General features: G+C 39.6%; 5 protein-coding genes and 1 long non-coding RNA gene across 13 annotated transcripts in view; 5 read left to right on the top strand and 1 right to left on the bottom strand.

Annotated features, from left to right (window-relative positions):
* Positions 1–1,121, top strand: part of LOC101483923 (RNA-binding protein Musashi homolog 1) — a 23,924-nt gene extending 22,803 nt beyond the window's left edge. Inside the window, exon 14 of the mRNA XM_004545211.5 lies at positions 1–1,121. This exon is cut by the window's left edge and continues 1,372 nt beyond it. The gene's annotated coding sequence lies outside the window, so the exon portion shown is untranslated.
* A 1,388-nt stretch (positions 1,122–2,509) lies between these two features.
* LOC101484654 (transmembrane protein 233) lies at positions 2,510–7,382 on the top strand. The gene is made up of 3 exons (XM_004545213.6): positions 2,510–2,963; positions 3,573–3,707; positions 6,173–7,382. The coding sequence occupies exons 1-3, from the start codon at positions 2,784–2,786 to the stop codon at positions 6,182–6,184; spliced, it is 327 nt and encodes a 108-aa protein (XP_004545270.1). The 5' UTR covers positions 2,510–2,783; the 3' UTR covers positions 6,185–7,382.
* A 6,581-nt stretch (positions 7,383–13,963) lies between these two features.
* On the top strand, positions 13,964–17,980 carry LOC105940785 (uncharacterized). Its single transcript, XR_001167454.5, has 2 exons — positions 13,964–14,337; positions 17,578–17,980. It is a non-coding gene; the product is annotated as an uncharacterized LOC105940785 (long non-coding RNA).
* Positions 17,981–20,243: 2,263 nt separating this feature from the next.
* dnai1.2 (dynein, axonemal, intermediate chain 1, paralog 2) lies at positions 20,244–36,809 on the bottom strand. Its single transcript, XM_004545212.4, has 20 exons — positions 36,589–36,809; positions 36,387–36,446; positions 36,165–36,263; positions 35,904–35,984; positions 35,502–35,628; positions 34,635–34,690; positions 34,371–34,526; positions 34,160–34,219; positions 33,914–34,039; positions 33,428–33,512; positions 33,186–33,303; positions 33,035–33,078; positions 32,623–32,870; positions 32,322–32,411; positions 32,074–32,161; positions 31,862–31,941; positions 28,694–28,842; positions 26,808–26,907; positions 23,530–23,715; positions 20,244–20,495 (listed from the first exon to the last, which is right to left on the bottom strand). The coding sequence occupies exons 1-20, from the start codon at positions 36,625–36,627 to the stop codon at positions 20,394–20,396; spliced, it is 2,094 nt and encodes a 697-aa protein (XP_004545269.1). The 5' UTR covers positions 36,628–36,809; the 3' UTR covers positions 20,244–20,393.
* Positions 36,810–37,191: 382 nt separating this feature from the next.
* fam219aa (family with sequence similarity 219 member Aa) lies at positions 37,192–48,420 on the top strand. 2 transcript variants are annotated; one of them, XM_004545214.5, is made up of 6 exons: positions 37,192–37,439; positions 41,552–41,648; positions 42,226–42,319; positions 43,005–43,085; positions 44,668–44,743; positions 45,181–48,420. In XM_004545214.5, the coding sequence occupies exons 1-6, from the start codon at positions 37,380–37,382 to the stop codon at positions 45,337–45,339; spliced, it is 567 nt and encodes a 188-aa protein (XP_004545271.1). In that variant the 5' UTR covers positions 37,192–37,379; the 3' UTR covers positions 45,340–48,420. The 2 variants fall into 2 exon arrangements, with proteins under 2 accessions (XP_004545271.1, XP_004545272.1); XM_004545215.5 differs by having other exon boundaries at positions 37,194–37,439; positions 44,668–44,722.
* A 309-nt stretch (positions 48,421–48,729) lies between these two features.
* zgc:109965 (Nicalin-1-like) lies at positions 48,730–65,957 on the top strand. Of its 7 annotated transcripts, XM_004545217.5 has the most exons (19): positions 48,730–48,839; positions 50,298–50,460; positions 51,088–51,278; positions 51,442–51,586; positions 51,721–51,818; positions 51,953–52,030; positions 52,139–52,242; positions 52,683–52,771; positions 52,885–53,024; positions 53,121–53,299; positions 54,511–54,598; positions 54,718–54,756; positions 55,078–55,250; positions 55,351–55,404; positions 55,500–55,578; positions 55,764–57,960; positions 58,038–58,085; positions 58,195–58,305; positions 58,412–58,921. In XM_004545217.5, exons 2-16 carry the CDS (start codon positions 50,325–50,327, stop codon positions 55,818–55,820), a joined length of 1,650 nt encoding a protein of 549 aa, XP_004545274.1. In that variant the 5' UTR covers positions 48,730–48,839; positions 50,298–50,324; the 3' UTR covers positions 55,821–57,960; positions 58,038–58,085; positions 58,195–58,305; positions 58,412–58,921. The 7 variants fall into 7 exon arrangements, with proteins under 7 accessions (XP_004545274.1, XP_076739978.1, XP_076739973.1 ...); XM_076883863.1 differs by lacking the exons at positions 48,730–48,839; positions 50,298–50,460; positions 51,088–51,278; ... (10 more) ...; positions 55,351–55,404; positions 55,500–55,578 and adding exons at positions 61,197–61,574; positions 61,757–65,957 and having other exon boundaries at positions 55,821–55,964; positions 56,066–57,960; positions 58,412–59,214; XM_076883858.1 differs by lacking the exons at positions 48,730–48,839; positions 50,298–50,460; positions 51,088–51,278; ... (10 more) ...; positions 55,351–55,404; positions 55,500–55,578 and adding exons at positions 61,197–61,574; positions 61,757–65,957 and having other exon boundaries at positions 55,821–57,241; positions 57,653–57,960; positions 58,412–59,214.
* The last annotated feature ends 4,925 nt before the right edge of the window (positions 65,958–70,882 follow it).

The raw sequence follows: 70,882 nt of genomic DNA, 5'->3' as shown, positions 1-70,882 counted from the left end.
TCTTAATGTTTTTGTTTATTTTAATTCTTTTAAGAAAATTCTTTTATGCGGTGTTCTCCACCGTGACAAACAAATGAAGGACATTCTCAGAGAAGCAGTTGTAGAAAAATCACGATCATGTTCTTTCCTCTTATCACTATTGAAGGTGCATGTGATTGCGTCTGCGTGTGTGCGTGCGTGCGTGCGAGTGAGTGTTTGTGCGCATACATCAAGGTGTAATATGGAACTACTTTCGTCAGCGAAGGAGCGTTTTGATTGCCTTTTTTTCCTTTGGTACTGAAAAAAAAAAAACAGAACGTTTGCCCTGCTCCATTTGGGTTCATCTGCTCTTCTCCCCCCTGACTCTCTCCCATTCCACACTTCGTTTTAATAAATTTGTGCACCTCTGGAACCAACAGATAACTGTTTATATATAGTTGCTGCTCAGTGTGGTGGTGAACAGACAGGGTTTTGGGCAGGGAACCAGAAATGGAACAGGGTCTCGCTCCCAGTCGGCTCTGATACGGGGGCCTCAGTACAAGACGGCGCTGGCTGGCAGGAAAAGTCAAAAAGCTGGAACAAATTCAACCTTTGCAAAAACAAGTAGCCTGTTTGTTCAGCCTTCTTGCTGCAGCCTGTTTGATGTTCAGCACAGCAGAAAACTTCCTGATCCAGCCAGTAGTTCCTCTGTCAGATGGGCTGGGACATGATAAAAGAAAAAAAAAACAAACTACTGCTGGACACCAACACTGTAACTTTTTAACTTACAATAAAGCAATAAGTTATTTTTTACCTTACAAATGAAAATAGTACTATTATTGGTAATAGCAGACGACAAGTGGATAATTCTGCGGCATTAAGACTTATTTTCAGAAAAAAAAGAAACTATATTTTTCTGTTTTGAGATCTTGTTCCCCTTGTATATTGATTTTAATGATGTCTTTTGTTGTGCTGTTGTAAGGAAAAGGGCCAATGCTTTGAATGGAGTTTGTAGCTCTACATGAGCTCGGTTAAAGTTTAAGATTTGGGCTGTCCCCCGCCAAGCTTTACAGCAATGCTTTTCTTTTTTTTTCTTCTTTTTTTTCTTTGTTTTTTTTCCTGACAGTTTCAATTTGAAAATCCTAATAAATTATTCTAAAGTGTTTGTGACTCCTTTTTTTTTTTAACCCAACATTTGTTCACATGCGCACTGAAGTCATGTGAACTGACCTGCGTGTTTGAAATCTTAAGAGCAAATGCCACCTCTTAAATTGGTATACTGGCACAAATAGTCAGCGTATGTAACTGCCAAACTTCAACTGCTGAGGCTGAAAAATGAAGCCAAAACACGAGTGCCAAAAGTTGCAGTTCACAGAATGGCTATTTGAGGCTGGATTCGCTCCCTTAATCAAATGCACAACCTTACAGTAGGGATAAACATGTTTGCAGCCTGGTGCGAAAAACATTTTGGTCTGTGTTAATTTAAACTACTAAACGCTGGACTGTGAGTCATTCCAACATATAAACTCCACCTAACTCCAGTGATGAGTGACAGAGAATCCTATCTTTAGGCACATTGTTACTAGCAGCCTGTCACAAAAACACATAATTCGTTCCCATTTTTTAGTTGACTCTATAAAAAATACCAAAGGTAACATAGATTGACAGACATAGACATATTTTAGCACCAACACCGTGATTCCCAAGCCGCTATTATCTGAAAACTTGGCATATCTCAGCAAGGTGTGCTGCATGTCTGTAAAAAATTTGTTGAAAGCGGTGGAGGACAAAAAAGGAAGTGGCCTAAAGAACTATCTACAGCAGATGAATAATACCTGAAAGTCATGTCTTTAAAAAACAATTCAGCCAAGACCTGACATAGGACCTAAGAGATACAGATCTTGATCTACTGTTAGCTGAAGCCTCATCAGAAATAGTCTCAGTAGGAGGAAAGCTGTCAAGAAGCCATTTTTAAGGAAGGAAAACAGAGAAAAAACAACTGGCATGAAAATCTGTCAAGCACGGTGGAGGCTCTGTCATGGTTTGGGGCTACATTTCAGCCAGTGGTGTTGGGTATCTTGTCACACTTGATAGAACTACAAGTGCAGAATAATAAAGTTACATTTTGACCCACCACAAAGACTCCTGTACTGAACGAAACAACAAGAAGTCTTGCAAGAAGTCTGCATCCACTTTTACCTGTAGTCTATGAAAGTCCTCCCAATTTTGGTGGGTTGAAGTATTCATAGACTTCCCTTCGGTAGCAAATTTAACAACAGAACTTTCACCAAAACTGCATGGATAGAGTTGACAGAGTAAACAAATACAGTGAATATGCCTGAAGGACTTGTTCCCATATTCATAATTTTCACAGTCTTTAACCCGACAAACTAAAAAACAGGGTGCATTGTTTCATCAGAAGTTCCATGCATGTGTCGTGCTGTGCTAAGAACATGAATCCATCTTGCAGTGCAGTGACTATGTTTGTGTGGGCTGCCAGCAGTGGTAAACAGTCTGATCCCTCACACTTCTATCAGGGTCAGAGTTCTGGATGGAGGCCAGCAGGGTTAGTGATCCTCTCCCAACTCTGCTTCGCCTTCTCTCCCTACAAACTTCATTTTTTCCCAGCTTTGAGGAAGGATTAGACCCGGTATACAAGACCAGACTTTTCAAGCTGAGTTTTAAGCTGTTGGTTTCATTATTTTTTTCCAAAGTTAAAAGTTAGACTTAAACGCCCTCCTGCTGTATTTAGAACACTCTTTTAGCTTCTGTTTTCTCTGTAACATTTTTAAATTTCGGTTTTTCACCTCTTGCTGTCAGATTCGATGGCACTTGGAGTGCTAAATCCACAGTTAAAGAGCTCCTTAAGTGGGAGCGAATTTTTCGACAGTGGTTATGTAGAGGAACTACCACCTCCTCTTCAAAGCTACCTTTGTTTGACCATTTTTACATGCTTTTGTCCTGCATACCCCGTCAACATTGTGGCTTTGGTCTTCTCTATCATGGTAAGTCTAAACAATAAAACTTGATGGGGTTTTAATATCATGTCAGACCATGGGCGGGCAATTAATTTTCCCAAGAGCCCACAGCTAACGACTGATAGTAGCATCTACTCTTACCAGTAGCAGTTTATAAAGAGATAAATACTGAGCAGAGTTCAGCTTATTGCTCTGGTCTTCCACAACAGTTCCAGTGTGTCACGTGGCCCCTTGGGAGAATGAATTGCCCACGCCTCTGTGTTAGACTATGCATGCTCTGTGCTCTAATATTAAGGAAATAATGAGTCAGAGAGAAATGAAACATGTTCTTGTCCAGGCTGCTTTAAATGTAACGCTTACACAGTGTTCTGATGTGCTGGACCCTAAGATGTAACCCAGTCACACAGACACCTGCTCTGCCCATCAAACAAACTTACTTCATCTTCCGCTTTGGAAAATTACATTTTCATGCTGCCTGTTGATGGAAATAAACTTTCACTTGGCAAATAAAAAAAAACAAAACCACTGATTAAACTTTTTTCATAGACTTTTCAGAGAGCTCTGCGTACCACATTTTGTGTTTTTAGCAGATTTGCCGGTGAGTTTTTACTCTTTACAGTGATTTCTCTCTTCCAGTCTAGAAACAGTTACTACAGCGGAGACTATGAAGGCTCCAGGCGGCTGGGCAGGAACGCGCTCTACGTGGCTATTGCCTCAGTCATCATCGGGCTTCTCATCATCGCCATCTCCTGCACTGTTCATTTTACCACAGTAAGACAGCCTCAGCACTGTTGCCACTCATAAAAACTTCTCAAGTGAATTTCTAAAAACTTTATATTGGAATATTGCAACTATAACTTGAGACATGACCCTACACATAGCTAATTTCATGAGTTATGTTAGTACTATTATTATTGTCATGCGTATTAGTGAAAGTCAAGTCAATGATTTTTGACTTGACTTGAATGAGGGTGACAAATACAAGCCTAATCTTTTATTGGAACCTTAATATTACAGCGTAAAAGGTCACATTAAATATATATAATATACACTGCTCAAAAAAATTTAAAGGAACACTTAGATCTAATGTGTTAGGAATAAAAGGACGCCACATCGTTTGATGGTACTGAGTAGCTCGTGTAGCCCCCCATGTGCTTGTATGCGTGCCTGATAACATCAGGGCATGCTTCTAATGAGATTGGAAGATCTGGATTAGGACATCACTGAAACTGTGGACAGTCTGAGATGCAATCTGGTGGCACTGGATTGTCTGAAACATAATGTCCCAGAGGTGATCTGTTGGATTTAGATCAGGCAAGTGTGGTGGCCAGTTAGTGGTATCAATTCCTTCCAGGGAACTGCCTGCATACTCTCACCATATGAGCCTGGGCATTATCATACACCAGGAGGAACCCAGAACACTGCACCAATATAAGGTCTGAAATGTGTCCAAGCATTTCATCCTGATACCTAATGGCAGTCAGGATGCCGTTGCATAGTCTGTAGAAGTCTGCGTGTCCCTTGATGGATATGCCTCCATCACTGACCCACCACCAAACTACTTATGCTGAAAATTGTTACAGGCAGCATAACATTTTTCAAGGCTTCTCCAGACCCTTTCATGTCTGTCACATGTGCTCAGGGTAAACCTGCTCTAATCTGTGAAAAGCACACGGCGCCAGTGGTGAACCTGGCAATTCCAGTATTTTAGGCTAAATGCCAGGTGTGCTTCATGATATTGGGCAGTGAGCACAGGGCCCACTAGAGGACGTCAGGCCCTCAAGCCACCCTCATGACAACTGTTTCTGATTGTTTGGTCAGAGATATTCACACCAGTGGGCTGCTGGAGGTCATTCTGTAGTCCTCATTCTGTTTCTTCTTGCACAATCGAGCAGTTACTCCTGCTGACGGGCTAAGGACCTTCTACAGCCCGGTCCAGCTCTCCTGGATTCTCCTCCAAGCTTTTGAGGCTATGCTGAAGGCGCCTAAAGGTGCATTATATTGTAAGGTGGACCCTACAGTAGTACATACAGAGAAAAACCCAACAATTATACGATCGCCTATGAGCAAGCGCTTTGGCCACAGTGGGAAGGAAAAACTCCCTTTTAACAGGAAGAAACCTCTAGCAGAACCAGGCTCAGGGAGGGGCGGGGCCATCTGCTCCGACTGGTTGAGGTGAGGGGAGAAAGAGGGCACAAAAGACATGCTGTAGAAGAAAGACAGAAATTAATAACAAGTATGATTCAATGCAGAGAGGTGTATAAACACATAGTGAGTGAGAAAGGTGACTGAAGAAGAAATACTCAGTGCACCATGGGAATCCCCCGGCAGCCTACACCTATGGCAGCATAACTAAGGGAGGATTCAGGGTCACCTGGTCCAGCCCTAACTATATGCTTTATCAAAAAGGAAAGTTTTAAGCCTAATCTTAAAAGTAGAGATAGTGTCTGTCTCCCGAATCCAAACTGGAAGCTGGTTCCACGGAAGAGGGGCCTGAAAACTGAAGGCTCTCCCTCCCATTCTACTTTTAAATACTCTAGGAACAACAAGTAGGCCTGCAGAGCAAGAGCGAAGTGCTCTAATAGGGTGATATGGTACTACAAGGTCATTAAGACAAGATGGGGCCTAAATATTTACGACCTTGTATGTGAGGAGCAGGATTTTGAATTCTGGATTTAACAGGAAGCCAATGAAGGGAAGCCAAAACAGGAGAAATCTGCTCTCTCTTTCTAGTCCCTGTCAGTACTTTTACTGCAGCATTTTGGATTAGCTGAAGGCTTTCAGGGAGTTTTTAGGACATCTTGATAATAAAAAATTACAGTAGTCCAGCCTGGAAGTAATAAATGCATGAAGTTTTTCAGCGTCACTCTGAGACGGGATATTTCTAATTTTAGAGATGTTGTGCAAATGGAAGAAAGCAGTCCAACATATTTGTTTAGTAATAAAAAAAATCCTGTTTTGACTGTTGTCCCTGTTGTGTACCTGCTGTTAATTTAATTAACATCAAAGCAGCTGAAACTAATTAACAAAAGCTTCTGTTACTTAACTGACCAGATCAATACTCTGATTACAGAGTGTACCTTTAATTTTTGGAGCAGTGTACAACATGTAATGCATATCGAATAAATATAATATATAGATTTAATTGTACATGGGAGACTTGCCACTACTGACTATTCACCACTACATATAATATAGAAAAATTAGTCATTCATTTAATGTACTTTGTGTTGCAGATGGATTTTTAGTGCAGTGGATGCAGAGAGAGCAGAGAGTTGAAGACTCATTACGAGCTCAGGTGCCAACGAAAGGATTCAGACTCACCTCATGTTTACTTTAGCCTGTACAGTGCTTACTTTACTGTCTATGTTGTTCCTTACAAAAAATCAGTGAATGTAAAATCTGGTGGGCATGTAGACTTCAGTGACTAATGTCTTTCCAGATTTGATTGCAAAAGGCAGCTTTCCACAAAGGTGTAAACAATCCACTGTTTACTGTTGCTCATAGCTCGAGTGATAAAGATCCTGAACGTAATGCCTTCTTTAATGATAATAAAACCAGTTATGTTAAACCACAATGGTGGATAAAGAATCTGAAAAGACAACAACTGATAACAATGAAATATGAAAATAATTTAGGCGTGTAGAGTATAACTTACAAATGTATCTCTCCGAGGTAGAAGCCCAATTGACCTTTTTAAGAACACAGAGTGTCTTAATTAGCTTCACTGTATTTATAGATAATCCCCTGCTGTGCATCAAACCTGGAATTATTATGAAAATGATTGTGTAAACAAACAAATGTTATTTTCATTCCTGTAGCAGTTACAAAGAGCATGTGAAATATGTGTATCGCAGTGCAGCGTATCGGCGGCCACCATGGTTCACACAGAGACTTTTGGAAGAATAAATAATTCATAAGAAGAATAAATTAATTTTTCCTCTGATGACAGAAATGTTAAAACACACAATTGTGAAATCAAATCCAGTCACAAGTTCTGCTTCTGTAGCTTTATTTGCCTAGTGTGATGATTGATTATAAACACAGCAGTTAATATAAATGTAAACCAATGCTGGAAAAATTATATTACAAGTTATATCCCTGACTTTGTGCCTCGTGTTTATGATTATCTACAATTGCTGTTTTTTTATTGTATTTTTTTTTTTTGCATGAGACTTAAAGATGTGTTACAAACTTAGGCTGTGAGGTTTAAAAGTTGCTTGCATTTACCAGACAGCAAGGGTCTGATGAGAGAACTCCTGAAGATACTACACAATGGGAAATAAAGTATCTTGTAATATTTTGGGGGGACTTGCCCCATATTTGGACTGGATGTTAGAATATTTGGCATTTGGTGTTTACTCTTTTTCTTCAGCTGTGTTCGCACGAGCCTGCTGCCTAAATGCATTTTTAAAAATATATGTGTATTAAAATCAGTTCCAGACATTTCTTGCCACTTTAATTATTCTGTCTTGTTGACTGAAGAGCTATTGCTGCAGTTGCGTTCCTTCCTGTGTGGTCTGTCACGACTGAGTAAAATTTGGCATTACAATCACATAAAAGTAAACTCAAACCAAGCATCATGTTACATGCATTTGAGATCTCTATGTCTGCACCCTGTTAGACCCTACGACCTATCGCTTTTCAATAATTTACCCTGAATACACACAATTCAAAGTATTTATACAGACCTGCACAGCCTCAAGTTCACAACTTGAGCCTTGAACTACGACCTTCCATGCCGGGACTTTTCCCTGTAGTTTGATATGTCGCAGCATATGCCCAGCTAAATATAGCAGATCTGCCCTCTGTGTGGCAGATTGCTCAGCCTCTCACATGGTCAAACAAAACTCATCCTTTCATGAAGCAACATAAAGTGGCCTAAAGGTGGGAGGGAATAAAGGGATGATTCAGACGGGTTTAAGCGGGAGAGTCATGATCCTGTACGTCCATTTCAGTCTCAACTCATGACTCATAACTGTTTTCTTGTTGCTACTGAAAAACAAGCCTTTCAGACTGTTTTCATATATTGCACAGCTATCTGCAGGGTAATGATGCTTTCCCTGGTCCCCAGGGAGAGACGTATTACACATACATGCTCCACATATAGAGAAACTAAAATCTGCATTTTGCAATTTGGTTTGCAGTTATGCAGTGTTTTTTCTTCTTCTTCTTTCAAACCTATCTCCTACTTGCAGGTGCAATTCATAGCAGTCCCTCTGATGTAACAGGCCCGCTGCCAAGTTTCAGCAGTTATTCTAATGCACTTAACAAATCACTTTTGGCAGTAATCTTGTTCTATTATCTCCCTTTACTTGAAAGAGAAATGCAGCGTGATTGTAGTGCAACCTCTTTGATGTCACACCAAAGCAAAACGCGAAAGGACGGGATGGAAAAAAAAAAGATAAAATGAGCGCGGGGATAAGGCGACTTGAAAAGCACTTTGTAAGATTATCAAGGGATCAAGACAGACTTTGTGACAGGAAAATGACGACCATAATATGTGCCGAAGAAAATTTCACACATGCACAATTAATTAAAATAGTTTCCATTTATATGTTTCATGTTGCCTCAAAAAGAGATTATGACTTCCATCTTTGTGAGCACAAGAATAGTGAATCATATTATTTTTCAGCTTGCATTCACATCAATAATTCATCATGAAGCTGTACTGTTGTGTTGTTGGCCGCATTACGGCCGGTAAATTTGGAGAGCACTCCATGACTCATGCGAGGTGCGCATAAATAGGCCACTCAAACAAGTCGCTTCCATTAGCACTGCATAGACCCTTCATGTGTACATATCGCATGACACATTCCTCCTATCCGGCAGCAGTTTGATCTAGTTGGAATAAATGAAATAGGATCACTGTGGGAACGATGCTGTGCAAGCAGAGAAAGAGCGATATGCATTTAGATACCTGATATTCAAAAACGAAAAGGTCCTTTCTTCTTTTTTCATACTAAGACTAGAATTTCTACCATGCATCTGCCAGCCAGTCAGGTTGAATTCATGTCCGCTTAGTCACATATAGTTTAATGATGACTGGAATTTAATATCGTCTGACTATTTCAGAAAGTGCTGATCTGCTGGGATCAGCACAAAAGTAAAGAATCAGAAGAGCGTCTCTGAATGTACAACGTGTTGAACCTCGAAGCAGATCAGCTACAGCAGCAGAAGAGCACACTGTGTGCCACTCCTGTCAGCTAAGAACAGGAAACTGAAGCTACAGTTCACACAGGCTCACCAGAACTGAATAACAGAAGACTGGAAAAATGTTTCCTAGCTTGATGAGTCTCAATTTCTGCCACAATATGTGGATGGCAGGCTCACAATTAGGGTAAAACAACATGAGACAATGGATCCATCATGGCTTGTATCAACAGTTCAGGCTGGTACTGTCATGTAATTGTGTGGGGGTTACTTTCTGGGGCACCTGAATGCCAATTACCATTGTTTAAACACCACAGCTGACCTAAATATTACTGCTTACCACATGCATCTATAGGATAGGTAAAATGGGAGATTTCCATCTGTTTTCTGGGTTACAGAGTTTTTACAAACATTATGATGGAACTGATGGCCTTTTCAATATGAAATGTCACCATGTTTATCCTATCGGACATTTGTGATATTAATTAATTCTTGTGTTATTACCAAGAAAGTGTTTTGTTGACCCTTGACAACCAAAACCAAATCAGTTCTTCCTTTTAGTGACGGTGAATGACTGTCAAATCTGATTAATTATGATTATAATTAATTATTTCTATTGTGTTCCAAAGAATGGGACTGATGGATGGGTGAAAAAATGGGTACTGTTGTTAATTTTCAAAATGTATATTGTTTCTCAGAATTAAAGACTTTTGCCTCAATTTAAAAAAAAATTCCATTAGGTCACATGCTTTGGGGTAAATGGCATAAGCTAGATAGATAACAAATAGACACAGTAGCCTATTTCAGATACATTTGGATCATGAACTTTAATATCCATTTCTCTCGCAGCTCTATTTTTGCTGTGATGCTTTCACTGTGAAACCCTCCACTGGTTTGACCAGACAGCTTAGACTGCCTGTTAGCTGTGCTCTATTTAAGGTCCAGTGGGTTTTTATAGCTATAGTTTTACCTTCTGGAAATGTTGTCGGGGACAGTGTGTGAGCATCAAACACAAGAGTAAAGTTGGGGGCCTGACCTCATCTTTACCCTGAATACAATCCATAATATCTGAAGAGTGCTACCTTGAACGCCATCGTCGTTACATTTAATGCTAACTGACTAACAATGAAATTGAATTTGTTGACGCTGAAGGTCAGCACATTTGATAAAATACATTTGCAGTCGTTTGAGAAAATGTCAGCCTGTATTTGTAGAAGTCTGCTGTGTTAATAGGGGAGCTCAAAGACACCCACGTCAACAATGATGCTGCTTATGCCGACAATGACTTTGGCCTCGTGAAGCACTCCCAAGTCCTGATCATTACAGATGCTAATGGTAGTTTAGGTGGATGGTTGTTGAGAGAGATGATTACCCTGTTATGTAAGAATTTAATAATGTAATGCGCTCAGGCTTATGAAATGGTGCTGAAAAAAATGTTTGGGTCAACATTTTTTTATACTATTGTCATTTTTTTGTTCATTTTTTATGGGCCTGCAATTTTTTTTCCAACTGAGACTAATTAAAAAAAAAAATTATACTTTAAGCACAAACCAAAAACTTTTTTTCTGACGTGCTGCAATTTGTCCTGTGCATGAAAACTGTGATCACACAGAACACAAACAATGGCTGTTGACATTTACCATGTGTGACGTACGTGCAGTTAGATGCTAAATTCCACCACACGGAAAACTTTTTATGGCAACCGTACGACCTAATGGTCAAGTAATAGATTTAAACTGTGTTTATTACCTGGGCAAGCAGTTAAGATGAAACAACTTTGTGGTCTTTAGCACATTAACTCCCCTGTACAAAAGTTCAGATTTCCTTGAACTGTATCCTTTGACTGAACCAGTGTTTACATTTGATCCGCTCACCACAGGCTTGTTCAAGTAAATCAACATGCAGCCATTGTTCACCTGTTATAAGGATATTGTGCACATAGCCCATTTTTAGACACAAACTCCCTCCAATTAGTCTGTCATCCTCATGTCTGTATGATCACCCACAGCAATCTAACGAGAACAAATTCATTCATTTATATATATTACTTTCACAGCTGGACGTATGAATTGCATGCAGCTATACAGGCAAGGTCACGATTAATCTTGAGAACTAAACACCATTATAAAGTAGAAAAGCACAACATTGCACCTCATTGGCAACATTTCTAGTTTAAGTTTTTATTTTCAAAATCACCATCACTACTGTAAATGTGATATTGATGAAGCAGCCAGTGTTATATGTCTCCATCGTAAAACAGAATCACAACCAAGTGTGAGTGTGAGAAGTCAAATTGTTACTCAAAGCAAAGATTTATAATGTACTATTGTACAGTACTACTGGGTAAGCATAATTTTTTTAACATTCAGGGTTAAAGTTGTGAAGGGGCATATTTGAACCTAACTAGGTGGAATTTAGTAAAACGGGCTCTAAGGGAAACCCTGCAATGTTAAAAAGGCCAAAGCACACACAACACTACAATCACCACAGTTAAATATAAGTGGAATCACTGCATGTGATGACATAAATGTATGTATTAATCACAGCGCTACCTGGGAACAAACTGTGCCAGCACAGTTGACTGGGTGTGCTTGGCTGTCCTGTATCTCTGCTACGTCATCACACTCTACACAAAGGCAAATGCAGGCTTAGACTAGCACGACTTCACTGAATTAAAAAGTGCAGCCAGTTTGAAAACAGATTGTTTGTGTGAACTGCACGTCCTGCAGCCTTACAGTTCCATTCTGATAAGTTATGTTAATCAACTCTACGTGTGGGCGTGTTTCGGCTCGGTGCGCTGCTACAGCGGCCCCCAAGTATCTGTGCTCCAGGAAATTACAAAAATTATCATGCAAAGGCAACCATAAAGACTGTAACTTCTATTCAGAGACAAACACGACGATGTATTGCATACATTACACATAAAAAGTGGCACACCAAAGTGATAGAAGTACATTTTAAAATACTTAAATCTTACACTGCTTGACTGCTGAAAAAAATGAGACACACCACAGACAAAGTCAAACTTTCAGTACATTCAGGAAGCGGCATACGACTGAAACATTGACTTCATGAACATCTTATTTAAGGATAACTGTGCTTTTTTGGGTATTTCGTTAAATTAAATGAAAACTTAAAATAGAACGGTAACCCCACTGAACCATGAAATACAAATGCGCATTAAACAGAGGTGGAAAAGCCACACTGCAGGTCAGCGTGAAAGACACAGAGAACGTTATACAACCTTATCTCTCCTAAACAGTTCTCAAGATTGTGCAGCACAGCGCACTGCTATCTGGACAACAGTCAGCAGAAATTGAAAGCCTTACGAACTACATGTCGTGATGTTTAAAAGCGCAACAGCAAGACTAAAATTAGATCTGTAAATTACAAGGCACAAATATTTAATCTGACAATATGCGGCATGTTGTTTGAAAGAGAAGCCAATAATAGGACAAGTGCGTATTGTCCACACACTGAAAACAACACCTTGTAGACTGAAAAGCCATAACATTTTCAACATACTGGGTCCTAATCAGGTGAATCACCAACAGTATACAGAAAAGCAAACAGAAAATAGATACGAAATCAGTTACTGCACAATGCAGATGCTTTTGTAAGCATGGTAAAATCTGACAATGACTCCACAATTCCTTTTGCAACACAGGTCCAAAGCAGCACCCTAAAGCCAGCAGTAATCACATTTGTTTGCCCTGTCATTATTCTTTTGTCCTGCAGAGGGGCCTCAAGCTAAATGCTCTAGTGTCTCTAGCTTCTGACAGTGAGCCATGAAAACAGAGGACGGATTCTTTTATATTAGTCTGACTGAAATGTGTTAACGTTAACGTGCGCTTAGTCATCCACAGCAAACTGTAACATTACGATTCTATCGACCAGAATTGGCTGTAATCAGACAAGTTTAATCACGTAAACCCATCATACATTGCTATAAATACTTCTTAATACACCACACTGACCTCAAACGTGTCAAACTTGGAGTAACCTGAACAATAAAAGATCACGGGACAGAACAATTTGACCGAATCTGCAGCAGAAACCTGTTTTTGCAACAGAACACGATCTCCTCGTTTGGTGTCTTGTTACATGAGGGTATGCTGTGTGCGCCACAAATGCTGCATTACTGATTGTCTCACTCTGCTTATTCAGATATTTAGTAGTCTTGACTACATCTCTGTGTTAATGCAGCTCATATGATACTGTTACTTACAGGAACTTTCAACCGCAGTGATGTGTTGACACTTTGATTGTAGTATTGAGATAAGCTGCAAAAGAAGAGAACATATGTTCTGACTTAAAAGTTTATTTTTTTTCCACTTGGAGTAAATCATATTAAAAAAACATAAATGACCCCGTGGAGTGTAATAGTGATCTATTACACTCCACGGGGTCAGGGACACTTGTAGGATCAAAGTGGACAAGGTGCTGCTGGACACTTTGGTAAATGGCCTGCATTTGTATAGCGCTTTTCTAGTCCATAGGACCCCAAAGCGCTTTACACTACATTCAGTCATTCACCCATTCACACACACATTCACACACTGGCGATAGCAAGCTACATTGTAGCCACAGCTGCCCTGGGGCGCACTGACAGAGGCGAGGCTGCCAGACACAGGCGCCACCGGGCCCTCAATTAGAAGATTAGTTATGAGCATTGTGCTCGGAGTTCCACAAACCATGTCTATGATTGAGTCTTAATTTAGCTTCTCCTTGTTTGATTCCCAGTTTCCTGCTTTTGACAGCTGAAATTATTTGTTTGGCCATACTGTGAACTGCGATGCAAGGCAGAAGTCATTGTTTTGTCTGACAGGCAGCTTTGCTTGTTCCCCGTAACAACCTTCACACCCCCTCCTCCTGTCTGCAGCAGGAGGCCTGTGTAATTACATCCAAACCATTCCCCTCTCCCTACGCTTGATATCACTGCTGACATCCACTTGCACGGCCCCTCCTCTCGCGCTCTCGCTCTCTCTCTCCCTCTCGCCCCTCTGAATCTCTGCTGTTGGAGAGCTCTCTGGCAGACAGTGCGCAGTCCTGCCTCGTCTTCAGTTGTCTGTAGTGCAGCGGAGCAGGTGGAGAAGGAAAAGAAACGGGGGAGACAGAGGGGAGAGCAGAGTATGGCAGACAGCTGGAGAAGGAACTGTTATCCATGTGAATAATGGAAGATGGCTGACTTATACGCTGGGATATTTATTCAAAGAACAGTAGAAAAACTGATGCCTCAGTGTGTCGGGTAAGTGTGCAACTACTGTGAATGTAAGACTTTGCTCCATAGCAACACATAGCGTGATAAAAACAAATTGGAAAGTCTTAACATTCTTAGTGTTTTGAAGTTAAGATTGTTATTAGAATTATGTTTTCCATAGGACTGGGGCCAGCTGGTGCTATTTAAGTACGCAGCGAGTTATGAGATCAGGGGGAGATCACCAGTTGTGACTGAGGTATCCTCCTTAATCACTAAAGAGTGAAAAAAATGGAGCTTCCTTTCCACCTGAGGATTGAAGGCTGCACCAAATCCAGATCAAATGTTCTGTGACTTTATCAGATCCACCTGTCACACTCTGCAGGCAGCCAGATCTCCAACTGCACATGTGGGGGTATGAAATCAACTGACGCAGGGGACTCTGATTAACATGAGACTGATAAGAGGTGATAGCGAGTCTAGGTGTGACAGCGCTGTCACTTCCATGCAGATATTGGAATTAGAAGGGCTTCTCAATAGTTAGGTGAGACAAGCAGATTTAAGACTGACTGATAGACATCATGCTAGATTCAACTGAGTCACGTGAATAACACATAGAGGGTTATATCCATGTGATTCACTGGGTTTGAAGAGGCGTTTTTTTCCTCACGGGAAGTGGCTGTACTCATGCTATTCAGCACTAACTTGAGAATGCAGAGCAAAGATCAGGACAGGCCTCAAATCCCAAGATCAGTGATGAGCGACGATTGTAGTGCCTTAAACTCTAGATGCCTCTGTGCTTTTACATGGCAATGATGATAGCAATGAGTAAAATGAAGTGACGTGTTTCATTTACAATAAAATATTCACAAATAAAATGAATTTTCATGTTTTTAGAAAGTAACAAGATTCAAAAAGCGATCTTCGGGACAACACTATTCACACGCAACATAAGTTCACTGTTCACTGGTAAGTGCTTTTGCAGTGTAAACATATTGACATGCTAATCCTCCAAATGGGAAAATAATGGGAGTGAATTTCTGTCTGGTTAATGTGCATCTACATTAGCAACTGGTCCACCTTTATTAAAGATATTCAGTTGTCAAGAAAGATGAGCACAGCAACCATGTATGCATGTATGTGTGAGAAAGAGAGAGAGAGAGGGGGAGAGAGTAGGTTACCACAACTTTATTTTGGTGAATCAAAGTGCACAGTGTGCAGCGAGCTTGTAGCATGTGAGTTATGCAGGGAAACAGGATGCGATTAGTAGGAATGCACAGTCCATTGGTTGATTTGGATTAGTAACAATCACAAACTGATATTATTGCTTCAAAAGCAGCGCTAACTCTATTAGCTGTGGTTGTGGAGCCAGATGAAATCGAATTCTCGTGTGCAAGCAGAGCTGGTGCATGTGAAGCTACAGTGGCCTGCGATCAATTTGCATCAACCTAGCGGCGGCTGTATAAAATTTAAGCTTAACACAGTAGATATGGTGTGCATAATTGTGTACAAATGGGGCATATGCTCCCTTTCGCTGCCTGCGTAGCCACTCAGCTGGAAGGGAAGGCTTTCATATAGCTCCAAACAGATGTTCCATTCATACCAGGGGTGGCTAACCATCATGACCGATTTAATGCTATTTCGGTAATTTTGAGTTTAGACCTTGTAGATGTGTTGTTTTTAGTGTTTGCATGATTGAAAACAGTGGTGAGGTTTACCTAGCTACCTTGCCCAAGAATCCTCTGGCCAGTAATGATTTAGTGTTTACCAGTAGCATTTATGAGCTAGTGTTGAGGTTCAGCATTTGTTTTGAAAGTAAGTTCAATATACCACTACAGTACCATTGTTCTGCATGGTTAACTGAGAAAATCCTTGGTAATAGTACTTTATATATAATATATTAATACTCACAATAAAGAAGATATCTGGAATCCACCTTCTAAGTTTAGTTGACTGTTCTCGGGGAAACAAGGTGACTTATTATATGATACAGTAAAATTTACTCTGGTGATTTTTTAATCTTTTTTTTTAAGTCAACAGTCTTACTGAACACTCTTTCTCACTTCTTCCTCAAAGTAGGGGATTTCTGTCTGTTCAGGCAATACAGTGTGCTTTTCTGTTTACTAAAAATGATAATTAATTTGGTTAATAAGTGTGTAAAGAGTAGAAACAAACCATATTGTGTAGTAGTAAAAAATTAGCATGCTGGATTACAGTTTGAATGGCTTTTTTTTTTTTTTTTTTTTTTTTAAATCAAAGTCAAATCAAAATTGCCATCAGTTCAGTCATGAAGCATTTTTTGGAGTCAGTATTCTTGCAAAGGCTTTCCTCAAGTTTTCTTTCTCAAATGGCTCAAAAGGATCATTGATCATCAAGTAAAAAGTCATGAACCTGATCTTCGAATCCACATTACCTATCCTGACACAGATCACAAGATCCAGCCTTTGAGATATATGAGTTTTATTTTAAAATACACTCTCTAGGACTATATTTTACTGAAAATAATAATTCAAGTTTAGTGAAGAAATAAAAAACTGAGGTACAGATATGAGCTAATTATCTTTTTACAAAGTTTTTGTGTCATTTTAAATGAGACATCTAAGGAAATGAGCTGATGCATTATCACAATAACGGTCCACAAAATGGAAGGACACTGAGTCTGACCTGAATTCATTACACTGTGAGGAGGAGGAGTGATGTCATCGTTTTGTCTTCAGACTTTGTTTTTTTCCCTCTTTATTTAATTGTTGGTGCCTCCCATGTTAGCTTAACCTGTATTCAATTAGTTCCCTGTTTGTTTCTAATCCTGTCCCTATCACTGTTGTTTATCAGGTTGCCTGCACAGCCTGTGTTTACGCCTGCTTCCTCCTATCTGCTTCCTCTGTTCTCGTGTTCCTGTGTTCAGTTCCTCGTGTGTTTTTGAGCGTGTTCGTGGTTATTTGGGTTTACAGCAAGTCAAACTGAAATTAATCTTTTGTTTATACATCCTGCCTATGTGTCCAGTGTTTTGATCCTCATCCCTGTGTTCTTCTGTGCCTGTGTGTGCTCTCAAATGCTGACTTCTATTATAAAAGACATTAATTAGACGGAGATGGCATTAAAAAATAGTACAAATGTTACACATATATTAGTATATAGTATAAAACTGATATAAAACAATGAACAGCAAGGAGAAGGAGACTGATTGAAAAGATTGATGAGTTAACTGAGACATACTGTGCTCCACTTTCCATTTCATGCTCCACAGGTGTTCAATTATTCCTAATTGTTCTATTTGTTTCTCTCTTACAGACAGTTGCAGGCGTTTACTGGAATCATAAGCAGTGTTTTGACAATACAGACTATTGTGAAATCATCACTGGGAGAAAGTGCTGCGAGCCTCCTCTGTATGTCGGAGCACTGGTGTGTCACCCTAAAGAAGCTATCAGGAAAAACAGAACCTTGAGGAGCAAACATTCATATCTTAAGTGACACATGCAAGCCAACTTTCCTGTGCTTGTCTTCTCTAAAAATTCTGCACAATACAGTGTGCGCTTTGTGGAAGGGAACACTCCACTTTGATGTTCATATTACATATTAATTTTATCCCACAATAATTACCATAATTAACTATATGATGGAGATATATGTTAAGTTCTTCTGTGGACATCACCTCCTATAGATTCATGCTTTCTAAATAAATATGCTGCTGCTTGGTCTTACTAATGAACTAAGGACATCAAGGAGCCAACTTAAAAGCTCAAATTTAGGTTAAACATCACTGGGAACTGCTGTCCAGTCTTAAATATGGAATCAGAAGGAAGCACAGGACTGTCCACAGCTGCACTGGTGGCCATCGCCTGCAACACCTTTGTTGCCATCCTCCTTCTCCTCCTCTGTCTAATCCTCTACCGAGCCTGCAGGGTTCCTTCTAGCCCAGAAAGGCAGCCTGTGCTGGCTCCAAGTGAAGCAGAAACCCAGCAGATGAACGAGCACAAGTACCTGTTAACCTCCTGACTGATGAAGAATGAGTCAAGTGTAGCAACAAGCTATGACCTCAGCGTACTCCTCCACAGGAGAGGGAAGTGAAGGAGCACTGAGCCTGACTGCAAGCAATAACGAAGCTTGTCCTCTCCTAGTGTCAAAAAAATAAAAAATTTAAAAAAAAATAAAGAAATCAGCTGTCGCTCTAAAATCAGAAATGCCTCACAAAAACAGAAAGGATGAGTTGTTGTGGAGTGAGAGAACTATTTTTAAACAGCGATCACTTGTCAAATCTGGTAACTGGTTTGACAAAACACACGGGGGAGTGCCGGTGCGAATCTGTGTTTAACGCACACACAAAAAGCCTCGAGAGGAACACATGGTCACAAGGATGTCTGCAGGTTACGTACAGACTGAGAGAAAGGGGGGTTCAGTACATGAAGAATGACTAGTACTTGTTGGAGGTTTCTAAATATATATCCTCTTATTTCATATGTTGGCCTGAAAAAAAAGAGAAACAGTATGTTACTCAGAACAGGGACTTGAGCCCGTGTGGAGTCTGTGTGTGTCACTGTCACTCATAAATATCAGTGGACTGTGAGGCACAGTGCTTTTGCTATGGGTGTTGTATAAGAACTAGCGATGCTTAGTTGAAATAGCAGCCCTCATAGTGACATCTGCCTGCAGCCATGTGTGACAGGCAGCTCGCTTTGGACAGAATCACACGCTGATCACGTAAAGATCTTCAGTTTTACCAACATCCCATTGCAAATTATTAAGACTCAACCACTTCTCCACTATTACAGCTGAGATCACACGTACATCAAAAAGGAGTAAGAAAGAAAAGGTTCTCAAAATATATTCCTACTCCATGCGTGAAAATATACCTACTGCTAATATACTCCTTTTCATCATTTTCTTTTTCATATGAAACACAATATGAGTAAATGGATTAAGTTTAGAGAAAGTCAGAAAACAAAGAAGTTCATATCTTTAAACATATATTAGATATTATATAAATACATAAATATATTGAGGTTGAATGAATCACTGATTAACTGATCAACAATTAATTGCCACATATTCCAGAAACTTGCTGAATATCACGTAATAATGATGCTTAAAAGTCAGTGCCCTAAGGGTGAAATTATTTTCTGGACATGCTAGCGAAGATTCAGTGAATTTATGACCTTTGTAGTAGAAGTGCTCTCCCTAAAGACTTGACCACACTTCCATATAATCCTCATGTGTTATACACGCAGCTGCAAGAACCCAGAAAGCTGAAAATAAGCAAACCTGGCAGTGCTTTAGCCAAGCTTCCACCCTTTATGCTTCCTATTACTGCAATAACAACATAACTGTATAACTGCAGCCACATTCTCATTACTACAACACAGGCACTCTCATTTATTACACATCTGCAAACATGAGATGATCAGGCAGCGTTCTCCAACCACACTTGGAGAAATTGTAATGTAATGAATTACTCATAAGGGAGAAATTGCTGGATGTGATCACATCTAGACCCAAAGGATAAAGGAACTCTCTATGGCAGAAAGACAGAAAGAAAAAGAACTTGGGAGACAAAGAGCAAAATGTTATTCTAGGTGAGCATTAGAGCATTGGGCGGCGCTTTACTGCAGATCATTAAGAATGAGAGGAATGAAAACAAAAAATAAAGGCAGAAACCATTCAGTAGATGGAACATTAAAAGGCTACCATCCCTGGAACGGTGCCCAGGACTATGTGTGCCAGTTGTTTGGATGTGGTCCACAAGTGCCCAGTCTAGTAGGGTAATTTATCTCCCTGTCCAATGCTGTGACTTTCCCCCTTGCTATTTAGCTTAATTAACTTGTACCATACATATGAAATGAGCTTTATACATGCCTGCAGAGGAGGTCAGACAAATCATAATGCCTGGTTAATGTGCACCAAGAACAGCAATTTCAACAACAAATATGATGTGATTATGAATAAATGATGGACATCTTAACTTAAGCTGGAAGAACACATTTTAATAAACATATACATATCGGTTTGTTGTCATGTGATGTTTACTGAATAGAGTGAACAAAATAAGTGTTTTTCATGAACGGCAATGAAACACTCTATTTGTGTTTGGCTTAGAAACCAAGGTGACCACCTTAACCTGAGTTTTGGTCTGGTTCTCTTAGCAGGCTGAGGAGCTTCTCCATTTTCGCGACCTCCACTTCTGGTCCCTTAGGCAGCTCATGACCTTTCTTGGCCTATAGACATTATACACACACACACACACACACACACACACACACACACACACACACACACACACACACACACACACACACACACACGCGTACAGATGAGAAATTACTTGACCTTATACTTACCAAGCACTGTGGGAAACCACAAACCCAGCAGGGAGTTAAAAAGGAGGGCAAGATAATAAAAGCAGACAAAAATTGAAATGGATGCAGGGTCAAAAGTAGCAGAGATTTTATGTTAGTCTATTGAATATAGTGAAATCTGCTATGGAGACACAGAGCTACTGCCTAAAGGGCAAATTCAAAGCCATCTTCCAAAGTTATGGTGAGATGACATTAAATCCTCCTGGGTGTAGTAAAGCACAGCCTCTTAAGAGCGATATAATATGGCACAGCTTTAGTTCTATTTTGCTGCAGGAGTTAATTTCACTTCTGTGAGAGGATATTTATTAGAACTTATCAAAGCTCCTCTACAATTGTTACAGGCTTTACTCATACTTAATACGGCTTTGATTTAAGAGGCCCAACAGAATAAACCTCAAAAAGCCACAGGTAAAAATAGAATGGCATGTGGGCACATTAATGAGCAGATGCAACAGTATGTATTAACCAATGATATACGTGTATCCATCTGTTACACTGTAACTACCAATCCACATTAGATATTACTTCATCCAAATCATTATATTCAATAAAAAAGGACATTTGTTGATCATCCCCTGCAGGTATTGACTACACCCTGTTGCAAACCTCTGTGTTGCGATGAAGTTCAAGCCTTCTAAAGTGCTGTGGTATTTTAAATAAAAAAAGAGTATGAAATGATGAAAATGGAGGACTTTGTATTAAATTTATATAAAAATTATATTTAAAAAGTGTCATTTTTCAAAAACCTATGGAAATAACTATGTAATCAATTCTGAAGCGAAGCATCTCGTGTGAACTTTTCATCTTACTAAAAGAAAACAGTAAGACGTTTGACAATTTGTTTACCAACTCAAACACTGTTAATATTAAAAGCAAAAAAATGTATGTGCTGTACTATTTAACGTATCTGTATGTAGGTGGGATGCAGTGAATATTTCTAGAACTAGTCATAACTGAACATAGTGAAAAATGACAGCTGAGCAGCTAACGCCTCAATTTAACCCTGGAAAAAATATATTTGCTGTATATTTCGGTGTGGCTATTTTGACATTTGAAATAGTCAAAGGTGTTCCTCTGAAGAAAGACCATCATATCTCAAGATAATATATCTGGGCAGTGATGAGTTTTCACAGAGCAGAGTGAAAGGCTAAACTCAAAGTGAATAAAGCTTCAAAACTGATCTCAGTCATAAAGGTTTTGTCTCAAATTGAATATATCCGGATTTATTTTTCCAAATACTTATTTTTCTGGTTATTTTCCAAAAACATAAAACGGCAGACTTGTCTGTGTATAATATGAATGTGTACTAATTTTCTCCATTTACTGTAAGGCCTTCAATTTGATGTCTTCTCATTTTTTGGCAATGCTACACAAATTATGTAGAAAACTAAATTTTAATATGGAAGTTTTATTTAAGAGGCAATAACGATAAGTCATAAAATACTTCATAATGCGACTTTTATGATCGACCCATCACTGATTTGTGGGCATGAAAGTAGGAGGCTGAGATGAGATGAACACATTCATGTTGAAAACAGCTAAACAGTGTGTTGTACTGAACATACACAGGGTCATTTGATGTTAATGGACTCACTGAGTAACACGGCAGAATCTACTGGACAGTACAACAATTGTATGTAATGCTGTCTAGTTAGTGACTGTTTATTGCTGAGATGTGCATTGCATATTTTCTATTTTGGACACTAAAAGCTGCAGTTCATTCTGGAATGTCCAAACAATGACTTAGAAACTGGGGAGAAGAGAAGAGCACTAAAAGATAACAGAAGGGTTGGACTCTTTTATAGTACTAGCGCCAAGACTATGATCTACTTTATAGAAACCCTTACAATTGGTAAGTACAACACATTGGCTAGTTTGGCTAGACCACTTTTGGGTATATTTATAGTTTTGGTAGGCTAAGATATGAATTTTACAAGATATATTATTGATAATATTAACTGTGGGTGTTACTGTCTTATACTTATTTGCTTCAGTAGCTTCCAAATTGCTCTGAGCCCTGTCACTGGTGCTGAACTGAGCAATTATTCCCCAATTGTATGCTTTAGGGCTACGGTCCTAGGTCGCTAATGAGGCAGTGTTGTGAGTGTGTGTATGTGTGTACATGCCTTATTATGCTGTACTTTTATAAACCGTGTTTATGCGGGCAGGTGAAAGGGACCTGTTTGTGTTTTGGCAATACCATGTATAATGCAGCATGCATATTACACTGGTCATTAGAATTTATTCTATTTTACATGCACCATTGTGAACAATGCACAGGAAGAATAGAGAGGCTGTAGGGCTGACTTTAAATGTGTCCTGATTAAAGTGTTGTGACTCAGCGCGCCACCCGGTTTCTTTTATGTTCAGACAGAGTGATGTGATTACTCCACAGCCCATTAACCATTAGCATAAGTGGCAACAGCGTCTTCAGGGACTTATAAATTGTGAGTTGACCAAAGTAAATTTTTGATTTATTTCATAGCTACAAGTTTAAAAATACAAAAATGAAGAGCAAAAAATACTTTTTTACTCTTCATTTTCTCCGTAATGTTTTAGCACTCTATGCCCTCACCATTTTAAAATCCCAAACTCAGAGCACAGAAAAAAAATGCTGTAAGCTTTCTTTTATATTGTAGCTTTTCATACACTCATTCATTTACTAAGAACACTACACAATGAGGCTAATTGTTAACTGGGATAAATATAAAGGGAAAAAAGCAACAAAGGCAATTAGTAATGCTAATGGAGGGTGGGGGTGGGAGAGACTTGCTATTTAGTAAAATTAGCTCGGGGTCAGGACACTGGACTGAATGAATCATTTGATTTGCTTTAATTGATGTGGAACAAGTGGAAGTCGCGAATGGTGCGGTAAGCTTGTTAAGACTCTAACCTTCGGCTTCTTGCGGAGGTTGGGAGAGAGTTTGAAGCTGGTGACATAGCCTCGGTCATCACCCACTATGATGACAGGATGGATGGGATTAAACTCGACGTGGGTCAGCTTGGTCTTCTTTTTGTCCACCACCAGCTGCTGGCAGATCGCCTCGTATTTGTTGACGCTCAGGTCAAAAACATGAACCTGAAAAAGAGGAGCGATCATACCAGTGGTACAGATTTATCAATCTTTTAATAGTTGTGACCCTCTGATTAATTGACTTACATTTCAGTGGTAGACCAAAACAACAATGTTTGTATGTGCAACAAACCCACATCTCATAAACTGAGAACAACAATAGGAAGTATTCAGATATTTCAAGTAAGTAAGGCCTGCATGTGTTTCTTCTTTGTGGTGGTGCACAGTTCTCTGCAGGGAGGCAAGACTGACCATCTGGTGAAAGGAAGGGTGTTCCTAGTAATTCAGTGAGTGTGCATTGCTGTCCACATGAGCATGTGTGTTTTGTGCACTGTGTTGGCAGGTCCAACATACCAATGAGTTTACAGCCATTGTTATCCAGAAGAAACCAGATCACAGATTTCTTTCTGTTTGAGTGCATTTTAGACGATTCCACTGCAAAGCGCAGCCCACTCCTTTTATCAGAAAGATGACTGTGCGTGGATCACTTGGATTCACACTGTCTGTGTGCATCAGTTACACACAAAGTGTCATAGTCATAATTTGTAACCAATCATCATACTCCACCAGGGCATGGTGACTTTCTGCAACCTCTTGTCACTGCAGCCATTAACTACGGTGTTTTTGCTGTTCACATTTAAGCACTAATGTAACATTAGTCATGCCTGATTGCAGGGCACAGACTACATCTGTAATTCATGCAAGAACTTGAAGCAGAGAGACATTTTACTGTGATGAATTTATACTTCTAAAGTGCCAAACCTATACTGGAGAGAACAAAGCTTTATGTAATAAGGATTTTTAATAGTTTAATAGTTTAACCACTGTAATCATTTCATTGCAGACTCGGTGGTAATGAAATCAAATGTGCAAAGGACTAAAATGCCTCAGAGCAAACTTCACTTAAGTTGCATTGACAATTACATCAATTTTTTTTTTCACTTGACCTTAACATTTGGCAATCCAATCCAACATTTTTGATGGCAATCCAAAAGTTCCACAAAAGTTATGCTAAATAAAAAGATGCAGCAGTCTGTGTGCAAAAGGTTAACAGCAAATGCACGGGAAGCAAATATGGACTTGAAGGCTAATAATGTGCAGATGAGTCTGGACTTTTTATTATTTCATGCTGACACTTTATTTCCCTGACAGTCGGCTCAGATGGAGAGGCAGGGACAGATAGAGCGAAGAGATATTTGTTTGCACCACACAAGTCTGTGTCATTCTTACACCTCAGCCCGCCAGGCAAGTCATTATCCTTATGAACCCATGCACACAAGCAAGTACGCATACATGCTCTCTCTCTCTCTCTCTCTCTCTCTCTCTCTCTCTCACACACACACACACACACACACACACACACACACACACACACACACACACACACACACACACACACACACACACACACACACACACACACACACAGTGCCTGACATTTTATAGTGTGGAGACAACAGCAGCAGGTCAGGTTGTCATCAACAGTATATACACGTCAGGGAGGACACAACTCATGCTGAGTCACTCAAGGCTAATCAGACACTTGTCACAGAAAATTGCAAATGTACTGCAAGGAGACTGGTATCCTAGGGAAGATTATGCCGATTAACATCACGCGCTGAGAACCCAACAGTGAATGTGATTCTGCTGTCATTTTGTCATTCTTTAAAGTTTGAACTATTAGTGCCTGCATACTCAGTAATCATCAAATATGTAGAGCTGTTTATGCCAAAGCATCCCTAAAACCAGTCTAACCAGATCCATTCAATTTTGAGCTCAGCACACTGGGAAAAAATGGTAAATTACAATCTTGGCACTTCTGGTTTCTAAAGAACAAATATTATGTGAAATATATGCCAACTCATGAACTTAAAATGAGTTTTTTAAATGGTTAAAAATAGCCTTTGATCCAGTTTTAAAGGCTAAAATAACCAAGAATCACAAACGTTCTAGATATCTTCGTTCATAGAAGATATTTATAATTAAACAATTAAAGTGTTGATATATGCATTGCTCCCACAAGTAGCAATATGTATAACTAAGATTACAAATTGTGAATTTGGTGTGAAAATGGATGGTTTCTCACGTAAATGTCTGATCAAGACTTGGGCTTGGATGTAAAATCATTTGCATAATTATGATAGTGGGCATACTACAGGGCATATTGTGACCGAATCCTGGCACTGGAGAGGACGAGACACACATGCACACACTGCCACATAAGGTGTCTCTCAAATTGCTCATCTCTCATTTCCTCCCTGTCACTCTCACTCGACTTCACACTGGCACGCTGGACAGGAAATGTGTCAGACACAACACTCTGGACTTTTATAATGTGGCGCAGGCTGTGAAGACAAACAGATGGGGACAGCTTGCAGCCATACTAAGAAAATATGTGGAGATAAGCAGCACAGCATCCAGTGAAATTACTTTTGGCTGAAATCAATAACTACTGGGAGAGCAGGAAGCGCTTTTGCTACATGAAGCTGTGTTTGAACAAACTTGATTGCCTGAGGCTAGGCCGAGGGCTTAGCCAACTGAGTCTATAACTATATTATGAGGATAATAATAAAGTGGGTGGCAGGTGGTAGCTGGTGCTGCTGTTTGTTATCTCACATGTTCAGTTTGGAAAGTGTCAAGCTTAAGACATGGGATAACTAACGTTATTGGCTTTGTCAATCTGTTTCGAACATACGTAACCTTCACATCTACCTGATGACAGCTGACAGGTTCAAATGCCATTGAATTAAAGGAAAGAAGTGCAAGTCTAAAAAGGGACTTCAGGTAAGCAGCACGTGTGGTGGCTGCAATCACAGTTTTCAGACAAGCTTTTGGTTACTGGTTGTGTTCTCATTCTCTGCAACTCTAAACTATGAATATATTATATTTCATATGTAACCACACTGTTAATCAATTAGCTTGACACAGTTGTGATATCTACATTTTTCTAGTCCTATCAATTAAGCATTCTTGATAAAGCTGAGGATAATCCACACACTGTAGTTTAGACGAGTATTTCTTGGGCCAAAACATGCAAAATCTATTAGGCTCATGCTGCGGGTTGCAAAATTTAGGAAATAATGTAGAGAGACTCTTACTGTTCCATCTGTTGTTACAGCAGCAAATACAGTGGACGAGTATGGAGACCAGGCAACATCCCCAACCGCTGCTTGTAGGTCAAAGACGAACATTGGAGTGCTGGAAAAACATCGAAACATTATATCAGAGAGGGAAATATGATTTTCAGTATACCGCATGAGACACAACATGTCTATAAAATTTAAACAAGAACACTTACTTGTTAGAGTCTACAGAGAGAAAGACTCTCAGTGTAAAGGTATGACCTGTTGCCATAAAGAACAAATTGGTTTCGTAACATAAAGCAGAACTTTATTTCTATGATCCACCTGTTTCCAGACACCGATGCCTAATCAGGGCCAGTCAGAGAAAATGTATGGACATCAAACAGAAGGTTGCTTCACACCATTTCTCCTCATTATTAACTTGTGGAACACTACCGGAAAAAAGATCATGAAATGAGATATTTCTAAGAGTTGGAACTGGGTACCTGCAGGTCTTGTTTAAATATTGAGAAGAAAGAGAGCGTGTGCATGTGTCTGTGAAAGTGAGCAAAAAGTAAGTAACACTTTTATAGGTTGTAACTTTGCTAACACGTTAAAACAATTTGCACATGCAGCATGTGGGTAACTGTTGTTTGATTTACTACAGCAGGAAGTAATATGCGTGGCTGGTGGAACTAAAAAGGATGCTCTCTCGCCATTGTTTGTAGAAGCCGTTGTAACTGATTACTTTACCTAGGTGACAGACACAATGAGTCTAAATCTGTTGTGAGTCTTCGATGCACAACATGCACATGGCTAGGTGTAGAATATGTATAAAATAAGGTGCAAATTGTTAATAAATCTGACACAGAGTCATTTATGAGATGTTTGTTTACAGCTGAATAGTACTGCACACTCCTGTAAATGAAGAGGCAGAGCTACCAGGATTCAAGGTTTTCATCCAAGTTGTTAATTACAAAAGTGCATATTTTGCAGACTTTTTATGTGATTAATAGACTTGATGCATCACATTTATATAGCGACAAGGACCTCAGTTCATTTGGGAATAGCTAATGACATCTCTGACAGTTTCACAGGATAGATGAGCCTCAGCAAAAGCAGGGCTCCCACACCTCCCACCTATGTGGTAGAGTTTACGAAAAGTTGTTTTAGCCATATCTTTTTTCTCCAGAAAACAATGTCCCTTGTATCTTTAGGGTACTTTATTGCAAATCATACTTGAAAGCCCTATCTCTAATAATGGGCTGATGATTACTATCATTATTCATTCAAGCAGCCTGTGTTGGCAAGTCGTGGGAGGCACTTTGGATTAGTCAAATAAAGTCAGGAAATGATGCTGGGCCATGATGGCTATAAGGAGGTAATAAAGACTAATATGCAATACAAAAAGCTTGTAGGACTGATAATTACCTTTTCCTTCTTCACTGAATAGACACAGATAGATATTTTTAAGCGAATTAGTAGAGTTGCTAAGGATGATGACATAAAGATTTTACTTGTACTGCTACTCTATAACTAACTGCAACATATGTTTCCTGTTAAACAAAAGAATGTCTCATATATTTTCCTTCAGCTAGAAGAAGAATGAGGATGAATGAGATTATTATCATGTCGTCTTCAGTTTCCTGCTGTTAGGCGACAGAAGTGTCACGAGGTGTGTTCTTCTGCTGCTGTAGCCCATCTGCATCAACTGCAAATAACTTGGTTGTGACGGGTGAGTGATTGTTTGAGTTACTGTTCGTTCTTCTGGCATCAACAAGGCATCACTTGATATTTTTCAAATTATTCTCCGTAAAGCCCAGTAGATCAGACACAGTGTGTAAAGTGTCTACAGTGCAAATGATGTCATATTTACAGCTGGTGCAAGTATCTTTCACAGTATTACTTTGTTTGAGTCTTACTTGATGGTATGGTCCCAGATTTTGACAGTCCAGTCTGAACTACAAGAGACGAAAACCTTTGGATGGAAGTAGTTCCACTTTACGGTATCCACCGCCATGCTGTGGGCATCGTAGGTCTCCAGAAACTGGCTTGAGTAAGTCTTAGAGCACTGAGAAAAGAAGGCAAAGTCTTAATTTGGGCCACATATACGGTATAAATAAAATGTAGTATTTTCATTGTCTGACATCACCAACTTCAGATACCAAAGTTTGAATAACAAGACTGTGCTGAAGGATTGTTGAATAGTCAGAAGACAACTACAAAACAACTTACTGCATTACTATAAAGGTATCTAATTAAAGGCAATAATTTCAATATTTTGATTTTGTTAAAATGTAAACATTTCCTTACTCAAAAGTGGTAGTTTTAAGGATTCATATACCTGATTGGTGTCTCCAATGTACTTAACATGTGAAGAGTCTGTACCTCCATGTTTGTCAAGTTTGTCGAGATATTTCAACATGTCCATGACTTGAGCTACATTTCTAAAATGAAATTATGAAAAACCTAAAATTGAATATTTCTTTGAGAATATTTTACATATCTGGGTAGAGTTTTTCACTGACAGCTAATATAAAAAGTCTTTCAAGTACAATAGCTTGTTTTAATCTAGAGTAATAATTACTTTAGCTCAACTTTGAATTACCTTTTAGATTTTCAATGTTTGGCATTGACAGAACAGAATTTAAAAAGAGCCGAATAGCAGCAGATTTATAGACAGGACAGGTTAGACAATCTGGGATAAAACCAGCTTTATAGGGTGTTGGTAAAACTGTTGAATTTCTGAGCGCTGGTAGATTGTTTGTTGACCTGCAGCTAAGTGAAAGATTTGTAATCTGTCCTCTTCTGGGGCTCTGCACCTTTGAAGCTTGAGGAGACAGAACATATTTTATCATACAGGCCATGTTTTTTTTTTGGCAAGTCTGCAAAGAGAGGAAGGTGAGAAACATGGTGTACAGACCAAAATGTAGAGGATATAATTATGTATGTACTTATTGTTCGTGTTATAATTTGTAAAAAAAATTCAATCAAGTCAAAGTACAACACAGCCAGCTAGTACATTAAATTAATGGCTGGTTTTACTTATGGATCAGGATCAAACTCAGGATCAAATGTTAATAATTTATTATCATAAATAATTTGATTTTACAATGCTGTCTTCTGAACAACATGGGAACAAGCCTGTGTGAGTAATTACAGAGAAATGACAAATTATCCTCATACATGATCACACTGCATTCTCTTTATGGCAATGTGAGATACTTCCCACTATGTTAATTTTCATCAACTTTTGCTCTTTGCATTAATATCTAAAGTGTTTAAACAGTTCTGTGCTAATAAATGAATATCAGGGTCCAGGAAAACTGAAAAAACAGTTTCAAACTGAGAAAACATTTTACTGATGTCCTAAAACTGTGGTTCCAAGCCAAAAAATGTTCATCTCCCACCTTCAGGGTTATGGGTTTTGAAATTATCGCATTCACAAGATTTTCAAAAAAGGTGACCTCTGACCTCTCAAACTCATAATTTTTAGTAGATGCACCTATGATATCAGTTTGAAGCTCCGACATTATGTCACCTTGTTCTCAAGTTATCACATTCACAAACTTAGGTGTCCACGCCACCTGCCCGCCTGGTGGGGTGATGACAATACTCCATCAGCCTTTTACGGGCAATGGGTAGAAACCTTTGAAACCAAAGTTAAACTGAATAAAATTATAATGAGAAAGATTGCATCAGAAAACTTGTATTTATTTTCCCTACAAAAATCAACAAGAATCATTCATTTAATTTATTTAACACTATATTTTTCACCTGGATGACTGACCACCTGCAGTGGTTTATACCCCTGCCAGTGGAGCTCACCTCACATTCGGGGGGCAAATGTCCTATAGCAACCAAACCATGCAGGGGAACAGCATAGAGGACAGAAGAAAGAGGCAGTTAGCCCAAAACTACTTAAACTGTCTGAAGAGGACAGAGAGCCTCTTCTTAAGGAGAGACATTAACTGCTTAAAATTAAGTCTATGAAGTTCCCAAATCGTCACAAAACAAATTGCATGTTCAAATGTCTAGTTGTTTACTCCTGAGCACCAAGTGTACCAAGAACAAAATGAGAAACCATCCTTCAGAACAGATAGGGGCAGATGGTGTAAAGCCATGATTATCCTTAAGAGTTGTACAGACAGACAACAGCAAGATAAACTAAATTACCGCAACCTTTGATCAGAATGATAGCAGGGTGTAGCACGTATTACAATACCTTAGAATGCCTTCATCTATGCATATAAACTTTGTTTAGCAATAAGGTTTATAATCTGATTTTCATATGAATTATAATGTATGCATTATAGACGCACACAGCTATAATGTGTACGTTTACTGATTCATACCTAATGAAAACCACTGCTATGGCTCTTTAAAATAGTTAAATGAGCTGAATAATTCTAAAGCTATTTTGTCAGTTTTAGGTTAATATCTGTGTCTGAATCTGCTTTGTGGTAAGAACTGAACAATTTTATAGTAATAGGTGTTACTTTTATGGTCAATGTAACAATACGCAATTTCCAAAGCATGGTGTTTCTAAACAATAACCATGCAAAAAGGTGATGCTTTGTAGTTAATATGTAACCCTTTTAACATAAAAACCAAGGGACTGCCATAAAAGATTAATGTTAATAAGAATATATTTATTTTTATTCGTTACAAAACATAATACACTGATTATTATTAATATGGCGGTTAGATGGAAATTTGATTTTTACCTCTTATTATCTTGAAGTAGTTTTACTGAAACATGTTATGTGGGTTGTAAAATGGAGAATTGCCCTTTTCTAGTTTTCATCGCAACCTTTTTCCAGACCGTTGTTTACTAGCTTGTGCGCCCATCAACACCTCTCCAGTAACTGTGACCAAAGTCCTTCTCTGGTGTGATTCTGGTGAGAATCTGGAAGGAAGTGTCATTTTCATTCAACAATCATTATCTTGGAGCACTGACAAGGTTGGCACGCACACAGCTCTCTAAACAATGTTTTAAGCAGGTCACATTTACCAGTGAACAAAATCTGGCCTTTTTCTTGGATTTAGCCATGTGGCTACAAAACCTGCATGAAATCCTTGATACATACCTTGTGTATTTTTCCCTCCTCTGTTCCAACTAGGAACATGTAGTCAATCTGTTTGTGGAAGTCGAATGATGTACCAGACGCTGTGAAAAAAGAACGTTAAGGACCTTATTTAGACACGTTATTACAGACACCACCCTGATATACCAGACTGAAAGAATGTTGCATTCTTTTACCATCAATACAGTAACAACTATATTTGAGTGAAGCTTTACCAATGCTGGGAGCCTGTGCACCTTCTGTGCCCTCAGAAACTGCACCATTCAGTGTCAGTCTGATGATGTCTGTGAAAACCAGCTCATTCTGCAATCATGTAAACACACAGTGATTCTTCCTTAGATTTAAACAAATACAAAAGCCAAAGCAAACTGCTTTTGTGCAGTGCACATGAGAAATTTGAACCTAATTTGAGTGCAAGCTACAGATATAATACGGCAACAAAATGTATATCTCCTCGGCTAACCTTGACGAGTGTCCAGGACACAACTCGGCCATCAGACGACACAGAATAGAAATTGTGGTTGTTGTCCATATCATCACTCTGCCAGCGGACCTAGAAAAAAAAGTACACTGTATTGGGTTGCAGTAGCATGAATGACATGAGTGAAAGTAGGCTGTTCTTAGTGCTATTTTCAGCTCTCAAAATGGCAAAATGCATAAGTGGACACAAAGTAAGCAAAGATGTGACAGAAATTAGACTGAACAGTGCACACATCCTGAATTTCTGTCACCCTATCCACCACTGTCATGCCATCCACTCGCACCTGCCAGACAGGATCTGTGTGCTTGCCAGTCTTGGCTGTACTCTTGTAAACAGGCTCCTGTCCCTCCTCCTTCAAGCTGTAGACAGCCACACAGCCATCGTAGAAGCCCACTGCCACCAGGTGGGAATGCTGTGCATGAATGTCGAGGCACATGACACCAGAACTGGTGGGGTAGATGTACTCTGGGAAGGCAGGGTTTTTCAGCGAGTAGAAGAGAAGCATGCCACATCCCTGTCTACTGAAGTTGTCTGGCCAAGAGAGGGACACAAGTGAGTGGTTTGCAAAAAAAGATAGATTATTAATTTACAGCATTTGTTTAAAAAAGAAAGAAAACACAATTTAGATAAATTTAAGTTGTCTAAGACGGTGACAGATGAGGTGCTTACTAACAGCTCTCTGCCTTTGAACTTACATGATCCCAATCCCACAGCAAAAAGGTCCTGATATTTATTATTCCTGTTAAAGACAGGTGACTCAGTATCATGCCAGCAGAGGAAACAAACAATCATTGAAATCCAGTCATCTCTCTGAGGTAACGTTCTAGAGCCAGTGAGTCAACCTACCAGCAGAGGGCAGTGACAGACAGTGTCTTGGCTTTGTCATATTGAAACTTCCACAAGGGGAGAAGGGTTCCCTCCTGCTCCCTAAACTCATCAGAGGCATCCTCAAAGTATTTAAAATCTGAAATGGTATAGAAGGAGAGAAATTAGAGGAGAAGAAAAGAGATGAGAATGTCCTTGCTTGATTATGAAATCAGGCTGTAGTTCATTGTTCTTTATCTGTTATGTACAATAACAAAACAAACCTTGTGCTATGTCATCAAATGTATTCTGACTGATCGTTCGTTCAAGGATCTTTGATGCCATGGTCCATTTGGTGACATCTTCACTCTATAACAGAAATGTGACATTACACTGGATGAAAACATTGCAAAAGCATGCAATAAACAATAAACATGACTATTATGAGAACATAAAAATTATGGTGTCATTTAGTGATTTTGTTTTATGAGTAGCTCAGTGAAAACCCTTAGTAATGCATTAATATGGTGTTATATACATGGTTTGTATGGCAGCAAGATAAAGCAACTTTTGTCTGCTCCTTTATTCCCAAAGGGTTACCGTGGCAGCGGATGCCCTTCCTGAAAAAATCCCTAAGGACCTTGTGTCACCTCCCAGATTTTTTGATTGTTAAATGAATGTGTAAACCATATTAAATGTAAATGTGCTAAAATACAAATATTAGATGCATGTTGAGTTTAGGCTGTAAAGTTTTTCAGTCGTCAACTTACCTGAGTCTCCATCAGCATCACCTTTTTGCTTTTGCCATTATCTTTTTGTGAGTGCATGCCTTTCTGCTTCTCTTTGTTTTTCTCTTGTTTCTGCAGCTCCTGCACGTATGCATCATAGATCTCCCACTGCCAATAACAGAGTTATTAGCATCAAATGATAGGGGAACAAATATTCGCTGATGCTCAACAGAGAGAAAACAAATGTGGCCTAAACATATCCTTTGATCACATCAGGGAATCCAGTACCTGATTAGCAGTAGCAGAGAAGCTGCTTCGTGGAGGAGGTTCAGTCTGGCAGATTCTATCCTGCAAGGAAATTAAGAATGACTTCACTGAAACTTTTGAGTTTATGTTAATCTCTCTATCTACTCATTGAAACTGTTTTTAATGCACTTTATTATTAAAAGCAAATACTTCAACCATTGCACAAAATACTGGCTTTGCCTCTCCTACCTACCCTCATTGGATTATTGAGAGTCTGAGAGGCTCGATTACTGAAGTTAAACTGGTTAGTCACTTTTGGCTCTTTCTTGTTGATTCTGGAGACAGCACTGTCTGGTCTGTCCTCATCGGCAGCTTCCTCCACATCCCCTCCATCCACTATAGGATTAACCTGTGGAAAACCAACAAACAGATATTTGTAGCGCAAGTCAAACTTTGACTAATTTACGCTTTAAAGAGTTAAGTTTAGGAAAAGATTTATTTTATAAAAAATTTTCACCGAGGCTTCTGCTTTCTCCTCTTCAGACTCTGCTGTGGCATCAACTGTTGCAATCTCTAGACACATAAAAAAAATCTATTATATCTCTGATATCTCACTATTGGGATCTCACTTTTTGCGAAACAGGGTATTGCTCACATTTTATGTTGCAAGGCAAAAGCGACACCTTGAGGCATCAAGTGTCAACTACAACAGAGGGGAAAATATAACACTACAGGCAACAAAAACAAATTCTGAGAATAAATCATTAGTTTTTGGGTTTGTTTCTTTTTTTGACTACAGAGTGAAAGCAACCGTCATTTCTTTATATTTTGTTTTTCAATGAGCCAGACTTTCTCATAAGTTTTTAAAGTGGTTTTAAGCAATATTTTCCAAAATAGGTATGAGCTAAAAACTTGCCATATCTCAGCATAGTGTGCAGTGTGTCCTTAAAAAAATCAGAGAAAACTGGACAAGTGGAAAGTGTCAAGAAGCCATTTTAACAACACAAGGGAACTGGGGAGCAACTTATACAAGAACTGCATTAAAAATCAGTGGAAACAGGTTTTATAGAGTAATGAATCCCAGTTTTAAAGTTTTTGGTGACATCGTCAACACTATGTATGGAGGAAGTCCATTACTATACTGTACTAAATACAGTATTGTTTTTACTACAGCTACTACTACTACTGCTATATTTACTATATGTATATAATGTATTTCCATTTCCTTTTCAATAAATGTTCAATTAATGTCTTTTCCCCCTTGCAAAATATAAAGAAATACAGGGTGGTTAAAGACTTTTTGACTTATCTTATACATCATATATATAAAGTAGAGCAAAATCTATACATATTATCCTCTGTTGTAGGATGTTTCAGTAAATACCTTGAGCTAAGCCTTCCTTGACTCTAAGTTTACGAGCCTCTTCAGAGTCTTGATGCACAAGGCTGCCCTCTAAAACACAGTGAACCGCCATCTGATCCACAACATTGATAGGCTTGTAGGAACGCTCCTGAGAGAAACGAAATGTGCTTGTTTAGTCTGGTTATAAATTAAAAGAGAGAGGAGAAGCGAATGCATGGGGACTACCTGCATAGATTGTATCAAATTATTTGAGATGAAACAAATAACACTTGCGGCAAACAAGTTATTCTTATGCTAAACGTAAGAGGCTCACAGTGAAGCAATCATCAGTCTACAGTCCACATCTTAATCTGTATTTTGTATACTTTCATTGCATCTATAAACAGTGATTTTGATTTTTCCATCTGGATCTAGCTTCTTTACCTTGACGCTGTAGCGGACAATATTTTGAGGGGCGTGTGGGTTGTTTGCAGTCAGAATCCTTGTGATGTCCTCCTTCAGCTCCTATTCATTATCAACATGGAGAGATCCTTAACACAAGGACAATTAATTTAATTATAGCTAACAATTTTAATATAGGCACTGAATGATAAAGAACAGCATCAAAGTCTGCACAAATTTCTTCAGTTCAGCCCACATGGTTGTCTTAAACCTGAGAAATTAGTATTTCCATCCTTCTCTTACAGCCTCAGTAAGCTCCATCTGATCTGGAGGCCTCACAAGGGCTTTCCCCTGAGACCACTCCTCCCATCCAGTCCCCGTCTCCACAGCCTCTTCCTCATCCTGTAACGTTGCATAGAGAAGACATTTATGAATAAAAATCACATTATGTTATGATATAGTATATTCATCACTCTTCTCTTTCCGTCACCCAAACGCCAAAACCTATCCAATAAACACACCCACCTTTTTCTTAGTGGCAGCTTTCGTTGACTTTGCTCCAGGTACCTTCTGAACGTTTGACCCCTGTGCGAAAATAACCAACAATCAGCTATACGGTGGGTTATATTACAGTAGGTCCTTAACAATTGCTTTACTTATCCGTGAAGCTACACCATGAATATTCTAGTTAGCTAATTAAGGCCAGCTAAACTGAGCTGACGTTTACCTTCCTTGCAAACGCTGCGTTGTTGTTAGGCACCGGCATTTTCAATTTGATTTTTAAAGCTAGTTTAGAAAGTTCGAAAGAAAAAAGGGAAAAACAAAACAAAATTAAACTAGTTAAAAGCTAAAAAAAAAAAAAGAATAGAAAAGAAAGAAAGAACAAGGGGCTGTCTGCTCGTAGCCTGCTGCTGTATATAGGTTGTCAAGACAACCAGTTTTGGTTGGCGCAGAGCCGGAGACTGCTGGATGTGTTCAGTCCCTCAGACAACACTTGAACATTTTTATTAGTGAACTATTTTAGCAGTATTATTCTAATTTTATCAGCTAAAGGAAAAAAAAAAGTGGTCTGAATGCTTTTGACATAATTATACTAAATAAGGAGAGTTTATTATGGAAAGGAAACAAGTGTATTTTTATATTAAATTTAAAAAAAAAATCAAACAAACACCCTTCCCCCTCCAAAATCCCCCCAAAACAAAACAAAAAACACAAAAACGCGCGTATGCTTGCCTTTGCAATTCTAACTGAAAAAACGAATTTGGTTCACGGCGCAGTTCCAGTGGGGATCTCATCTCTGATTGGACGGTTTTTGCCTGAATAATTTATAGACCCGGAAGTGGGGCGGTACTGCTGTTTTGCTGTCGAGTCACCTCTGTCAGGATGGAAGAAAACGAGCAGCTATCATGCTGATTAACGAAGGATGCCGACTGCCGACCACCATAAACCTGGCATAGTTCGAGTACATTCGACGTACAGCTTAAACCCCTGCATCGTTTTCTGCGACGCTTTGGCAAAATGATGGAAGAAATCGACAGGTTCCAAGTGCCTCCAGTTAACGGAGAGACACAGCCTCTGGTAAGAGACGAAAGACAAATCCCCCCACCCAAAAAACAAAATACAAATCTCATGCAAATCAGTTTATAATGTAGGCAAAAGGGCAAGTTTTAGTGTCGCCTGTGTGGTTTTATAGTGATAGCCGTGTCATGTAATCTGCCTCTGAGCTAGCCGATAAAAATTTGGAGCTCTGGGACAAGCTGGCTCTGTGGGATGGGTGTAAATCGACCATCTATAGATGGAAAGGAAAGGAACGCGTCTGTTGGTTTCTCTGTACGATAAATATATTAGCATTACATGTAATAACTGATAGATGAACAAGCCGTTACTTTTTTTTCTCAAAGCAATTAAACTGCGCACTTTGCAGAAATCGTGATTCTTTCAAATTCACGTCAGTATGCGCTTGTTTACATCAATAGCTGACACAGCTCACTGTTTTCACATTTCGTCATTTGGTGACGTCTTATTTGGGTCGGGATGGGTGAGTCCAAATGGCGTGAATACCCATACTGCGGACTGAAGTGTGGTAATAGTTGGCTCGAGCAGGCCCAAAGTAAGAGGATAGTCCCTGCATATTTTACCCACTGACAAGTTTCGAGACCTGTCAGAAAAAATTGAAATGGATTTACTTCAGCACCAGCAACTTACGTCATTACCGTTTCCTTCTGCTTATAATGTTTCTCTCTCTCTAGATTTGAAATAAGTCGTGGTCACTATTGACAAATTGAACAACTGGCCTCATTCCCTGCGTTCAGTTTTGCGTTCATTTTTAAGTGCTTTTATATCAACAGTACATCACTGCCAGATATTACTAACACAGAAGCCTTTTTCTTCACATGTGAAACAAAGCAGCCTCAAACAGCTGCCCTTTTTTCTTTTTTTTTTTCTTTTTAAGCGTTTGCCTCAGGGGGTTAGGCAAAAGCAGTGCTCCAAGTCATACTGTTCACATTATACCCGTGCTTTTCCAGCCTTACTACCCCTGAGGAAATCACACAAGAACAGGCTTCCCTCACAAAGTCTCGTTTGCTTTGTGCAGCAGCGATCACCTTGCTGTGTTAAGATCAGATCCGTCTGCACTCGTGTTTGATCCAGAGAGGTTTCCTTGTGAAGCTGAATCAGAGATGGCCCTGCTTAGGCTGTGCATACAGTGGCGTTGGTCAGCACGTGCCCTAAAAGTCTTGAAATCACATTGTGTATTCCTTTTCATCTTTCAACTGTAAAAGGCGATGTGGGTTTAAAAATATTATTTTATAGTTCAGCTCACGATCTCAGCCACTGAGCCACATATGGCCGTGCATTTTAATGCTAATAACTTCATTGTGAATGGGATGCTTGAATGCTCATGGCACCTGCCTCTTTGTCAGGACTCTGTTTCACACAAATAAATCAGATTAATACTCAAGTTTGAGCCGTTTAATTCCTTTTCTATATGATATTTTTTCTTTCAGTGGGAAAAAAAAGCAACTTCCCTGAGAACTTCCCTTTTATGCTCTTCAGCACAAGAACATCTGACAGTGATTACTGTAGGCTACATCTATTTATGGAAGATTTCCCTGCAACGCACTGAGACAGCGATATAGTCATCACTGCCTTGCATAAGGAAAGCATTCAGTTGTTTTAAAGGCCACCTGATGTATCAGTCTTAGCTGCTATTGGCTAGTGGATGGCCGTGATGCATAATCCTAGCAATCGCTTGGTGCTTATGCCGTGTCAGCAACCTTGTGGCACTTCATCATCACAGGTAGAAAAGAGGTTGCAAGCAGGACGACAGAGTGAATGAATGTGTATGCGAATGCACGATGAAGGTCAGGCCGATGGCCCATGTTTTATTGTCATACATATAAATAAATATAATGCCCCAAGTGTCATAGATCATCCTTTAATCTTTCATCAGTAGTTGTCAGCAGTCAATACAGGGTCTTTGGGGACTATCTATGCTCTTAATGCATGTTTTATAAGGTCTAGTTCAATTTAATCTCATCTCATTGCATCTCATTGCCACCTAATATCCTCCACAATGGCTTGATTATCATTTGGGTTTGGAAATGTTAAATTCAATTCTTTGGGCCAACTTTCTACCTAATACAAGGTGTTCTGGGTTGTCATATTCCAGGGCCTGTTTTAACTTGCTTATCGTGGGTACCTGCTACTTGCCGTCTGTAATTGTGCTGTCCTATTTTTTAAGAAGTGGCAGGAATTTCTGTCACAAACAGCTTAATACCGAATCCTATTCATTATTCACTGGCAGGCTCTGCTGAAAATTTTCAAAAGGATTTATTTGACAGGCGGTGTGACCGTACAACATCACAGCATCTTTCTGTAGTGGAAGGAAAGCACGAAGAAGCAAAGTAAAAATCCGGTGGGTAAGCCTGAGGTTCTAAGGGACGGGCCTGTCACAGAACAGAAGATATTTGTGCTTGTTATGGTGGGAATACCTCATCTGTGTGCTGTGATTTCACAACCTCCTTTAATGTGTGTATCGTATCCACTATTGCAGTTTTCATGATTTTTTGTTTTTTGTTTTAATGGTCGCGCTGCTGAAAATGCACACACAAACTACTCTGTTTTACAGTTGTTTGGAATTTGGATCTAACATACATTGCGGGTGGCTCCATAGCACATTGGGCTGCACTTGTTTCACATTTGTCTAATATGTGAAAGATCCCTGGTTTGATCCTGGGAGGAGACACAAATCCCCTTTGGAGTTGTGTCAGGAAGGGCATCCAGTGTAAAAACTCCTCAATCAAACATGCAGAGCTACCTGCTATGGGTCACTTGTTGAAAATAGCTTTTTATCTTTCAGCTTATCTTTTTCTTGAGGTCATAATTGTAACTTGTCAGAGGACAGAGCTGCTGTTTGTCTTTCTGTAGATGCTCTATTGAAAGTGCACTGGCATGCTACATCCCAGTGAGGTTTGCCAGCTGCACTGCTCAGGAAAAGACAGCAATCCAGAGAGTCGTCAACACAGCACAGAAGATCATCGACTTTGCTCTACTGTCCTTGGAGCTCTACATGTCCAACTGGCACAGAGTGCATAATATATAAATAAAATGCAGACGTGTTTACTGTAAATGCAAAACTGTTGGCTGTATATAATTTGTAGATGAATACTGTGCTCCTTAAATGAGGCACAATAGGTTTATCTTATCTAATGTTACATAATTGCCAGCACTGTCTGCTTACTCAGCTTTTTTCACCCATAAACAGACTGATATGTAACTGCAAAGCATCTCTTTTATTATTCAGCAATTCTAAAAATATTAACCCATTACATTTTGGTGCGGTTCTGGTTTGCATTCTTTACAATTGCAAAACGCAGCATCATGTCCTCTCCGAGAGGAACAGTAATCTATTTACTGTCTCTGCTAAATGATTACAGATCAGCTCTATTTGTCTTTTAGAATTGACCTGAACTGGTATAGTACTGTAAGTGTTTTAGCCATCCACCACTACTTATTCATTTTAAATTGTCATAGCATATTCAGACAGGGAGCATACGCTATTTCAGATACACCACTGGTATGAATTTTTTAACTTAAAGTGTCAAATTTCAGCTCCAGATATTTATTTGCTTAAAGCCTTTTTTAAATATAGCACCCGTTTCTCTGGAGAGTATTCAAAGTTATCGAAAGCCAAATGCCTGGTAGCCTTCGTTCATGTGGCCCACTGAGTCCCACACAGCGCAACAAGGGGAGGCCTGTGGGATCAACATAATGTGCAGCTCTGTGAGGAGAGGAGGCCAAGTGCGGCCTACCTCCCCTCTCTCAATCTGGCGAAAGCGTGGCTTCAACAGCAACCCCCTCTGTTCTCCCACAGCCAACTCCCCATGCAATCACCACTTGCTCACACATGAAAGAGAGAGCTGCTAACATAGGCCGAACACTCAAGCCTATTGATGCTGCAATCCAAGCAGCGATAGAAGGCTGCAGGAAACTTTCCAGGGTGCTTTACCCGAGTAGGTTCTAAAGCAGGCTGATTTGCCAGCTTTGTTGGTTAGTAATAAATCAGACAATCACTCTCGTCTGAGTGAGTTGACTGGACTTTGTTCAGTCTCACATACCTCTACAGTAAAGAGTTAAATGCCAGTCATAAATAAAGAAACACAACCTAACACATCTTTCTTTTTCTCTAGGACCCCGCAGCATCTTCCACCTCAGAGGCAGAGCCTGACACTAAGGGAGAAAGTGTGGCCATGAACTACAAGCCCTCGCCGCTGCAGGTCCAAATAGGTATTGTAGTCAACACACCGCAAATCAATGCATGACATGTCTTCATGTTTATCATTTAGAAATCAATTACCTTTGCTGTGGGATACCACAGTATGCAGGTTTGCTTTGCTGTGTCATCCAAAGTCAACATGAGGCCGTAAACATCAAGCACCATGTGATATTTCTTATCTATACTGGATGTCAATGAAATTATTTTCCTTATTATTTTCAGTCTTTCTTACTGTCTAATAACTTCAGAGACCAGCTGTCTAACGGATGCTGTGTGTGTTGCCACTTCTTCTTGTTGACCTTGATGTTTTTTTCTTTTTTTGTGGCTAAACAACCAATCAAAACTTGGCTGATATGGGACAGTCCTAATAGATGCCATATTAAAATGACCTTGCACCGCACAGTAGCCTTGGTTCGCTACACTGTGGCATACTGTATTATATAGGCTGCATTTGGATAAAGCAATTTTGACATGAAAACAGGAAACTCGATTTAAAAAAAAAAAAAAAAAAACAGTCAAGGAACAATGCCAGTGTTTTTAGCTTAATTGGTGCATTTACTGATGACCTCGCATCCTGTGGTTGCCCAGAGAAACAGAGGGACCTTGCCAGGAAGGGATCGGTGAAGAATGGCACCGTGGGAAGTCCTGTCAATCAACAACCCAAGAAGAATGCCAGGACAAGGTAGCGGCTTCCACTGCCTGTTTGTTTCTCTGTTATTCTGACCCGCTCAGCCACAAATGTTACACTTTGCGCTCATTAGCATTTTTTTCTATCTTCAGTTCCCCATTCAGGTCTGAAGCTCAAAGCTCCTGAAATGCAAAACATGAGGACTGTGCGTCCTCTGAAAAGGCTTTATTTGCTGCAGGGCTGCTTTGGATGCCATCAGACTCCTTAATGCTATAGCAGAATGCAATTGGGCTTTTTAGCAAAGGCAGATTTGGTGGTTTGTGAGTGGGAAGGCTGATACAAGTGTTAAAACATTGTGAGTGAAACAAGTGCAACCCGCAGTATTACTGTCGCATCTGTTTAATCCCACTCCCTGGTGGATTAGTGGAACTATAAGAAAGGCTACCCACTGATCTTAACCCACATTCTCTCAGGCAGAAAGATAATCTGGCACTGCCTGCAGTTGGAAAGCTACAGATTAGCCTCTTTTTAGGGGGAAATGAATGGAATGGATGGTGGATGGATGGCATACATATCACAAATATCAAATGCTGTTATTTGATTCTATGACTTTTACATTTGCAGGTATTGCAGGTAATGTTGTGTTAGATTTCTTCACAAATGTGAAGGACATGTGCTGATTGCTTTTTTAAGTTTACTTCTAATATAGAAGTGTGCTCTTCTCCATTCTCTTTTGAAGGCTGGTGGTGCCAAACAAAGGCTACTCCTCCTTAGACCAGAGCCCAGATGAGAAGCCTCTGGTAGCGCTGGACACAGACAGGTAGGTACCGTACATGTTGTCACGTCGACTTAATTAAAATCATTTTTTTTTACAGACAGATTTTTAGGAAGTGTGCAGATGAGCTAAAAATACAACTGCCTTGTAGAACTTGTATTTTTTGTAGGCCTTTCTCTGTCACGTCGGCATATTAATCCAAAGAGTAACTTGAGAGAGTCCTTAACAGCCGGTATCCTAAAAAGGGGCAAAGCCTCTCCCAGGGCTCCGGATTAGAGGATAGCGGGGTGAGGATTTGGACAGGCAAAAGCAGCTCAAAGAGAGCGCTCACATCCACCCTGTGCCAGCAGGACAGTATTTGACACAGATGAGTCCCACCCTTCGCACCCCCTTGTGTTGCTACATGTGGCAAACCCGCTCTTGTAAAACGAGCTCTCTGATAGCCAACAAAGCTTACATCATGTATTGCATCATATACTCTGTCTGACAAGCTTTCTCTGACTCATAGCCTCACGGGATGCCCATTTGTTCATTGTTCACATTTTAGATTCATGTACACGTCCTTCACTCAATGTCTCCCCGTTTTACTCTCTCTATATCTCTATATCATCTTTCTCTACGAAGGCAACAGGACAAAAATAGACAAAACCTTTGTCTGAATACATTTTGAGCTTAAATATGATACAGAAATGAAAGAAAATTTAATTTACTATTTATAATTACATATTTTTTCATTGCCACATACATGATACAGTCATTTTTCCTAAAAGTCTCTCAGCCAAATGCCTCACAGTCGTTCTGCTGTTGTTTGTCCAGCATCACTCAACACTTTAACACAACCTAATGCAGGCTATAATATTCTGTTATTTCTTATCTCCGTCATTTGATAAATTTCATGTTAGTCACGGACCACTTACCAAAGATGTTGTATCACATTCTAATTAACACTTTTAGTTCCTTTTTCTCACTACAGCCCTGATCAAACACACATTTTTAATAGTTTCTGGTCCTCTAAAGCCTCCACTGACTCTGCTAAATATAGAGTAGTTATGGAGGCGTTGGTTATGCTAATGATCAGATCTCATGAGCGCATATCTCATCGTGCATGAGTGACATTCATCAGGCTGTAATAAGCGATTTACGACAGCTTTGTCTTAACTAAGAGTGTTTAACATGAAACTACGGTAGGAAAAAATGTTTCTGTGAGGTCCAGTAGTTTGGAAATTTCACCACTTTGTGTTTCCCTTCAAAGGTTACATTCAGATTTTCTTTGAAAGATGAATATAACACCTTTAATTAATATAATCCCTTTTCAAAGAGAAGTGCTGCTCAGGTAGTGTAAACTGCATGCATTATGCTGGATAATAGCTTCTGAGTTTCTAGTGGAACTGTGGAGGTTTGCAAGTCTTAAAATTTAAATATCTTTATCTGGAGAATAAATAACCCCAATAGAGGCTGTAAATGTGATACGGGCAGTCATGAATCAGTAGACTGAGTTTTGTTTTGTTACTGCAACTGCTGCGACCGGCTTCAATTCCCACTATTTCATTATCACTACAACTTACTGTTTCATCGACGCCCCCCCACCCCATTTTTAATGTCTAACCACTGATGTCGTGTCTTGCAGTGACGATGACTTTGACATGTCCAGATACTCCTCATCAGGATATTCCTCAGCCGAGGTGAGATGTCTGAGGGACCAGGTATTTATACACATATTATATTGTTTCACAGCATCGTGTGGTGAAATCACGAAAACCGCCATGTGATCACACACTTCCTTTGTCACACCAGATGTCTGTGCGTATGTGCGTCCATTCAAGTGTACACTGGCGTCTTCGATCTTTCACTCACACTCACCTGTAATGACTTCTCCATAATTGTCATCCGGATAGATTTGTTCCTTTTCATTTCTTCCACTTAGAGTAGAATAAATATATAAATTATTTATATTTTTGGGGTTCTTGACTCAAGCCATTACATTAGTAAGTTCTCTGTACTCTGCTATATTTCTGCTTTGTGTGTCTTTTTATTAATTTAGACTACAAAGATTTATTTTCTCTCTATTGATCTATGCTATATATTTCTAGAATCAGCATAGAAAGTTGATGCCTGATACTTGTTTCTTCGGGTTTCACAGCAGATCAACCAGGACCTGAACATCCAGCTCCTGAAGGACGGTTACCGACTTGATGAGATTCCTGATGATGAGGATCTGGATCTGATCCCTCCTAAAGCAGTCAACCCCACTTGTATGTGCTGCCAGGCTGCTCCCTCCACAGCCTGTCAAATCCAGTAGCACTAACCCCACCTACACAGTCTCCTCCATGCCACCTGTACTGAGGCCAACAACTGACCAGAGTGGCAACAGAGGAAGAAAAATTAAAGGCTGGCAAAGGCACAAAGGGAAAAAAACAACAACCAAGGGTTTATAAATGCGAAAATTGAATATGTACAGTATCTGTGCATGTTCCTCCTATGGTAGGATCTGTGCATCTTACTTCTGCATTGTTGGTTCAAAAGGGACTCGACTGATGGCAGAAACATTACCTCTAAGAGAAACACACGACTTTGTTTGAACTTCCATCTCATGCTTGTGGATTTTCTGGCTTAAACAGACCGCGATGGTGCAACGCTGGTGAAGAAAAAAAACTGTAAAATGACAGGAGCTCAACCAAATACGTGTGATGGTGACAGGTTGTTATTACCGCGTCATCTGCCCATCCAAGCAGATGACTTCTTCTACTGATGTACACAAAGGACAAGAAGAGATCGGAAGCTTTGTAGTGGCCATTGTTTTTCTTTTTCTTTTCTTTCAGCCAGTCTGCTTTGTCTTCCTGTGTATATATGTGTCAAACATGATGTGTGTGATTAAGCCCAGGAACACCGTGCTAAATCATCCAGCTGCCGATAAAACACTAATGCTATAATAAAGTAGTAATCCAGATTCCTTTCTTTTTATTTATTTTTTCTTTTACATGTTTATCTTTAACACAAAGATTGTACTGGGCCGTTGTTTTATATTTAGTTTAAAAAAAAGAAGCAGAAAAATGCATGTTGCCTGTTAACACTGTGCCCAGATGACCAGCCTGTGCAGATAATTTATCCGTTTTTATTGAGCCCTTAGCACATCCTTGTGCTGAGGAGACATTAATGTGCTTTCAGAAACATAGTTAATCTCATTTAGGTTCACATACTGTAATATCAGTAAATCTAGTGAAACCATATAGTGTCAGCTCAGCGAGTAAATGTGTACTTAAAGTGTGTTTGTCTGCATTAGCCTCCCTAGGTGACGGTTCACATAAACTTAGGAAAGTAGTAGAAAGAAAAGGGGTGGGAAATGGGAAATACATTGGTAGGGATGTAGTGTTGGTCACACATACAGGGTTCTGAAGCATGTTGAAGTGATCTCATAATGCTTGGATGCTGATTTTCTTTTTTTAATCTTATATTTTCCCGTCATTCTTCTTCTTTTTTTAGATAGGAACATTAACATGCCATCCCTTTTCATTTTTACGTTTTTTTTGTAAAGTATGAAACGAGTGCATATTACTTGAGTAACAATAGAACTCATTGATGTGGGGACAGGATCTGTACGTGTAGCATATGTTGACAGTGCTTTATGCCATTCACTATTTTCAGGTTCTATAGAAACTGTTTATTTGTGGGGCGATCGTGGCTCAAAGAGTTGGCAGTTCGTCATGTAACCGGAAGGTTGCCGGTTCGAGCCCCGGCTCGGACAGTCTCGGTCGTTGTGTCCTTGGGGAAGACACTTCACCTACCGCCTGCTGGTGTTGGCCAGAGGGACCGATGGCGCGATATGGCAGCCTCGCCTCTGTCAGTCTGCCCCAGGGCAGCTGTGGCTACAACTGTAGCTGCCTCCACCAGCGAGTGAATGTGAGAGTGAATGAATAGTAGAATTGTACAGCGCTTTGAGGGCCCTGAAAAGTGCTATATAAATGCAATCCATTATTATTATTTGTTGTTTAAATGTACTGAAAGAGCATTCTTTGTTTTCCTTCTTTCTTTTTAATGATTTTATTACTCTGAGATTGGCAGAACTCTGCAGACAACATTTATTTTTTGGTTGATGGTAAAAGTCACTTGAACGTGAATCGACTCCAAAAGAAATGATCATGTAAGGTCGCGCCAGCTGCTTCAGAAAAATTCAAGTAATGAGCTTTTAGAAGTGTACCACTGTTCATGATCATGAAGCATTCAGAGACACCATCTCTTTAAAATAATTTCAAAATCGATGAGCTCTACAGCTTGAATGAAACGTAGCTGATAACGTACATGTGAGTCTGTGTGCACTTTACATTCAATTGCAGTGTATAGTAACAAGAAGTACTGACGAATATTCAAGGAGTTACAAATACTGCGCATCTACGGTGCAGAGCCTCATTTTGAGTCTCTTGTTAGATGTGCGGCTGTGTTTCTGGGGGTTCTGTCAAAGCTGATAATGTGTTGATTTCTTTTATGTTTTTCTGTTATGATAATGAAAGACTACAAAAAGCACCAGTAACAATCAAGATCTAAAAGATTGATGCGATTGGAGATACAGTGTGTAATGTTTACCTCCTAAAGGACTCTTGCTTTGTGATCTTGCTTTTGCTTTTTGTTGTTTACGTTTAAGTTTGTAGTGGTGGTCATCAAGAGATGAACCTTTGCACTGTACTATATATAAGGAAGTAGTACCGTATTTATAGCATAAAACAACTAAAAGTTGATTGGATAGAGATAACTAAAAAACTATTTATCTGAATTAACAATTCAGAAAATATTGCTTATTTCCCTTTTATCCCTGATAGAACCTCAGTGTTCCTGCAGCATTTGATTTAGAAAAGTGCACACTAAAAATAGTTTACATTTTGCAAAAAGGTGCCATGTGTTTAGACAATAAAATCATGTGCAAAAAGTAGAAAAGTCCATCAACAGCACAGTAGGTAATTTAAAATGTCACCAGTGTAGCTAGTAGGTGGATGCACAGTTAGCATATATGATGAGGAAGTGATTGCGTGTGACTGTGGAGCTGTATTTTTTTTTCCACCATTAACATCATCCTAATGGATTTTCACACAAGTCATCACAATTATCTTCTACCGATTGCAATACTTGTGGCTGATGTATAAATTAAGGTGTAGCTGACTTCTTCACTGACTTGAGTTTAGGGTAATTTCTTGTAATTGATGCTATTTATTTGCAGTTGTGTGTTTTTTGTTTACTTTCACATGTGGGAAATAATTCATACACAGACTGAAGCTTTTTATTTGTTGTTATGATGATTGTGAACAGGTTCCATTTAGATTTTAATAGTGTTAAAGTTCTGTGTATAGTACAACATATCAAAAAAAATAAAAATAAATATTAGATATCTCAACTTTGATGGTGCCGTGTGACTCTGTAATATCCAGTTATATTCTTTAACTTCTTTAGACTCTGGTAGTTTTCCCTGCAGGAGATGAAACAAACAGCTACTGGCTGGAAGAGTTTCCTTGCCTTCCCTGCAGAGACTCTGCTGGTAATGGGTGATTGCCTACTGAAGTATATGACATTACGTCCAAGGTGGGCAAGGGGGGGAGGGAGGGAACAATAGATTGATGGAGTAGTGAGTGCAGGGGGTTGGGCATTTGTGATTAGCTTTGAGTTGATCCCTCTGGAGCAGATGGTGAATGGTGGCTTACCTAGATGCCTTGAATCCCAGGAGTTAACGGTAGCATGTGTCCATGTGGAAGGAGTAACACCGAAGTTGAGGAAGGAAGAAAGAAAGCCTCATGAGAAAAGACTTCAGGAAGACAGGTAAGGAACATTTTCTGTTAGTGACTGACTTTGTGTTCGGAAATGTCACTGTGAACAGAGAAGGGCTCCTTATCGAAGGAATTCTTGGTTAAGATTCATATACTGGTTAGTAGGTGATGATGAATACCTCATTTTCATCCATCTAGAAACTTGTATGGTATTTGTAAAACCTGTGGTGAATAGGGTGATTACTGTCCCCTTATCTGTTCTGCCTTACACTGCTGGCCCTATCAAAGACTTTATTTAAACACAAAATATTATAATAGATATAATGTGCAAATGTCTTGAGTCACCCCTCATTTCTTTATATCTAACATGTGGAAACATAAATGGAAATACGGTTTAAAAGGCAAAAACAGTTTATACAATTCTAACCAGCTTGAAAGTTAATATTTGGTATGACCACCTTTATTCTTCAATACAGCCTGAATTCTCTTCTTCAGGCTTCTTCTTTGAGTTATCTTCAGGAATAGTTCTCCAGGCCTAGAAGTGCAATCAAAGCTCTTTTTGGATGTTGTTAATATTGAGGTCAAAGCTCTGGGGAAACCAATCCATGATTAATAGTGAGCCATTTTGTGTTTTTCTTTCCAGGTATGCTTTTACTGCATTGGGAGTATGTTTGGGATCATTCTCATAATGCTTTTCAAATGGTATTGCATGGTGGATCAAAATCTGATGACACTTTTCGGCACTGATAATTCCATCAGTTTTGACAAGAGCCCGAAAGCATGACAGAGCCTCCACCATTTAAGCTGTAGGCTTGTTGTACCTCTTACAGGTAGAAATCTGTACATATTAATGATGATTTGAACCAAAAATTTACAATTGCCACTGATTTTGCTCACAGTTCTTGTATAATTTGGCACACCTCAGCCTTTTCTCCCCATCCCTGGATTCTAAATTGCTTCTTGACACCCATCCTTCCACTGTTGAGGATTCAGTGAACAGTAGGCCAACTGAAGGCCAACTGATGCGTCTCTTGAGTTCTGTGTCAGGTGGATTTAGTGGATCTTGTGTGTGTGAATGTGAGAGTGACTGAATAATGGAATTGTAAAGCGCTTTGGGTGCCTTGAAAAGCGCTATATAAATCCAATCCATTATTATTATTATTATTATCTTATCTCTTAAGAACATGACTTCCAAATAGCGTTCATCTGCTCTAGATAGTTTTTAGGCCTTCCACTTTTCCTCCACTTGTTCAATTTGTATGTTAGTGTTAAGTGGCTTAGCTCTTAAAATAATCAGGTACAAGGACTGGTTTCAGTATAAGTAAAAACAAGCCCCTGTCTAACGATCTTCAGAAAGCATGAAGAATTATTGCTAAAGACCACTTTAAATAAAAATTCCAAGAACGCCTGGCTTCGTGGAAGCAATAAATGAAGGGTGGCTCCAGACTTTTGTACAGCACTGAAGGAAGTCTGGTCTCTTATGAAGTCTAACATTAACCATCCTCCCTAGCCTGAGATCACAACTGGATGCCACATCATGTTGCAGAGCACAGCTGCCATTGCACTGCTGCTTTGCGTGCAGTCTCTGCATGGCTCCGCTCTCCCTGCCGTGTCGTCCTATGAGTTCACTGCCTATAGGATGCAACAGTACAACCTGGGACAGCATAAGTATGGTAAGTTCAGACACACCTATATATTATAAAAAAAGAAAAATGACAAATCTGTAGCATAAAATTGCTTCTAAATTTAAAGTCTTGCTTGTTTTTTGTTTGACCTTAAATGTGCCACATGATGCATATTCAAGCTTTGGTGCTGAAAGGATATTTTGAAATCAGTATGTTCCAGGAAGAGAGTTTGTCTGTGCTAAACTCAAATTATAGTTTAACCTGGGTGCTCATGAAACCACTACAAATCTGGTAACCAATTTTAGAGCATTTTATAGGAATATAGGAAAAACTGGATAATTATATAGAACCTATTCTGAGCATAAATTATGTTTCAAATTCTAAGGAAACCATTTTCAGTGTATTTTTTTTAAAATGTGCAGATTAGCTGGAAAGCCGAGGCAAGGTCTTCCAACAGGATTTTTTTTAACCTAAAAATTACAGCTGACTGAGGGAACTAATATTTCTTGACCACTGAGAGCTTGTGGTCACTGCCACTGGAAACAGATTGGTTTGCTAAAGGCTTTTTTTCTGTGTAAAAAAACAGGAAGAGGAAGCTGCGTTTAAAGTAGAGTTTCTATGTTGCCCAAGTTGGTATTTATGTATCATTTGCCTTCTCTTGTCTCGTCCGCCGAGGCTGTCGTGGAGCCATTGTTGTTGCGGAGGCACGCTCAGCAGAAGAGCCGTCGTTAACCCGCCGCTGTGTGATAATGAAGGTGGAAGACTTCACTACAGAAAAATACTCCGAGGCCCAACGACAAAATGCAGCTGCCATCCTGATCCTGCTGCCCCAAAATATCTCCAGTATCCCTCACAATGCAGTAGAGGTATTATAATACTTAAAAGCATTCATTCTGTTATTGACACATCACTCAATTACTAAGGAAATCAGAAGAAAACAGGATTATAAGGAAGATATTAAGAATCTCTTAATCAAGATTACAATTGTTTCTCTGCCCTTTGGTTGAAGTAAAGCATTTTGTCTCTCAGTCATTTATGGTGAGTGAAAGCGAGACCTTGCTTAAGGAGACCCTCATGCCAGTGTATGTGGCACCTGAGGATGAACAGCTGCTCTGCATGTATGAGGAGGTGAAACAGGCTGCAGCCACCCGGACATCATCCATTTTTGTCAGAGGTAAGTGATACAACAACGAGATACATGCAAATGCTTAATGGTGGTTGTTTGGACTAATGCCCGGGGAAAACTAAAAAGAAAGTTATGGTATGGTATTACTAACGGTTCTGGTGCATTTCTTCTTTTGTTGACAGTCCTCCGCAGTATGGTCACGGCTACAGCTTTTCAGATTTTAGTGATCAACAATGCCCCAATTAAGGCCACCACTGACAATGCTATAATCACACTGGAGGTGCGTTTGGGACCCAATAATTCCCCATAGAGGAATAAAATTGATTAGATCATCCAATATCAGTTAAATAATTTTCAATCTGCTTGCAAATGCACTTTGGTTCTGTGATATATGCCTGGGGATGTTTATTTCAGGGAGTTCTTCTAGGAGCAGTAGAGGATGCACCCACTATAGTCATCGCAGCCCACTATGACTCTTATGGGCTTGCCCCTGTGAGTCAAATCGTAAAACACCTCTAAAATTAGGTGTAAATTTTAGCAGATAGAGTATCAGACTGTGCTCGAACCATAAATGGATATGTGCTTGTGTGCATTTTACAGTGGTTGTCTTATGGAGCAGACTCAAATGCCGGTGGTGTCACAATCCTAATTGAGTTGGCCCGTCTCTTCCAAAAACTCTACAGTAGTCCCAGAACCAGACCACAGTAAGTTCCAATTCATTGTAAGATTACAAAGCAAAGGCAAAGTTAATAAATGTCTCTACAAAGCAGATGAACACGCAGCAATTCCAATGAATTTTCCCGCTGTGCCTGTCTTTGAACAAGATAATATGCTGCTGGATAAAGATACTGTATTCTGTATGGAGGAAGTATACACTGAAAAGTAAAACAGGAAAGGAAAATTAGGGCCTCGTTACTCACTACTCAGGGACCACACCTATCTTCAAACTTAGCTTTCATTGTAACCTCAGCTGGACTGTGAAAGCTTTTGTAATTGCATGGCTCTAATGATGTTGCTTTGAGTGACTGATAGTGATCGGAAATACCCTTGAGGAAAACTAACAGCCAGTGCAGGTCAGTTATAGTTAATAAGTTAAGCTGTTGAATAATTATGTTTTTTTTGTGTGTGTATGTGTGTGTTTTAGATTTAATTTAATGTTCTCCTTGACCGGAGGAGGAAAATACAATTTCCTTGGAACAAAGAGGTGGATTGAAGAGAATTTGGACCACGCTGGTGAGTTTTCAGCTTTGCCACTCACTGAACATGAGTGGGCTGTGTGCTGTATGTGCTAATGTGAATTAAAACACAAAATGTCAGGTTTTTAAAGCTAAATATTTTCCATCCAGAGTCCAGCCTTCTCCATGACAATGTGGCATTTGTCCTGTGCTTGGATACACTGGCCAACGGCGATGAGCTGTACATGCACGTCTCCCGCCCTCCTAAACCCGACACGCCAATGCAGTCTTTCATCCAACAACTGGAGGAGGTAACCAGCGGAGCTGTTTCTACACGTGCAAGAAAAGCAACCAGATCTCATCAGTCTTAGTCATTTGTGCAAATATCTTATTTAATTGCCCTCCAGGTGGTTTCCTCCAGATTTCCCTGGGTGAAGGTGGGGTTGGTTCATAAAAAGATCAATCTTGTGGAGTCTACTGTAGCCTGGGAGCATGAGCGCTACAGCCTACGCAGGATCCTGGGCTTCACTCTGTCTCATCTGGAAGATCCTAAATCTGAACTTCGTGGCTCTATGCTAGACACCATGCAAGTTTTGTTTATGGATATTATTATTAGTAGTATTTGAGAGCATTGAGGCCCAGGTTGTTTGTCCCTGTACACCACAATAGTGTATTTTAAGTAAAAGAATTAATGTGTGAATAAAGTCAGCTTTTCAGCTTTTACAAAAGGTTTACACCGACAGACATTTATTTATATATCCAGTCCTTCAGTTTCAGAGGCTCAAAATTAATTAGACAATACACTGACAAGCAGTCTCATAGCCAGCTGAGGACTGTTCCCTTGCATTTCATGACTAATGAAGCAGATATAATATCTCAGTTTGACTCAAAGCGTTCAATTTGTTTTATAGTGTTTCACTGTAATTTTTAATATAAGACTCAGAGCGATATCAGTGGAGGTGAGGGGAGCCATCATTAGGCTGAAAAATTCAGAACTAACTATCATAGAGAGAACGCAAGTATATTCTTAAAAAGGCGTGGGTCTGTGGTTTGGTTAGACCAAAAAAGGCAGCTAAAGTACATGATCACAGAATTATTTCCATGGTTAAGACAACTTCACAATATCTAACCAAGTCAAGAACCCTTTTGAGGAGATAGATCATGGATCAATCTACAATCTAAAGAAGCCTTTGGGATGGAAGTACAGAGGGTGAAAATCATTGGTTAAAATAAAGAAAAGGGAGGCCAGATTACTCTTTGTCAGAAAACATCTGAAACATCTGAGCCTACCCAGTTGTGTGGGAAAAAAGTCTTTTGACAGATGAATGAAAGTCGAACTTGTCCCAGAATTATGGGAAGAGAGAAGTGCAGAGATGGATAGAAACAGCTCGTAATCTGAAGCATCTGTTAAACATTGTGGAGTCAATGTTATAGCATAGGCACGTGTGGGAGACGTTGGGACTGGGTCACTATTGTTTATTGATGATGTGACTGCTTATGTAAGCAGCAGGATGAATTTGGAAGTGTACAGGGCTATACTCTCTACTTAGATTCAGCCAAATGCTGCAAAACTCATTGTTCACAGTTCAGCTAGGCAGATTTTTATCATGTAAAACCCTCTGAATCAACGTTGAAAGCCTGCACTTCAAACACGTCTTGATTGTTTGATTTAAAATCCACCGCGGTGGTGTACGTAAGCAAAAATACAAAACTGTGTTTTTGTCCAACAGATTGTTGAGTCAAGTGTATTTTCACAGGGCATTAAAAGATATTTACTCATGTGACTATCACCTCTAGGTCAAAAGTGGATTTCCGGAAACTTAAGCGAAATGGCATCATCATAGCAGAAGCGCTGGCCCGCTACATGTACAATCTCTCTGACAAGGTGACTGAATGCATGAAAACACAGCATACTGAAAATATAATAAAAAAATTTCATTACGTCAGCATTGCTTTAAAATAGCCATGTTAATGTGTCATAACTGTGTGTTTATTTTTCACAAGGGTTCACCAAAGGATGTGCAAGTTTTCAAGGGCCAGCTGGTAAGTTCCCAGTTATTTTGATTGGTATGTACAGAGAAGTGCTGACCTCTGGTGTTAGTTTAGAGACATGACACAGTGTTTGAGTCTTTCAGCAGCTTATTCCTCATGATCATCTGAAGGTTAGGGATGGATCACTGAGGTTATTTATTCAAACATGTTTTAATGTCATTTCTTAAAGATTTATATCTACATGTAACTGAAAAAGTCTAAACAGAGTCTATTTTTTAAATCATAAGAACTGATGCATGCAGAGTAGAAGCTGAGTTTTGTGTGATTTCTTTTTTCCCCTCTGCAAAACCCACATCCAAATCTGTAATTCAGGACATTCAGGACAGTCGTATCTCCAGTTTGATGTCCTTCCTGACATCAGTCCCTCGGGCTACTCAGCTGCTGGATAAGGAACCCAGTCATATCTTGCTGGTCAACTCACTGGAGCACGAATTCAAGCGCTATCTGCAGCAAGTCCACAGACACACCTTCCGACAGGACAAGAGGTAAAAAAATACAGCTATCTGAGTAGAAAGAACATCTTTTCAATCCAATCGGTCATACCACGACAACAATAATAATGATCAACAACATTTCTTCCTGCAGGGATCCTGATATTACCTTCTTTGATCAAATGAGCCAACCAATAGTCATGTACAGGTAGATATTGGTATTATTATATCTGTTTTTAAATTTTAGTGTATATGTTAAATTTAATAAGCCATTAAAACTCTAATGTGCATTTTTTAATTCAGAGTGAAGCCTGCAGCCTTTGATCTGTTCCTGGGAGGCTGCATTGCTGCTTACCTGGGTATTGTTTACTACGCAATCCAGGTGTGTTAATGCACTCTTTGACGTCCATATTATATTATCTAATCATACTGTATTCCATATTTCCATGTAACTGCACTGTTTACAAGGAACTGTAGACAGTGCAGCTACAGCACTGTTTATTCGTCATTCTGCGTAGTCTAAAAGCACTACCAGTTTAAAATAACCTATTCTTTCTCTTTTAACAGAATTTCGGTTTTCTCTACACAAAACTAAAAGCAGCAGTTAAAACTAAGCACCACTGAATCCACTACGACTACGACCACCGACTCCATGACAAGCGCTTTGAAGTCAGCTCTGCACATGTTGGACATTTGCCGGGTGTGCAGCAGGAAGCCTCTTTGCATGATCACATGCATCTCATATAAAGTGGGAATTTACTTTGAAATGTAAATTTTTTGTTTGTTTGTTTGTTTTTTAAAAAAAAAGATGTTTGTACCTTTCATTACACTTGAAGTCACTTAACTGTGAAAATTACTTACATTAACAGGCTCCGAGTGTGCCGTTTGAAACAAAATGAAACGAAATAAAGAAGTTGTTTCAAGCTGTATGAAAACTGTATCAAAGCTGGGAACGCACAGCCCTGGATCTGATTTGAGCTCCTGTGAAGGACACTCCTGCCAGATCATTACTATGATTCCCCATATCCTCTGCTCTGCATCTGTTCGCGTGGATTTGACTGGGCTTAACATGGCTGTCAAGCGAGGCCCCAACCGCTTCACTAGATGAACAGCCAGTTCCTGTCACAGATAAGTCAGTGAGAGCGCTGGAGACACAAAGGCACCCTACAGCGCTTGGTAAATTATTAATGCTTATGTGGCAAGCTGACAGTGAACAGAGGTGACACTGGGTGGTGGTGGTTGTGGTGGTGGTGAAGATTTTTAGAAGCCCCATTTCTCTGCTGTTTCACTCCTTTTCTGCTGATCTGATAGCGCTGAGTTTATTTTAACTACGAGGCAGCCGAACGGCCAGAAGTGTTGGAGATTGGTGTTGGCTTATTTGTAAAGGCCCCTGGGAGGGAAATAGGTCATGGGCTGTGACCCCAGGTATGTGTGTCTCTGCAGGGGGCTTGCAGCTAAGGAGGATTAGTGGCCGAGTGCTCAGGTAGCACAAAGAGTTTTTCTGCTTCAGCAAGGATGCCCTTAATCTGCTTTCCTTCCAACAGAGTACATTAATCAGAATAGCTCCAGGTTAAACAAAAAGTTTTATCAGTTTGGAGGTTGACAGGGTTTCATGCAGAATTTATAACTACTGATGCAAGAGAAATGTCATGTTGTTATATAAATATAGAATAAATAATATATAAATATGACAGTGAAATAGGTGGTATTCACACTCCAGGAATAATAAACCCCCATAAATATTAGACAATATTTCCAAACAAACAAACACACAGACAAAGGTAATACAAAGAGGAGGTACACTGTTTTCGGGGAAGGGGTGGAGTTAGCAGGTGTCAGGGGGAGGTGAGTGATGCTGCATGCTCCATTCAGGCAGGCTGATCTGGATGTAAGCCGTGGAAAAGTAAGTAAGGCAGTCAGTGAAGATGGTTCCCCAACTATACATCACAGTGTACAATGAACAGTTCAGATCTCCAGGCACAGTGAAAAGAGCTCAACTTCGACCAACCTCTGCCCACCGTAGGAACAACCCTCAGCCCCGGGCGGTAAGACACACAGCTTTCAATACTGCCTACGTGATCTGTGTGAATGAAAGGCCGGAGTGACTGTTGGAAATTTTGGAATTTCTATATTCTTTTTTTCAAATTTGTCTCCAAAATTAGAAGTTATACTATATCACCCTGGGTGATTCAGAAAATATGAAAAATATAGCTCATTTCAGGCAGACAGGATTATCTGAGGCAATTATACCTACTGCTCTATGCATTGTATTTTGTTTGGCTATATTAAAAAAAAGTGTCCTACTAATTGACTGGTTGGGCACATTTTTCTGTGAATCATAACAGCTGTATCCTACTATTATGCAGGAATTTCTCCGTGCTTATTTATTCATGCAAGGATGAATAGAGTTAAGAAAATTTACATGTATGTGTCCCATTTGTTCTTTGCCTCCCAAGGACTTTCTGTTTCCCAGGAGCCTTCAGTCAAACAATAGGTCAACCCATGCACTTCTTCATCCCTTGCCCCCTGTGGACTTCAGCCGCCCTCTTTTCCCCCCTGTCAGACATTTTTCATTTCACGGTCCTGTTGCAACTTGTTCTGACAGCTATCTAAATACAACCGACAAAACACAACACATGCCCCCTGTCAACCCATCAACAGTACAAGCCATGCCCTCTGCTGATAAACTGCAGAAACTACAACTGACCGAGCCTTCCCCGAGCACTGACATCCACCTCAGCACTGCTTTGAAGAGCCCACAAAGGTAAATATATTCTGTATATTCCATCAACAGACCAGAGATAAATACTCAGTGATTTAGAGTGATTCTCTTTGCAGCAGACTTGGTTATCAAAAGCATGTTCATCCACATTCAACACAGCAGCTCAGGTAGGCAAATAACCTTTGGCCTGTTCTTATGGTCTCAGGGCTGATGAACATTATTGATTTATAACCTAGTAATTCTATTAAAAAACTTTTTTTTTCTTCTTTCGAACAGGCAAAATACAGCTGCTCCGCTTCAAACAAGAGCCCAAACTCCTGCAGCTCCTTGCAGCTTTGTACAGACAAAATACCAGAGGTGCTGTTCTAACAGCAGCCGGGATAACAGGTGATTATTTAGTCGAATGTGATATATTGAAATATATCCCCATTTTTGTTTTGGTGCATTTAATAATAGCTGCTGATAGTCCTTTTTCTCTCTTTTGGTTCCTCAGCAGTGGTTGCTACAGCTGTTTCCATGTGGTGAAGCCCTACCAAGCTGGACACTACATCATACACCCAGAGTTTGTGTCTGAAAGCCTTTATTAGGATTATTAGAGCTCTGGTTTCCAAGATCCACGGAGAGCCTGAGGCTACTCTCCAGCAATTGTTAACTTTTCCTTAATTCTCTGTTAATTAACCCAGTGAGACAAGGTGTAAGAGTGAATCATGTAGAGTGTACAAGCGCAGCTGTTATCTCATTGTGTAATGCAAGGAAACTTTTGCAGTTAAGTGCTCAATCGGTACCAAAGATCTTCTCATGGGATGATTTTGAAGATCAAATGAGGCTCTGAGGCCCTAAGGTGCTGTACGTGAGTTTTTGTAATTTTAATCTTCTGAGGAAAACGTGTGTCAATTAAAAGGGAATCAGTACAATGATACAGTATGATGCCGTCTTCAACTACCAGAGCAAATGCAGTGAAAGAGTGTCACTATCGATGCAAATAAAGGAAGCATTACCCTCACTTTGCTAAGGATCAACTCCTCACTTCTGTATACACTGCACTTTTTTGGTGACTTTTAGGTTCATCGGGTTCTTTGTGAAGTATTGCGTAATTTGCATGCAACACTGTCACATGCGCAGCAGAATGAGAAAACACAGAGCGCTGCTTTTCTGCTGAACTACATTTCCCAGGCGTTTATGGACGTGTGCAGGGCGGAGACCCAGCAGCACGCTTTGATTCCTTTCACGGGCTGTTTGTGTGAACAGAAGCAAACAAGTTGTACTTTGAGTCGACGGGGGGACTGCTGCTGATCGGTAGGCAAAAAAACCCACAAAAATAAACTATAAATGTAATTTAAAATCTAACAAACCGAAGAGAAAAGGGCAACAAGTGTGAGCGAAAATTATAGTGCACATGGATTACGTGTTATTTTTCTTCTTTCTCGTACCACCTACTAAGGCGATAAAACCAACGACTGGTCTCTATACATCGACAGACACAGACATGCTTAGAAATGCGCTGTTGTTGTCTGTAGTGCACGATTTATGCAGTTAATAAGAGACAGATATATAAGCAAAAACTCCACAGCACACAACAGTCAATTTTGCACACACGCACGAGCTTAGATTTAGACTGATGGAGGGTTTCTTTCTCACACGGCTGCTCTGATTTGATCAGCACTTCACTGTTTGTTTTTCCTCCATGTGATGGTAGATAGTGAATCAGCTGAAATGGTACATATGAGCCCTCTTGATAATACCTTAAACAAAAAAAATGCAGTGTAAAGCTTTTAGAAGAAGAACATGCTGTACTTGAAAACTTTGAGTTTGTTTGTGAGAAGCCGTTGAAACTGGAGCAGAAAGGATTGGCCACATTTTTATTTTTATTTTTTAAATTTTAGCTCCATAAAACTAAGCAAAAATCATTTGGTCTACACACACGTGCATATTTGTAAGAAATGGAAAGATGTCACTGTGGCCTCTTGCACAGTTTTCCAGGATTGTGTGGATGAAACAATTAGGTACTTCTTGGTGGAAAAAACCTATTAATGTTGACCAAAGTGTTGGTTTCAGCCTGATATGATCAATATCAAATCACAAACTGTCATAGGTTAACTTCTTAAACCCACCCTTGTAGTTTTCCATTACAATAAAGAAGAAATAACTCCTAGAAATGGTAAATGATCTTCTGACTTTCTTGGTAAATTTCCTAACTGGGTCCAGCAGCTTGATTGAATCTCAGAGCTACCAGCAGTTAGTTCTCTGTTAATTAATGATAGGCTTATGTTATCACTACTGCTGTTGGGGGAAATCTATACCAGGGCTGGTTGAACACAGAATCAGTCAATTAGATTGCTAATTAATAGCCAGCATTTGTTTATTATCGACCCCTGCTGCCAGGGCAGAGCATGAGCATCAAGTGTAGTTAGGACTAGTGAGCATGTAGCTGAGTTGGAGAGGACTGAACTCCGCTAGATCGGCTGTGCATTCTTATCAGATCTCCTCTGATTAGTTAAAGCCACAATAACTAACATCAGCCATTAATTAGTTTACCCATAAGAGTTTCTGCCTTCCCTTCGCTGGGAGGTGCACTACAAATGGATCTCTGTCTGTTTTCTTTTTGTTAGACTTGTTTACTCTGCTGTCAAACTTGCACCGAATGATGTGTGGGTTACTTGGAGTTTTGGTTTGTTGGGCTTGATAGAACACAATGTTTAGTATTCTTTACTTTCCTTCCTGACATTGGCAGAGGTTTAAGGCCCAAATCCCCTTTTCTGCTTCTGTGCCTCCTTACATACAAATGAGTATTCTTTCAATTTTGATCTCATAGGTTAGAATTACTGTTGGGAACATCTACTTATTTTTTTTATGGGTAATTGGCAGTAGATTTGTTTGGTTAAATCTCAAACACATCTTTAAAGTTTACATTCTGACAGCCTAATACCTTTAAGTGCTGTGAAATCACTTTGTTCAGCAATGCAGAGCATGTAAGACAACCCAGGAAATGTAGTGGAGGCTTTGAACTGACAGGGAAACAAGAAGGACTGAGAGCACCGATGGGGCTGGGGTTGTTTTCCTGGAGGTCCTTTGATAGTTTCATTGGTATATTCTGACTGTTTGCTACTGAAAGAAACATGAATGCACTAAAACACCTGCACATTTTTCTTATAAAGAATCAAAATAGTAATTGAAGTTTGATTTCCTCAAAATACTGTGTTAATATGAAATCTACAAATATTGCATCGTCACCAATTTTTTATTTTTTTTAAAAGACTGGTATATCGTTGTCATGGCAGGAAGAAAAACAGATGTGACAAGCTTCCAAGTGTCAAACAGAAGAGGTTTCCTGTAAAACATATTGATGATCTGTGGAAAAGCTACTTTGGGATTTGCACATTGAACAGCAGAAACATGTACCAAGTGGTGCCAGGTGGAGCGGGAGGCACAATTACAGATGTTATCCCTAAGCAGAAACTCAGCAAGGACACTCGACCCTTAGTTGGAGCTGGAGTAATCGGGCTAGTGCTGGTGATTGCAGCTGTGACTGCGTGGTGTTACTACATAGCCTCTTTACGCAAAGCGGAACTGCTTAAGACTGAGCTGCTGGATCTGAATAAAGATGGCTACATCATCCGAAACCAGGGAGGGTCTATCGTTTTCAGAATGGATTTCAGGTTGGTATTTCAATTTATTTTATTTATTTTTTTGCTATTTAAGTTTCCATATACAGAAAAAATGAGACCTTTAAATATACAAATCCATTATTTTAAATATGTGCTGAACTTTTTGTCATTTAACAGAAATGTGAGATTTGTGTAAAGAGATAATGCTTATAGTTATTTTTGAATCTTGACAGGTCAGGGACCCTTGATTTAGACTCCTGCTCTAAAGAAGGTGAGATTCTGAGCTGCGTCCGCACCACAGACAGAAAACTGATTTTTTTCATTGAGACAGTACGGCCCAAGGATACTGTCCAATGCTACCGTGTGCGCTGGGAGGAAGTGGTTCCTGATATTCCCGTAGAGCATGCAATGACATACAAGTTTGCACACTGGTATGGAGGCGCAGTGTCAGCAGTTCAACACTGGCCTATTTCTATTTCTGGCCAACAGGCTCCAAAACCATTTGTTACTAGTGACATCTACTCGAATCGTGATGAGTTTGGTGGAATTTTAGAGAGTTACTGGATTTCATCTAATGCCACTGCCATCAAGATCAATAACTCTGTGCCCTTCCATTTGGGTTGGAATGACACAGAGAAGACCATGTACTTCCAAGCACGGTATAATGATAGTTCCTTTAAGCCAAACCCAGGGGAGATGCCATGTGCGGAACTTAGCTACAGAGTTTGTGTGGGATCGGATGTAACATCCATACACAAGTACATGGTCCGCAGATACTTCAACAAGCCAAACAAAGTGCCTGCCGAAGTTATGTTTCGCCATCCCAGTTGGTCAACATGGGCATTACATAAAACTGACATTGACCAAGAAAAGCTTTTGACATATGCTGCGAACATTCGCAAGTATAACTTCAATTGTAGCCAAATGGAACTGGATGATGGCTATTCCCGCCACTATGGGGACTTTGAGTTTGACCCAGTTAAGTTCCCCAATGCCTCTGCTATGTTTCATAAGCTGAAGTCAGATGATTTTATGGTGTCTCTCTGGATTCACCCTTTTGTTAATCATGATTCAGAAAACTTCCATACCTGTGTGGAGAGGGGATTGTTTGTCCGAGAACCTACAGGCCAACTGTCAGCCTTAGTGCGTTGGTGGAATGGCATTGGTGGCATCTTGGATTTCACAAACCCTGAAACCCGTGATTGGTTTGCCTCCCAGTTACGTTCACTGCGATCCAGGTATGGGGTGTCCTCTTTTAAATTTGAGGCAGGAGAGGCTAACTACTTACCATGGAAATTTAAGACTTTGGAATCCATTCGGGACCCGAGTATTTTCACAAGACGTTACACAGAAATGGCAAGCCTGTACAATGACAGAGCTGAGGCGCGCAGTGGTTACCAGTCCCAGAACATATCCTGCTTTTTCAGACCAATTGACAGAGACTCAGTTTGGGGGTATGAGTTGGGTCTCAAATCTGTTATTCCTGCAGTGCTTACCATCAGCATTCTGGGCTACCAGTTCATTTTACCAGATATGATTGGAGGGAATGCGCATGTGAACCGCACATATGGAAATCGTGGATTACCTGACCGAGAACTTTATATCCGCTGGTTGGAGCTGTCAGCCTTCATGCCCTCTATGCAGTTTTCTATTCCACCGTGGGAGTACGGCGATGATGTAGTTGAAATTGCTCGGAAATACACCGCCCTCCATGAAAGTCTTGTGGCACCAAGGGTCCTGGAGCTGGCCAGCGAGGTGCTGAGCACTGGGGACCCAATCATACGACCAGTGTGGTGGATTGCCACAGGTGATGAGACAGCCTATAAAATTGACTCCCAGTTCCTGATTGGGGATGACCTCATGGTAGCCCCAGTTTTAGAGCCTGGAAAGCAAGAGAGAGACATCTACCTCCCAGCTGGCCATTGGAGAAGCTACAAGGGGGAGAGATTTGATATCAAGGAACCATTGCACCTCACAGACTATCCTGTAGACCTGGATGAAATTGCCTATTTTCTTTGGGTGTAGCAGGAGGTAAATAACAGTCTTGATTATTTTACGCTCCGATTTGCTTGTGGGACAAGCTTCACAAGTCCTTTTATTGATGGATGGGTGGATGGATGTTATATGGACAGATTTGTGGGGGAAAAAATGTTTTTTTTTTTTTTTTTTTTTTTATAGAAATTAAAATTTTAACAGCACATTACTTTACAAATGTGAACATTGTCACTCAAAAACATTTAAAATCTCATCATCACTGATTTTTTTTCTCCCCAATTTGATTTAAACTAATAATTACAACATTGTCTTTAGTATTTTATGGTATAATGAATCATAGCTTAGTGTGATTTAAACTGAAATCGTATAACTTCTGGTGTCTGGTAGAATTAATCTTGTAAATGGTAAAATGTGATAGACACCGATCTTTTATGTTTGTATGCTTGCAATATTAGCCAACAATGGCCACCATAAGCTACTTGTCTTACCAGATCTAGCAAGACTAATGTGCCAAACCACTTATTATTTTACAGTAACGAAGGTATGTTTTAAAACTCATTAGTTAAGCATATTTTTGTGTGTCTGTAAGATTTTTAAAACTATCTGTGCTGCTTTAAGCCACATACTTGAGACATTTGTTAAAAAGGGGATTTACTAACTGTGAAAGAAGTTAAGCTTAATTGCCAGTGAATGCTATAAAGTTGTTATTTGAGCCTCGCAGCACTTTGAATTTCAGCTTAAGCCAAACAGACTGTGGTGGGAGGACGACTGAAGGGGTGTCGTTATTGGATACTTCTCAGGAAGTTATCTTTAATGCTTCATTCATTAGAATCAGTGCTTGAGGTTTAATCATTACAAAGTGCACAGCTCTCACTAATGCAACACCGAGTCATGTAACTACTCTTAGACAAGAACGAGACTCCTTTTTATTAAGCTTTGAATGTTGTCCTTTCTGACTCAGGTAATGGTTTTCTCAGGCCGTCTGAAGTATCTCGCAGTTCTTTTAATGATCTTGGCTAAGCTTGTATGCAGCTAAAAAGGCAGTAATACTTTCATGTCTTATGCAGTGTTTGCCACGTCCAAAATAATAAGCAGTTCTGTAGCATTTTTTTGGTATAATTTAAAAAAATGAAAATGATAGGTGTTGTAAATTTAGTGTAATTTAATAATCACTTGTAATGCTACAATGATTTTATTTGTAATCTTGGTTTGTTTGATTAATTAAACGGCAGTGATGTGCCTGTTATTAATAACTATTTGCAAAGTGATTATTCGATTTTTTTTTTAAATGCATTTATCACAGCCCTATTTTAAAAGAAATGTCAATACAGAGTAAAGAGAATAAAAGAAGAGAATATTACTATTTGCTAATTACTTCAGGCCCATATTTAATTGGAGGTGGTAGAATGACACTTCTTTAAACTAACTGGACCAAAAACATTGTTATTGTATCAGTTAATGCACATTATCTCTGCTATTCAAGGAAGAAAAAAAAAATATTAAGCAAGATCCACACACATCACTACTTTTTTTCATTTAAAATGAATGAAGACAAGTGAAACCTGTCCTGTGTTCTTGCCAGTCAAAATTGTACTCATTTACCTATTAGCAGGGCACAGTTTAAATGACATTTTACTCAATGCTGAACACTGCACACAGTTTTCTGGGCAATGTATGGCTTTTATTTTTATTTTATTAATATTATTTTAAGGGAAGGCCTTGGCTATTTCAGTAAGATCATGGAGAGTCCTGGTGCTAAACTGGCCTGCCTATACTGGAGACCAAGGTTTTGAGCAGCTGAAATTATGTGTCAGGGGAAAACAAAGACAAAACATTTTGCTTTTAATTTGCATCATCATTTGGTCTTCTGAGTTCAAGAACCGGGGTTGATAAAAGAAGTTGCTTAAAACTATTGCTCAACTGTTAATTAATTAAAAACAAACAAACAATGTATACAACTCACAAGGTGCAATTTTATATAAATGTATCTTGCAGTTATATAAATATTACACAACATCTGAACTTTTCTGGAAATGGGAATGTATTGATTGTGAGGTAATATTTGTGATGTGTAAATGGGTTGAAGTGTAATGTTAATGTTGCAGAACACGATGTCTTTGCTCCTCAGGCTTTTCTATCATTTTTTTCACTATGTAGCTACAAATGTCCATTTATTTATTTTTTTTCCCCCCAACACCGTTATAGATCAAAGTACAGTATGTAATATCATGTATGCTATTATCAAGAGGTGCAACAGATATTGATCTTCTCGTCAAACTAGAATACGTTAAGTAACATATTCCTCTGACTGGCATATCAAAGGCTATCCAAGAACCCAACCTTGTTATTGGTTTTGTCTGTTTCATTGTTATTTGTTTTAAATTTTGACTTAAATTCAAAATCCTTTTAAAATTGAATAAATGGATAAATCAACTTTAATGATGTCCCTTTTTGACTTCCTGTGGATTAATTTAAATATTCTCATGGTTTCTGTTTTTGACCTATTGTGGGTTCATGCTGAACTTTTGCCATTTGAAATGTAGCTTCTATGTTGACATCCACTGAATTTTGTTTTTGCCTTTTGACATCACAGCTGTTCTACCTATTTATAGCTGTTCTCACTTAGCATCTGGGCCAAGCCAATCTCTAAGGCTATTTCAGTCTAAGACCACCTTGCCACATAACAAGACTGAAAGCTGAATCTTTGACTGAAGGTTTCTTCTTCCCCAATGTGAAAGGGCAGCATATCCAATGCCAGTTTGTATGAATGTACAGCACTGTGTAAAAGTCTTGAGCCATCCCTCATTTATTTATATTTTGCTTCCAAGGAGTCAGACTTGGTTTCAGTCCAGTCCTTGTGACTGTTTTTCACTGGAATATATTTTTGTTTGTTAAGCCACTTGATTCTTATAATTCTGACTTATAATCATTCAAGCACAATAAAAGCACATAACTCAAGGGATGCACCAGTGTTCACTACACAGACAACTTGGCACGAACCGAAAAACAAAACCTTTTTCTAAATTGTATCTTTAGGCACTTTGTTGCTACAGCTTGTTGCAGAAAAACAGAATTTGTTGAATGTATGAAAAATGCCAAAGATAACACAGGCTGACAGGCATAAAATACATTTTTTGCAACAAGAAAAAAAGAAGCAACTGGCCTAAAAAATTACAGCAGAGTGTCTAAAAATCATGTTCTTAAGAAATGGGAAAAGAATCCAGACCTTACACACAACATGAGATGCATCTGGCCTTTCAATTGATCCATCTACTTTTTTCTGAAGGCTCATCAGAAATGGTCTCAGTTTAAGGGGGGTTGTCAAGAACCCATCCTTAAGCAAGTGGAACACAGAGAAAAGGCCGAGGCATGGTAAATTACACAAAAACTGGGATGAAAACCAGGGGCAGCGAGTCTGATGCACTGATGGATCACAATATGAAATTTTCAGTTCAAATTGTCAGTATGTATGGAGTAGGTCAGAAGATGTACAGCAGTTAGTGTCTGCAGAGCAACAACAGAACAACTGCTCTGTCATGGTTTTGGACTGCAGTTCATCCAGTGGTCTCAGGATCTTGGCAAAACTGATGCAGAAAAGCACTGCCAGATTTTGATCCACCATGCAACACCATCTGGAAGGTATCGAATTGGCAGCAGCTAAAAACTTGACAATGATCCCAAACACACTGACAGTACAGTAAAAGCATACCTGGATAGATAAATTGTCCTCCCTAGAGCCCAAACATCAACATTTTGACGCAGTGTGGAATAATTTTGACATAAAACAGAACAAAAGGCAGCCGACATCCAAAGAAGAGCTTTGAATGTCCTTCGAGAAGTATGGAGAACTATTTCTGAAGACTGCTTACCAGAAAGTTTAGCTGAAAGAATTCAGGCTGTGTTGAAGAAAGGTGGTGCAAACTTGCACATTAATGCTTTAAAGAATCCAGGCTTGTCATATTTTGTGCTTGAAGACCTTTTGCATGAAAAAAAAAATCAATATTAAATTGTTAGATATGCCTGACAGTTGTTTTTAATCCCCCAACAATGCCCGTCTGACTTTTTACACACAAAATAAATAAAATCTTAAGGATACAAGCATGGAAGAAAAATAATGTGAAATTTAGGTCAGTAAGCTGACCATGCAATCAGCAAGCCAGTAACAACCTATAACCTCTTTTAAGTCTGCAATACATGAAAACTAATGTGCTGATCAGTTCAATATTGAAAGAGACACCCTTGAGGGACTTTTCCAACTTTTTGAAACCTGCTCATCATGGGGCAATAATGACAAGGTGATGAAACCATTCTGCGGGTTATTTGGAGGCTGTGTTCAGATCAATAAATCATCAGGTGGTTCATGATGTGAGGCCAGAGAGCAAGTGATATAAAAGTGTATGACTAGACACCAAGAATAAGAAAGATAAACTTACTACACTGTGAGATAGAAGCCACAATATTTATTACAATTACGGCATAAAACACGACTGCTCTTTCTGAGTTCAAACAGTCTGGCATCTCCATTCCTCATAGCTAGAGTCGATCTTTCATATGTTTTGGGAATTTATTCCATTTCACAACAGCGGGATATGCTTCAGAACTACTTCGCTTTATTTGCCAATGTCTCATCTGTCTTCAAAATTGATCTGGACTTGCAGCCTGTGCAGGGAGGACATACATTCATTGATTAGCTGTCTGTGCGCTCCCCGGATCAATATTATTTGTCAGTGTTCTTTCTACAATCATATTGTTTGGCTGTGCCTATCTTTTCATAGACTGAACAATAATTTATGTAAGATCTTTAGGAGCTTTAGGACCATCTGAGAGATTTCTGGGAGAAAGGTTGGAAAAGGATTAGAAGTGGAGATGCTTGTATGCAGAAGAAATACCAGTTTAATGAATTATCTTAAGACTTAGTTCAGTGTATGGAAACATACCTTTTAAGGTTTCCAAAAACTGTGTGTTTATATATTTTTAAAGATACTTAAATGTTGTTGTTCACTGTATTTTAATGTGTTAAAAACAAAAGGAAACAGATTTAAATAAAACAAGCTCTCTTAAGAGCTTTTAATCAAGTTTCTTCCGACAGTAAAAACGAACCTAGACGTGAAGACTGTTTAGGCCATGTGCTGCTGCGGTTGTCCAGAAGGGTGCAGTGTAGCTTCACTGATGATACCTTTTGCTGACATGTCAGTGGACCATGGTCCAGATGTTGCACCTATACACACACACACACACACACACACACACACACACACACACACACACACACACACACACAAGCGTTTGCACACATGAGCAGACGTGCGCGCACACATACAACGAGAAGGACACAAAACTGGCAGAGCCCTCCCCCTCTTCCTTCTCCACCTGTGAGCCCACCTGTGTGTCCATCTGCAGAGGAGAGACGCCAGTTGTTCTGGTTAGGAGCCAGTGTGTCTCAAGTACCTTCCCATATCCTCTATAAGACTTCAGTGTGTCTGCTCTCTGTCCTACGCAGCAAAGCGCATACTATTCATTATAGATTGCGCTCTGTGTATTAAATCAAAAACATCTCTCTCACAGAAAAACCTAATACTTATAAAATGTTAGACATTCCTTGGCTTATTACATCCAGTTGTTGAGAAAATCTGGCAAAAAGGACATTACATGAAATACAATTAAGTTGGAAAATTGTCTTTTCCCCCAGAAATGTTTGCATATATTGTTGAAATGTTATTATTTGACTTACTGTTAATTAACCACTACAAAAAAAAGTAATTAATGAATCGTATGTTTTATACATTTCTAAATAAGGTCACTCATTCACAAAAATAATTTTAGGTGAACGTACTTTGTCTGAATTATTGTCAGATCACCCATAGTAACCGAACTGTGGAGGTGACAGTGACAAATAAGCCTCACTTTTATTAAAAAAGCGTTCTGGCTCCTTGGAGCTAAATGTGGAATGAGCATTTATCGTAGATGACCACAGGGGAAATAAAACCTCATGGCCATCTCTTGTGTGAAGTGAGAATCTTTGTCCTTAACCCAAGATTTTCTCTCCGTAACTAGAATGACCTCGCATCTGGTGTTGCCACGGCTTGTCTGACAGGAATATGTCTGTCCTCGCTAGGTAACAAATGAACCCAACACCCCAGAGACTGGTCTCGCATCTGTTTATCTTTTTCACCTGTCTGTTCGATGCACTGCATCAGGCTGACACTCCTCTGCAGCCTTTGTCGATTTCAGAGCATGCCTCTGGCATTACAGGGACATAGTCAGTGCTGATAGCAAGATTTGTCAGCTTGAGGGTTGATGTGATAGTAGAGCACAGTGTGCAAGACCAATTATGTATTAAATAACTTTAATAAGTTAATATACTTCATGGCACTTCCTTTGTTTGATTGATACTGTTTTAGCACACTTATGTCCCCTCACGCTCATGGGCTTCACCTGAGAAGAAACCAGGGGAGTGGGAAAGGTGCTTAGGTGGCTCATCTAGGTTTTGGAGGAAAATTGGTGCCATCCATCAAATACTGCATTTAACAAATGCTAACGCAGGCCTGACCAGCAAAGGATTCATATATGAGGCAGCGAACTGGGAAACATGTGAGGTGCAGGCACTGCTGAGGGTCTATCAATCAGCCAGTCAGCTCCTTTATTTAACAAGCAAGGGCCATAGACCCCAAGGGCCACACTCCATATTCTGGCTGGTTGGGCATGCAGTCTTCTCCTGTAAAAGGAAGAAAAAAGGGGAACAGAGGGATGAAGGGAGGAAGGAAAGAGGTACATGAAGGGATTGGGGTTGGGGGGGAGAGAGAGAGGGAGAGGGTGATGGAGGTGCAGAAGGGTTTGGCCTGTGTCCCCTGGTGTGCCGGTGCGCTTCATCTTCTCAGTGCAAGGGGCTGGAACTGCTGCTTGATGGGATTTTCAGCCCTGTGGCCTCCGCTGTCCCAGCATCCATCTGGAGGGCTGCCGTGTGCACAGCAGAGAGCCAGCCACTCAGCGACACAGCCATAAAGAACAACCCGTAGGCCAGCCAATGCCACTGATCTGAGGCTCGCAGCTCTGTTCAGCGGACAGGCCAACACTCAGTGGCACACATTCCTGTCAGAGACACAGGCTGATCCCTAAGCTACTGTGTGCTCAGTGGAACCGAAGACATGCTCTGAGAGGCAGCCCACATCCAACCACCGGCTCCTTCAAAGCTTAGAAAATTAGAATTGAAGAAGGACTTCAGTATTCAGCATCCCTAATGGTGTGGAGAGGACTATCTCCCTCTCTCTCATTTTATCTTTCTCTGTCACTGAAATAGGGTATATACAGTGCGCTATGCTATTGCTATGTGCACCTTTTGATTTTCTTTTTCTGTTTTAGTTTCT

This window comes from Maylandia zebra, linkage group LG5 (genome assembly GCF_041146795.1).
Source record: "Maylandia zebra isolate NMK-2024a linkage group LG5, Mzebra_GT3a, whole genome shotgun sequence".
Lineage (NCBI taxonomy): Eukaryota > Metazoa > Chordata > Actinopteri > Cichliformes > Cichlidae > Maylandia > Maylandia zebra.
Note: the sequence above shows the minus strand (reverse complement) of the source record. Positions and strands in the feature narration are given on the sequence as shown.

Bases quoted from the DNA above. Each gene is read 5' to 3' on its own strand.
- zgc:109965 (XM_076883863.1), top strand. From the start codon at position 61,312: ATGTACCAAGTGGTGCCAGGTGGAGCGGGAGGCACAATTACAGATGTT. The intron at 61,575-61,756 runs GTTGGTATTTCA...GAATCTTGACAG, and splicing joins GTTTTCAGAATGGATTTCAG to GTCAGGGACCCTTGATTTAG.
- fam219aa (XM_004545214.5), top strand. From the start codon at position 37,380: ATGATGGAAGAAATCGACAGGTTCCAAGTGCCTCCAGTTAACGGAGAG. The intron at 42,320-43,004 runs GTAGCGGCTTCC...TCTCTTTTGAAG, and splicing joins AAGAAGAATGCCAGGACAAG to GCTGGTGGTGCCAAACAAAG. The intron at 44,744-45,180 runs GTATTTATACAC...CGGGTTTCACAG, and splicing joins TGAGATGTCTGAGGGACCAG to CAGATCAACCAGGACCTGAA.
- LOC101484654 (XM_004545213.6), top strand. From the start codon at position 2,784: ATGGCACTTGGAGTGCTAAATCCACAGTTAAAGAGCTCCTTAAGTGGG. The intron at 2,964-3,572 runs GTAAGTCTAAAC...TCTCTCTTCCAG, and splicing joins CTTTGGTCTTCTCTATCATG to TCTAGAAACAGTTACTACAG.
- dnai1.2 (XM_004545212.4), bottom strand. From the start codon at position 36,627: ATGCCGGTGCCTAACAACAACGCAGCGTTTGCAAGGAAG. The intron at 28,843-31,861 runs GTATGTATCAAG...TTCTTTTCTCAG, and splicing joins AGGAGGGAAAAATACACAAG to TGCTCTAAGACTTACTCAAG. The intron at 20,496-23,529 runs GTTAGAGTCTTA...TAATGTCTATAG, and splicing joins ACCTCCGCAAGAAGCCGAAG to GCCAAGAAAGGTCATGAGCT.